Consider the following 72,089-nt stretch of genomic DNA (forward strand, 5'->3'; position numbering starts at 1 on the left):
TTTGTAGGAAAAAATGTGAAGCTGGATCTTAATTTTCTTTCTTATTTTTCCAAAGAGGGTATTCATAATCTCCAGTTCTACCTTTATTCCAATCATGAATCCACTTGCCATTTTGGGATTATGGTATGTTTCTTCATTATCATTGGAAAGATTACCAGTTAAAGTATTTGGTTCCCAGCATTTGGATCCAACTTTTGAAAGTACATTAATTATAATGACACTTACTGAATTACTGAATTCACCCATTGATTATTCATAATGAAATGGCATTGTTGAGAGATGGTGGAAAATAAAAGGTCTGTGCTAATTGTGGATCAAGGGGAATGTTTCTAAAGATTGTTTCTTGTCCCTGGCTCCTTCCTACCTCACTCTGCTTCTCAGTTATCATGAGGAGAGCCGATGTCTCCCACATGTTCTTCCTCTATAATAGTCAACCTCATTTATGCTCACAGTAAGGTTGCCAACATATAAAAGAAACTATGAGCTAAAATAAATCTTTAAGTTTCTTTTCTCCAATGTGTTTTCACATCAAAGAAAAAAACTAAATACATCACTTCAGAGTTTTCCTTGGGAAATACCCAGAATAGCTATTTTCCTAGACACAGACACATTGTGCAAGTTAGGACACACTGATTTCTATGCAGATAGTTTTAAGATATTTGGAGATCCTCCAGCAATATTATGTAGTCTATAAGGCAGTTTTCCCCTGATATATCTCCAAAATAGTAAATCAATAAGTTACTTAATGAGAATACTGATTATACTAGTTAGCATATTGTTTACAGAGAAGCAGGGAGGTTTTTCAGTCTTTACAGTTGGGAAGCATACAAGAATACTTCAGACAGAGATGTGGCCCCAGAAATAGAGACAATAAATATCACATTTTCATTTCTCTGTAGATCCTAACTATATTGTGTGTTAACTCTGTGTATATACATGTATATGTGGGTGCATCTCTGTATGTATGCATGTATATGAATGAATGTATGTATTTGTATATGTCAATAGGTGTGGTATGTGTATGTATATATGTATACATGTATGCATAACAGTATAAAACAGATTAGGGTAAAAAATGATAATAGTAAGAAAGCAAAGAAAAAATGGGAACAGTTAGACTATGTAGTCAAAATAAAAGACATACTTGAAAGACGTTGCTTTTATAAAATTTGTATACAATGTCCATATGTTACTAAACAAATTTAAGAGACAGCAAGACTGCTCAGAGGGCAAAGATAATTGCCACAAAGCCCGACATCAGAGCTGAGTTTGTTCCCAAGAACCAACATGACAAAAAGAAAAAACTCAAGTGCAAGTTGATTTTCCACAAATGTGCCAAGGCAATTTGTGTGCCTATGTGTATATACAAGTACAAAAAAGTAAAAATAAATAAAGAAGTAGAAAAATGAAAAATAAAGACTGAAGGTAATGAAGTAAGAAAGCACTCTAAAAGCTAGACAAATCACAAAACATTGTTTTCTAGTGCTTCCATTCTGAAGTGCTGTTTATCAACACTATCACTTCAGTCCATAAAGTCTCATGTTGAATACCAGAACTCCAGCTCTATAAAACTTTGAAGCTCTCATATTCAAGGAAAAGAATCTGTGTTAATGTGTTACAGAAAAAAATAGAAAGATAGTACTAAGTTCATTTTTGGATTTTCATACAAAGGTTTTTTCATACACCCCCCCCCCAAAAAAAAAAAAACATAAGAGATGGTGAACTCACTCTTTTTGCTGGGTTCTGCAATTTTTTCATGTGTTTTAGGCATGCTGGCTCTCATGTAAGAGGAAGTGTGCAGAACTAGGGCATTATATTATGCAGGCAGTTGGTGAGACTCTCAAGGAGGTTTGTCTAGGAGGCTGAAACACTGTGGGAAGACTGTAATACTGTTGACAGTAATAATCTGCCAGGTCTTCATCCTGCACACTGCTGATAGTGAGAGTGAAATCTGTCCCAGATCCACTGCCTATGAAGCAATCAGGGACCTCAGATTCCCTAGTGGATGCCCAGGATATCAGCAGTTTATGAGACTGTCCTGGTTTCTGCTGGTACCAAGCTAAGTAGTTCTTTTAGTTTGAACTGTATAAAAGACTCTGACTGGACTTGCAGCTCATGGTGACCCTCTCTCCAGCCAACACAGCTATAGAGGATGGAGACTGAGTCATCAAAATGTCCCCACAGGTACCTGAAATAATGAGTAGACAGTGAACATGTATACATACAGAAACATAGATTATAATAACAGCTGAAATTTGTCAAAAATCCTTGTAATGTCATATTGTCAGAGTGTTATTATGGAAGAAATATTCCACACTTGCACAATTGTAAATTTCTTATATAAAAATGTGACTCTGAAATGATGATAATACTTTTAAATTTCTCACCAGACACCCATAACAGCAGCAGATGAATTCTCAGCCTGGGCATGAGAATTCATCTTGGTCCCCCTGCCTGTCTGATGCAGCTCAGTTCACACTGGTTTATAAATTCTGAGCAGCTGGGTGAGGCTGGAAGTGTTTATGCAAAACAGCCAGCAAATACAAAAACAAATTCCTGGGCAGTATGTGCAAGAGTAGCTAGTGTCAATCAACAGTCAAAAATATCCTCATGAAGAGCACGAGGGATCACTGAAAGACATCAACTTACAGATCTTCAATAGAAGTGCACTAGGTGCTCTAACAGCAGCATTTGGTTAAAGTCCAACACATTTACATCAGGTAACTTTTGAGAAGAGCTACCTCAGATTGACATTTTTAGGATGATTATTTTAAAAAAATCACAAAACAACAAAAGAAACATAGAAGAAGAAAACATGCAATAACAGATAATAAAGGTAGAGGCCGAGAACGAGAAAATGCAAAAAAAGAGAAAGTAGGAACTAAAGTTGTTCAGTATCTCTCATCTCCTAAGCCAGCCATTCGGAGGCCTATGAACAGTGTCTCAGAATTCTGTTTCTAGGCTAAAAATGGGACTGAGATGAAAAAAATCTCAGAATTCATTCTATGGAAATCATGGAGACAATAATTTAATCCTGGAACCTAAGAAGCTTTAATCTCAGGACAAATGTAAACCTAGCAGAAACTAATAAGTATTTTCTTCTACTTTGTGCAACTTAAACAGAGTTCTGAATTGGGAGAATGGAAAGGGAACTAAACAGTCTAGATTTCTTCATAAAGTCATGACTGTGACCAAAATGGTAATTTAAAACATATCAGTATTGTAACTAGGTTATGATAGTCTTGCTGACATAGTAAACAGTATAAAAAACAAACTCTCTAGAAAGGTTGCAGCCTCCTTAAATCAAGAAATATATTTACCAATACCAAAAGACCCCAATATCAGAGATAGTTGCCATCCAAAAGAAAAAAAGTTAAGTATGAATGAAAATAAATAGCAATAAGAAAAATAAAATAACCTTTCAAGACTTAGATTTATTGAATTATGTATATATGTATGCGTGTGTGTGTGTTTGTGTAAACTAAGTTATAGACACAATGTTATGTAAAAAGTAAAAGAAACAAAAAATAAATATTTTTTTCCCTATGGAAAGGAATGAAGATTCATATCTAGAATCCCAAAAATTGGGAAATATAAACAGCAGGATCATGAGGCCAGCCTTGTGTACATAGCAATTTGTAAGCCAGTATGGTCTATACAGGGGCACAGTCACTCAAAATGTGTATTATTAGTCAACTAGTTATAAGGCAGCTCATGGCATTATTTATCCAAAGCAAAGTATTTATCCAATATTAACATTTAACATTGAGCCAAGAATATTATTGAAAATCATATATACATATAACCAGTATGCATTTAACATTTATGTTGCATTAAATATAAAATTTTCTGTGTCTACTTTATACAACTGCCTATCTAGTTGCAGTTTCTTGGCCACCTGAGCAGTGTCTGTCTTGGGTTGCAACTCTTGAAGAGAGTGTTAAATCCAATTGGACAGAATATCACAGGGTTTCTAATTAGGTTACTGTCCTGTCTAGCACAGCATTAAACAGGGGTTAAGGGAGGTCACCTGAAAGAAAAGATGGGCGAAAACAGGCAAATGCAAAGAATGACAATTTATCTGTAATCTGATTAAATTGTAATTTTTACTTTTTCACACAGGGGTTATATACACAAAATGGCAGGATATGGGGAAGGGGATGACACAGGAGCATAGGTGTTCAGGGGGAGTACAGATATCTTCCAGAACAGAGTGTCAGCTGGGTCAAGGTTCATGGGACAGATCACTTTGACTCTGCCCATTATTCACTTGTCCTTATCTAAGTTGGTACTATCCACCAAGGCTCCCTATCTACAAGGCCTATGACTACTCAGTCTGGCAATTTTCCACCATATCTGCTTGTTTATGATAGCTTTTAGCCATCTGTTTCAATGTTATTCCACAGAGGCCCAAGACTTTGTGTTAGCAGGCATATATGTCAGACCTATGGCTGATTTTAAGGTTTCAGTGTATAAGCAGGGCTGCCACTGACAGGTTACCTTTATCCTCTGGTAGAATGTGAAGTATCTTTCCATAACATGAGCACTAGTCAGTAGGCATGAAGGCACCAGTACAACTTCTCCATATTCAAAGAGGAAGGTAAGAGAGAGACTATAGGAAGATAGGTAGCACTAAGGGCCATTTGAGAGATCAAATAGAATCCCATTTCAGTATATATATATATATATATATATATATATATATATATATATATGTAGTGTATATATATATATATAAACATACATACACACACACACACACACACACACACATACACCCATATGCACATAGTACCTTGGAAACTTTCTTTAGGTGCAGTTTCCTGGCTATGGTGGTCCTCCAAGAGTCAGCATTCAGAAGCACAGTGGCCCTGTAGTCCTAGGACATCTCAGATTTTCTGTTGCTCAAGGAGATCTGCTCACACTAAAAGCCCTGGATGGTGAAAAGAGGAGACTAGCAAAGGTTTCAGAAACTTTGGGATATCAATGAACCTGCCCCTCACAGGACCTTACAGCCTACCTGCCTCACAGGTGGTCTGCCATAAGTAGGAACACAGGTGAGGCCCTCACCCCAATACTCATGTCAGCTGGAACCCCTCAGAGCACAACAGACATGGGGTCTACCTCACACTGTCTGACCCTCATCATCCTTCCAGTCTAAACCTCCACCTGAACCTGTGACAAGTTTTGTATGTTGCCTCCTTCCTCCAGCCTACCTTGCTCCAATTACACATATCTACATGCCTGTTGCTCCTGTACTTCAAAGCTGGCCTGTCTCCCAGGAGGTCAGCCCTAACCAGGGAAACAGAGACATAGGGAAACAGTAGGTCTACTTTAACCAGGGACAGAAGAGGCCTGCCCTACCAGAGACAGCACTGCCTGCCTCCCAAAAGGCCTGCTTCAGGTCACACAGCTATACCTGTATCAAAGGAGGCCAGATCCAGTCTAAGAAACCCAGACCAGTTAACACCATTGATAACCAGATTTCAAAAACATATCCAATAGAAGCTTATATAATTTGACACCATCAGAACACAGTTTTCCTACCACAGCAAGTCCTGAATACCCTAACTAACTCAAAGAACAAGATTCTGACCTAAAATTCTACCTCATGAAGATGAAAGAAGATTTTAAAGATGATATAAACAAGTCCCTTAAAGAAATACTTAAAACTCAGGCAAACAAATAGAAGCCCTTAAAGAAGAAGCACATAAGTCCCTTCAAGAAATACAGGAACATATGACCAAACAGGTGAAGGAATTGAAAAAAGTAGTACAAGACCTAAAAATGGAAATAGAAACAATAAAGAAATAACAAATGGAGAAAACCCCAGAGATGGAAAACTTAGGAAAGAGATCAGAAACTACCGATGCAAATATAACCAAAATGATACAAGAGATGAAAGAGAAGATCACAGGCATAGAAGATAGAACATATGGACACAGCAGTCAAAGAAACATACAAATGGTAAAAAGTTCCTAACCTAAAACCTCCAGAAAACTTGGGACACAATGAAAAGAACCTAAGAATAATAGGAACAGAAGAAGGGCCAGCAAACATCTTCAATAACATCATAAAAGAAAACTTTGGTGACTTAAAAATGAGTTGGGCATAAAGGTACAAGAAGCCTACAGAACACCAACTAGATTGGATCAGAAAAGAAAATTCTCCAGTCATATAATAACCAAAACACTAAATGTGCAGAACAAAGAAAAATATTGAAAGTTATAAGAGAAAAATGCCAAGTAACATATAAAAACAGACCTATCAGAATTACACCAGACTTCTCACCAGAGACTATAACATCCAGAAGATTCTGGACAGATGTAATGTAGACCCTAAGAGAACACAGATGTGCCGGGCGGTGGTGGCGCATGCCTTTAATCCCAGCACTTGGGAGGCAGAGGCAGGTGGATTTCTGAGTTCGAGGCCAGTCTGGTCTACAAAGTGAGTTCCAGGACAGCCAGGACTACACAGAGAAACCCTGTCTAGAAAAACCGAAAAAAAAAAAGAAAAGAAAAGAAAAAAAAAGAACACAGATGCCAGCTCAGGCTGCTATACTCAGCAAAACTTTCAATCACCACAGATGGAGAAACCAAGATATTCCATGACAAAAGCAGATGTAAACAATATCTTTCCACTAATCCAGCCCTACACAGGATACTAGAAGGAAATCCCCAGCTCCTCAACATATATGTAGAAAAAAAAATCCTGCCTTGTCTGCCCTCAGTGAGAAAGGATACTCCTAATCCTGTAGAAACTTGATGTCCCAGGGAAGGGGGATATAGGTAAAAATGGGTAGAGTGGTAGAGGAAAGGGTGGGTTGAGGGTCACCCTCTCAGAGGCAAAGAAGAGAGTTGAGGGCGTAAAGAACTCTTGGAGGAGGGAACAGGGAGGGGGTATTATTTGAAATTTAAATAATAAAACAATTTTAAAAGGAAAGAAATAAAGAAGAAAGAAGTCAGTAACATCTTTTAAACAAAAGAATTTTGTAGCTATAATGATAGAAGAGGACTTAAAGAAAGAGATTATGAAAGTGGACTAATCACATGATCCCTCAGAATCTAGATCTAGACTAGGAGAAAATCAGGAAGTCTCATGATATGAACATGACTTCATATAATGAACAGTCTTCTATGATGGCTTTGGAGAGGCCATATTTCAAACCATGCCCAACTTCTCATTTTAGATATGAAAAACATGTGAGCCTAAATCCCAGTCACTTAGTCATCAGACTTGTGACTTAAAAGTATGGCTACTAATGAGCTTCTAAACTAATGATCATTTGCTCCTCAATCACAGAAAATTAATAGTGAAATCAAAGAACCACATGTCAGAGGAGATACAGATGTCCAAAAAACAGTAATCTTCACATTAAACTTCTAACCTGACAGGTCGCAGACATCTTTGATGTGAGACACATGTTATAATTTTATACTTTTTCTACTACAGTCCCTTGACTGTAAACATATGCTCAACCACATAATAAATTCTGAATTCTGTCCTACAGAAGCAGAAATAGCAGCTGATTAGTTTTGAAGGTCATGGTCTGTCCTGTTTGTGTCCACAGTTATGATCAAAGATCACTGAAGAGTTTCTTAGCAAGTGTCACAGGCAAGAACTGAGGGTAATCTAATCAAACATGAAACCCACTGCTGTCTGCACCTTGTGTGAAGTCTCCAGATGCTTCAGGTGGCAAATACCTGTGTTTACTTTCATGCAGGAAATTATCAATGGTTACAATATTCTAAGAATATTATATGGTTGTTTTGTACTTTTCTTATTTTTGTTAGATATTCAGGTTTTTCAGTTCCACATGTATGCAAAATTATAGATTCAGTTCTGGGTGTTATCTCAATATGTATTTACTTAAAGTTATAATTTGCTTTGGAATTGTCCAACCAAATCTGAAAAGTTTTGTACCAAGTGGTAGATCCAATCATTTTCATGTAAATAAATTGTGAACTTCTGACCTAATCCATTAATTTAATGGTGTAAATTGACAGATGACAGAAAGAAAAAATGGGGACTAGTATGCGGTCACAAGGAGCATGCCTTTGAAAACTATGGCTTCCACAACTCCAGTGGAAGCCTCCTATCCCAGCAGAGGCCATATTGGTAAGTCCTCCACCCCAAGACTGCCACATACCCTCATGGATTGCCTAGCCCACCACAAAATGTCCCTTTTCACCTCATCACCATATCCTGACCCACAACTCTGGCAGAAGTTTCCTGACACACCTGAGGCCACACAAGCTACCAAAACCCCATCAAGTACCCATATTTTATCCTCAGACAATTTTCACTCCATTGGTGTTTTCATATCTGTAAAGGCTCGTTCATGCCCCTCACTTTGGGGATAAGTGTGCTGGTCAAGAGAGAGAGTGGAGGCAGAGGGGCAAGAGATGCAGAGAATGGAGACAAAACAGAGTGTGTGGTCAAGTCTCATTTACTGTCTCCCATTGACTCTTATTGTCTCTCTCATTGCAAGGAAATCCTGGGTATTCATAAGCATGAGCAGAGGAACACAGCTGAAGACAGTTTACCACATGCACCATGCAGCTGGGGTCACTAAACAGCAAGACAAGATATGTGGGATAAACAGGATGTTTCTCAGAGTGTGCTCGGCTGTTGTAGGCTGTTGAAAAACAAGTCTCTTATCAGAGTATATGGCTCCAGATGGCTGCAAAGATGATAGCTGCTTTCTAGCAACTTTCTGCTAAAAGTCAGCTCCCAACACCTATTCTATACCCAACCAATTCTCATCCCTTTGTCACCATGTCCCAGATCTCAATTCTTGTGTAGGCCTCCTAATCTACCAGAAACCATGATATCCACCAGAACCCCAGTCTCCAGCTAAACAAGAGCCCATACTGGTCACGAGAACTCCAGCCTCTAACTCAGGCATAAACCTCCTGCTCCACCAGAGTCTACACTGGCCATCAGAAATTTAGGATCAGCAAGAATGGCCTTTTCACAAACTTCAAAGATTTTCAGATAACATAGATTTGGAGGTGAACAAATTCAGAGCCCTGGATCTCGTCCTGGGTGGTATTTGATCTAAATAACTTACCAGCTCTCCCTTATCAGGAACACAGAGGTTAGCTCTTCAGCAGTAATCTAGCTAGGCCAAACAATGCCACCATTTGCATGAAACAGAGCTAAACTTTTGGTTTTCATGGCATCTGTACAAGAACCCTTATGCTCTCACATGCCTCCAAAGCCAGCTCCATTGTGTTACCATATTAGGGTTTGGGCCTACTCTCCCAAGTGCTGCAGCCTTTGAAAGGCTAAGCCATCTCACCAGTTTTCCCACACCTATTGCTTTTCCATCGGGATTAGCTCTAGTCTATTGCCCAGGTAAAGTGCCAGGCCCACTCACTCAAATGTTACAGTCAATGAGGTAGCAGAGCTAGGTCTCCTGCTCTCATGACCCCATGGTCAGCTGTCCCAGCTACTGCAGGTGAAGGGGGATCACCTCATACTCATTGGCCACCTCACTCCAGATGAGTGTCCACTACTCTTACACACTCTTGTCCCCAGGGCCAGCTTACTGTGCCTCCTCTACTAAGGCCAGCTCCACTGTACTGACCAGATGAGGTAGAACTTCTGCTATCATAAGTCCTATGTCAGGCAAGTGACAGAGCCAGCTCACCAGGTCTCATAAACTTGGGGTCAGTTCCTTCAACTGTCACTGATGGGGAGGGAATTTTCTCTGACCCATGTCACCTCAATCCAGAAGTACTGAGTCAGTTCTGCTCCACTCTCACCATCTGGGTTGGCTCTCCTCCAACCTTGGCACTGCCACAAGAGCCAAGCTTACTATACTGACCATGCAAGGGTAACTGGGCTGCTTTGATAATCTTAGGACAAACTCTCCTGACCGTATTGGGTGGCAAAAAGAAATTGGACAGGAGCTAGACCCTCCTGCCCTCCAGGAGTCTAGACTATCTCATAGCAGAGGAAAGATTTTCATCAGGTAAACTATTTTCTTTTCTAGCATGTCTTCAGTGTCTGAGATTCTTTCTTCCATCTCCTGTATTCTGTTGTTGAGCCTTACCACTGAGGTGTTTTATTTTAAATTCAAAACTCTTTTATTTCCAGTTTTATCTGTTTGGAATTTTTTTTTAGTAATTCTATTTCTATTTTCATGTCTTGAACTGTTTCCTTCATTGCATTCCAAAATCTGTGTTTTCATAGATTTCATTAATGTACTTGCTCACTTCTTCTTTAAGTCTTTGAGCATATTTATTATAGCCATGTTGAATTGTTCATCTTGTGTTTCAGCTATATTAAATTTCTTGAGGCCACCTATATTACACTTGCTGGTTTCTGGCAGAAGCATATTGTCTTAGGTTATTTTGATTATATTTTTGTGCTGGTGTTTAGGCATCTGAGTTTGGAGTGATTGTGATAATTAATATGGATATCTGGTCTTGTCTGTCTTGGATGGGTGATATATTCCTTGGATACAACAAAATTCAATGAATATGTTGTCATATCTGAAACTTAGGAATATTTGGTGGCTCTGGGTTGCCTGCTAGAGAGTACATATGAGTTGCTGCCAGATGTGGCCATTGATAGTCTTGGATTGAATGTGTTTTAATGTATTGGAGATTGACAGGAGTGGAGATGGGCTCAAAGGTGTTGTCAGAGGGGCTTCAAGAGGTGCATAGAAAAAAGGAAATCTGGGTCTCCCCTGAACTTTGAGCAGGCCCTTTCACCATGTTTGCTAAAGCTCTGGGGATGAGGGTAAGGAATAGGAATTAGAGAACAGGATGAAGAGTGAGTATTTTCTACCTGATTCAAAGTCCAGGTGAAGGAATGTGGAGTCTAACAAGAGAAACTGAGGCACCTCTGGAATTGAAACAGAGCATGATCTGTCTCAGGGCTAGGCATAAGACTGGGTAATTGGATATAGTGGAGAGGAAGGGGTGTGAATATTACCTATATAATTTCCAGGCTGTGGAGGCCAGCTGGTTTTCAGGCAGAAAGTACTCCAGGTTTTGGTGGGTGCCAAAAATGGATGGAGAGTAGAAAATTGACTGAAGATATGTGGAGATTTTTGGGAAGGAGACCCCAAAGGAAGGACAGCTCACATAAAGTTTGCTGCTACAGGGCTGAGGATGAGACCTGGGGTTAGAATTGCTCTGAACTCTCACATTCATTACTTTCTTCTTCTTCTCTTCCTCCTCTTCCTCCTCCTCTTCCTCCTCATCTTCCTACTCATTTTCCTCTGCCTCCTCCTTCTTCTTCTTCTTCATCATCTTCTCATGCTTTTTCTTCTTAAATTATTATTATTACTCATGTGCACATATACATGCACACACAAATATACACATATGTGTAGCTTACCAATCAACCTAGTGTTGTTCATGTGTACATATACTTAGGTATAGCCACTTAGAATTGTATAACCAGGAGAATAGACTGTTCCAGAAATATAATGGATTCTCAGTCTCTCAGCCAGGGTTGACTGTCTTTAGCTGTGGGGAGCTGACAGAAAGCGGCTATCATCCTTTCAGCCATCTTGAGCCATATACACTGATAAGAGACCTGATTGCAATAGCCTACAACAGCTGAGCACACTCTGATAACTTCTTGCTTTAGATACCCAGGATTTTCCCTTGGGTGTATGAGACTTAAAGGTGTGTGACTTAAGGGTGTAACTTAGAGATCAGATTTAGAGACAAGATCTAAGGGCATGATTAAAGGTTTGACTTAGAGGCGTGGCTTAGAAGTGAGACATATAAAAGGTGAGAGGCGGACAGAAGAAAGTATCAGAATCAGAACAATTTGGAGTAACAAAGAAACAGATTATTAGGCACTCGAGAGTACAACTTGGAGTAGGAATTAGGCATTAGGGCAGTACAACTTGGAGTACAACTTGGAGTTAGTTATTAGGTATTAGACACTTGGAACTTGGAGGAAGAACTTGGAATTAGACTTTAGACATTAGGCACTTAGCACTTCGAAGAAGTAACTTAGAACTTGGAGGCACTAAGGACTAGGAAGTAGGGACTAGGAACTCAAGACTTGGGACTTGTAAAGAAGAAGAGGGACTGAAGAATAAACGAGATTGAATCACACTCTGTCTGGTCTGCATTCTTCGAGTCCATCCTCACTCTCTCTTGCTGAACCCTGACCTGCAGACTGGAGCTGCTTGGGGCATTATGGACTAACAAGTTAGTCCCCAAGGCTTTTGGCAGTGCGGGTTCCAACACTGACAGAGCAGTCTGCAACATTTTGGCCCCCAAATGTGGGCTAGAGCGGATCTCAACATTTCTGGCCCCCAAACGTGGGGCAGCTCGGGCCTCGACATTTAGCTTTTTATCCATGAGTGGGGCTTTGATTTTTTCAGATATTTTTTCATAATTTTTTCAGATTTATGATAGATTATCTTTTTAACACTCTTTTGTATTTCCTTTCTTTAATTTTACTCTATGTATAGTGAGTCTTGCCTCTGTCTGAAACCCATGTTTTGACTCCAGATGGATCAAGTACCTTTAGGTCAGTTGAATGAACACAAAATCAGGGAAAGGATAAAATTGCTGCTAGATTTAGTGGAGGAAAGAATTTATTTTAAATAAAAGCAACAGTATAGCCAGAGGCAAGTACATCTGGGAGAATCCAGAGTCAACATGACAAGAAGGAGCCAGGCCATATGAAGAGGGAAGATGGAAGATGGGAGAATCCAGACCAAAAGGCCAGATAAGAAAGGGGTTATATCCATAATTTTGAATTATATAGAAGCCAAAGAAGCTGGGGGAAGACAAACACAGGCCAATATCTGGGATGGAGTGTTCAAGATATGGAGTGAGGTGTGCCAGCCAAGAAGGCCCTGGAACAGGTAGAGAATGGGATATGGTGGACAGCCAGTGTCTTCTTTGATATGTTAATGGACACTTCAGCTAGCCATCTGTGCCTGGTTTGAAACCTAACAAATATACTTTCACGTGTAGTGAAAAATGACTCTAAAATTGAAAAACACAGACATGTACTTGTGGTAAAGGATCATTTTGTTGAGATCTCCAGATCCTATTGAGAAGATACAAAAGACCAAGACAGGGATGAAAAGGCACGTAGTAACTAAATTTCCAGGGACTGTGACTGTTCATACTTAGAATTCTGGAATTACTTCACTTGCAAAGTGAGAACATCTGAAAATGAAAAAGACCTGAGCATAATGATATGTACCTGGAATCTCAGCACTCAGGAGGAAAAGTCATGTAGTCTGTGGAGTCAAATGTAGACTGGCCATTATGTTTCATTGTAGTTCAGTTTAGAGGAAGTAATGAGACCTTTTCTCAAATATCTACATGTCCAAGCTAATAGATATAGTGAAAAATAAAACATTAGGGAGAGAAAATAATCTGCATTTGAAATCCAGACAATTAGCAGTCCAAAATATATGAGGTTGTTTTTTAAAAATGAATAGGGAAATTTTCTTCAAATTTAGTAATGCCACCTACTCAAAAAATTAACAAAACTAAAACAAATTCTTTGAGAATTTAAATGGAGATCACCACTTAGTAAGGAAATAAATTATGTACATGGAAACATACACACCAGTATAAACACTGTATGTTTGTGTTTTTACTTTTTGTCTTAAGTCACTGTTCTTATGATGAAATACTATGATAAAACCAATTTTGGGAGCAAAGGGTTTATGTGCCTTATACTTCCACATCCATAGTCTATCACTGAAGGAAGTCAGAACAGACACCCAGACAAGCCAGGGAAGGAACCTACAGGCCAGAACTGATGCAGAGGACACTGAGGGGTTCTGCTGACTAGCTTGCTCACATGGCTTACTCAGCCTTCTGTCTTACAGATTTTAAGACCATAAGCTCAGGGATGGCCTCATTGATATTCTAGGGCATCTTCTCACATCATTTACTAATTAAGAAAATGCTCTACAGTCTTGCCTATATTTCAATCTTGTGAAGGCATTTAATCAGGGTTCCCTACTTTCATATGACTCCATTGTGTATCAAGTTGACATAAATTTAGCCAGTACACTTGTTTTTCAAAACACCTGCAGATCTTTTGTAGAGTTGTCTAGAGAGAAAGAAACATGTGACAGTTAGAATGTCATTGATTCTCAAGCCCAGCAGGTTTTTGTTTAGATATAGAAAACTGAAGGAGGAAACTGCTTACCCTGCTGACAGTAATAGCTTGCAGAGTTGTTGGCCTCTACAGGATTAATGGTGAGTGTGAAATCTGTGTAGGACCAACTACCACTGAACATGATGGAAATACCAGACTCAACACTGAATGGTTCACAAATCAGGAGTATGGGAGACTGTTCTGGATTCTGTTGATACCACTGCATGGTGTGATTATACAGTGTGTCAGTGACACTCTCACAAGACTTCCATTTGTCCCAGAGACCCAGCCAAGCAAGCTGAAAACTGGGTTAGCACAATGTTCCCAGTAGAGCCTGGAATAATAAATACACAAATACTATAGTTACAGACATACTGACACTATCACAATGTGATGCATATGACACCTATGAAAACCATCACAAGCATCACTCTGAATTATTAGAAAATAAAAGAAAATGTGATAGTTAAAAACAAATTTAAAATGCCATAATTTCAATGATCATGATCACAAAGACATGGGTAACATACATGGCTATAGTAAAAGCTCATAACACTCTGCTGCACTGTCTAACTTTGTACTTAGAGCATCAGCACCCATAGCAAGAGAACAGGTGACCCCATCTCTGAGAACTGGCTCTTATTCAGGTCACAGGCTTTGAAGATGCTTTCACCATCCTGGGCCTTTGCCTAAGAATTCAACATTAAAGCAGCTTAGTAAAGCTCATAATCAGAGGGACACTTTCTCTCATCACAGTGGTAGCTGGAATTGGCAAAACAGTACACAGAATTGCTCAAACACACCCTAAAGGATTTTATGATTGCCCTGTTCAATTTTCACCCCATTTTAATTCAAAAAATTTTATATGATATGTTTTGATAATTTTTCCTTTCCCCAACTCCTAACAGATTCTTTCCTCATTTCTATCCACCCAACTTCATATCCCCCCCAAAAAAAACAACAATTTTTAAAACTGTAATAAAGAAAAAATAACAAGAAGTTGGGATAGGGAGTGTAAAAGTGTGTCTCTGTATGTTCAGTTGTTAGTACAGGCAGAAAGATAAATACTGCTGACAGGACTCTTGTATTACCATTTCTATGGTGATCACTGGGTTTTCTATATTGTAAATATTCATTCTTCCTTACCTTCCGAAGGCAATCTAAAACTATATCTATTTGGCTATTGTGGGGAAGAAATCTCACTGGGGTGGGGGGGGAGATTCCCGGGACCGGGTCCCAGGGCAGTCTGGCATCAGGGTCCTGGGCAGCCTTCCCACTCCACCAGCGGAGGTTCCCACATTGGTACAGCCTCTGCAGGCTGGTGGTGGGCGGCTCAAGTTTCCAAAGGCTGGGAACCTGGCGGTGGCAGATCAGGCGACACGTGGAGTCCAGTTTTCCAAAGCTTTTATTGTTCATGGCATGGTAAATGGATGTAGGTGGTATGCGCTTCCCCCACCAAAAGCCAGGGGAGCCTAATTTTATAGGGAGGGGAAAAGGGGAGGGAATAACTTAATTAGCTATGCCCCTGGCCTTTAGATAACTCATTAATATTTAAATCTCTGGAGATGGAGACCTCTACCTGTGTGAAGTGATTGAAGGTTGCAGGTTAAATGGAGTTACCTAGTCCAAGGCCCAACAGACTATAACAAAGATCTAAAAACCAATATCCAGACAGGAAATGGAAGATGGAACTTCCAGGACAAAAGAGGGATGCTAGAAAAAGAGTCATAGCAGATTTAGCCAATAAATACAGTGTTGACCAGATGAACCAAAGCCAAGTACAAAGTGAGTGTTGGCCATGTGGAGAGACTTAGTACCAGGACTAATCAAGTTGGAGTAGCTGGAAGGTTGCCCAGCAAAAGGCCTAAGCTTCAAAATAATAAAAAGACTCTGTATCAATATTTATGTTGCTGGTGGGTCAATGACAGTCCCACTATAACAAGAGAAAAGGGAAATGGAAATGGAAAAAGTTAGTGGATGTGGTAAAAATATATGGATATTCTTGAAAGATATTCTGTTATAAAATTGTGGAAAATGAGTATATAACAATAAAGAATTTTAAGAAAAAGCAATGTTGTACAAAAGACAAAGGCACTTGTCACGAAGTCAACTGTCAGATATGAGACCCTGGAAGCCACTTGGCAAGAATAGAATCAACTCCTAGTTGTTTTCTGACCTCCAAAATAATGGCATTGCACATATTCATCTACATGTGTACACACAGAGAGAAAGAGAGAGATGCACATTTACATAAAGAAACAAATTACATAAAAGGACTACAAACAAAAGATTCAGAAAAGAAAATGTCAGATAAAGATGGATATTATTAAGGATATAAGAAAACCTAGCAATTAGAAAACCCAAGATAATTTTTTACACTGCTAACCAAAACACAGTTTACCAACATCAACCCACAGGGTCTTACATTAGATAGACCAGATTTACAGAACTATCATAAGATAAATCACTCATATTCAAACAAGAGTTTGTGGTAAATTGTTACAGAAGGGATAGAAAAATAATGCAGTGTTTTTTTTTCCTGTGGTTTGCTATATAGAATTTTTATACCAAAAGATACAATAGTCATTGAACACATTATTTCTTGTCGCGCTCTGTAAACTTTTTTGGTCAGTTTTTTAGGCATGACAAGTCTCAGGCAGAAGGGGAAACATGCCCAGGGCTGTGTGTGAACACATCTGTTTAAACTCTCAAGGTTTCTGTAGGAGACTGAAGCACTGTGTGGGAGAAAGCTGCCATGATAGTGTTGACAGTAATAAACTGCCATGTCTTCAGCCTGCACACTGCTGATGGTCAGAGTGAAATCTGTCCTAGATCCACTGCCTGTGAAACGATCAGGGACCCCAGATTCCCTAGTGGATGCAAAGTATATCAGCAGTTTAGGAGACTGCCCTGGTTTCTGCTGGTACCAGGCCAAGTAGTTCTTTTGGTTTCCACTGTATAAAAGATCCTGGCTAGACTTGCAGCTCATAGTGACCTTCTCTCCCACTGACACAGCCAGGGATGATGGAGACTGAGTCATCACAACATCACCACAGGTACCTGGAATAATGAATAGACATTGAACTTTCATACATACACAAACATAGATTATAATAACAGTTACAATTTGTCATTTAAATGTCCTTATAATGTCACAATGTCAGAACATTATTATGTAAGAAATATTGCACACTGGCACATATTGCAAATTTCTTATTACAAAGATAAAACTTTGAAAATATTTTAATACTTCGAATTACTTACCAGATACCCAGAACATCAGGAACATGAGGACCTGGGTCTGTGTTTCCATCTTGCTCCCCCTGCCTGTCTGATGCAGTTCAGTCACAATGCAAAGGCCTGGTTAATAACTTCTGAGCAGCTGGGCTGGGCTGGGCTTGGCTGGAGGAAACTATGCAAAGTAGACAGAAAATGAGAAACAAATTCCTGGACAGTTTGTGTGTGAGTGCCTGGGGTAAATCAACAGGCAAAATGCCATCAGAGAAAGCATAAAAAAAACACTGAATGTGATTGGCTACTCATCACCAACAGAAATCTAGTATAGGATCTAATAGCTTTGGGTTAAAATCCAAGATACATTTAAATTAGGTGACTTTTCTAGTAACTTTAGCAGAGCTATCTCAGATTGATCATTCTAGAAAACATGATAAGATATGCTGAGAAAAATCACAAGAATACAAAAAAAAACAAAGTAAAAAATGTTCTATAAAAGATAGTTCTATAATTGATAGGAACATGTGGGAAAGAGGGCTGTGAGAGGTAGTGGGGTACCCAGTTGAATCTGCTTCAAACCCCAAAGGCCCTAAAGGTAAGGTAGGAGTTTGTGGTACTCTTGGGCCTCAAGGTGCCTCTCACTTAGACTCAGCCCTCTACAGCCCCTCCCACAAAGGGGTCTATGGCCATCAGTCAGGTAGGAGCAGTGTCTCAGACTCTCCCACACATAGTTGAGGTATCTCCAAACTCTTAGACCAAACCAATAGGAATCACCTGCTGCCAGACCCTAACCCATCCCAAAACTGTATATAAAAACCTTATTCTGGAGAAGTAAAGGTATGAGAGAATCATCCCATTGTCTGAGAGGTCCTGTCATGAGAGCTGTAACACTTGGGAAGAGATCTGCTCTCCTGAAGCACCTTCAGAACACTTTGCATGCTCCTTGCTAGCTAGCCAGCTTCTCACTGACTCAGGAAGGACCCACTTAGTACAGAGAGATAGGGGCAGCACCTGGGAGCAACTGAGTGGCAATGCAGTTAGAGGCAGCAGTGGAAGCAGCAGAAGTGATTCCCCCTCCCTGCTCATACTCCATCACCTTGACATGAGCCCCCACACCAGGCCAGTCACAGAACTTTGTGGGAAGCCTTCTGAAACTGGGACCCACAGGAAGTTAAAGAGGAAAGTCAAAAACAATTTAAGCTAAATTTGTTCATTGTCTCTCATCCTCAAATCGACTCTTATAATAAAAACATAAACAGTGCCTTGGACATTTGGGCCCCAACATCTAAAATTAACATGAGACAGGGTTGCAAGGAGAAGCCCAAATTAGCCCTTTGGAAATCCTGGGGGACATTAGCTTAAGACCATGCATGATCAGAGAAGACTTAATCTCAAGGTAAAAGCAAACCCAACAGAAACTAACAATCATGTTTTACACAACTTCAGGGAACTTTAAGAAGGTTCTAACTTTGGGTAAATGGCAGAGAATAAAACAAACCAGGTTTCTTTGCCTCATCATGCCTGGACACAAGCAATATCAAAGGGGATTATTCCACAAAGGTATATTCTAGAGAAGTCTAGAAATTAGCAGGATTAAAATTGGCTAAATATGATCTTGCTCACACTTCAAAACTTCTCCAGAAGGGGGCACAGCCACCCTAAATCAACTAATGAATTTACCAAAACCAGTACACCACAACATCAGAGATCATTCACATCTAAAGGAAAAATATGTTTGAGTGTGAAGGGAAATCAATAGTAATAACAGACGTGAAATAACCATCAGGTTATTCAGGAATTCAGGTTAGTGAATTATGAGAGCATACATGAGATGAATTATAAATATAGTACTATGTATAAAGTAAAAGAAACAGAAAATTAAACAAATATGACCAAGAGTGAGATTCATATCTGTATTTCAGAAACACAAATGAAGCAAGAGATCCAAAAGACTACAGCCACCCTAGGGTACATAAGTTCTAGTCCAGTCTAATCTCTGCATGAGGACAAGATTTCCATTAACCAACTAACTACATGATAGTTCATGGTATTTGATATGCAATATGAATCATTCATCTGATATTAATATGCTAACATTAAGCCAAAATATTGAAATTAAATATGCTTTTAATCAATTTGTATTTTCATCTATTTTGCAATAAATATATAATTTTACACAACAATGTTTCAGCTATAAAACATTAAATGATTCATGATAAGCATGTTCAGATCTCATTTATAAACTTCTAACATGCCTACATGATAAAAAGACTGTTTGTGGATTAAGAAAGCTCCCAATCTCTGGTGTGGGCAGGCCTGGTTGTCCCCAAGGACAGCAAGACTTCAGGGATACAGGTAAAGCTGGAAATCTCCTGATGTCAGAAAGCCACTGGGATTGCAAGTAGAGCTGTTAATCCTGAGTCGCAGCAGGATTCCAGAGACTCAGGCAGAGCTTGTAGTCACTGATGGCTTCAGGTCTTTGGATTGTCCCAGTTGGCAGCAGGCCTCCTGGGAAACAAGCAAAGCTGGTAGTCACTGATGACTTCATGTCTCTGGAAGTCCCTGGTTGCAACAGGCCTCCAGGATTGCAGTAGAGGTGTGGACACACAAAGAAGACAGGGTAAACCTCACAACTGCTGGGCTTGCTTGAAGAGAAGGCAGGTCGTGAGTGGCAGCTGGACTCAAGGGAAGCAGATGGAGCTGTAGCCAAGGACATGAAGAGCAGAGGGGATAAAGAAACTCCCTGCTGAGTTTTCCTGGAGGCCCAACTAGCAGGGAATTGGGTTACCTGGTGGTCCCTGATGACTACAGGCCTCCAGGATTGCAGGTGGCTGTATGAACCTGCAGATGGAATGGATCACGGCAGGGAAAGGTTAGACCTCACTGTTGTTGGGCATGCTGGAAGATCCAGCAGGGAGAAGACTGAGAAGAGAATAGAGGAGCCTAGCATAAATGTTCTCTGAGAGGCTCCACCCAACAGCTGGCCAAAACAGATGAAGAGACAATGTTTGAAGAGTCCTGTGATTTAGGGGAAGTACTGAAGGATCAGTGGGGATGGTGACTCCATAAGACCAACATAGTCAACTAACCTGAACACTTGGGTTCAGTCCAGAGACTAAACAGCCAACCAAACAGCATTAATGGGCTGAATCTAGCCCCTTCCTACTCATGCCCTGACATATGTATCAGATGTGGAGCTTGGTATTCATGTCAGTCCCCCAATAGCTGGAGCAAGAACTCTCCCTGACTCTGTTACCTGACTCTGGACCCTGTTCCCCTGGAGTGAGTTAATGTGCTAGAGTGGGTTGGTACCTTTGGTCTGGTGGGGACCTCCCCTTTCTCAGAGGAGGAAGGGAGGGATGTATAGGGAAGAAGCTTTGTAAAGGGGATACTGGGAGGAGGAGGGCTTCCATAAGGATGTAACTTGAAGTAATTAATTAATTAATTAATGATGAAAATATTTCCCCATCTCAAACTGAAGAATATACCAGATGAGCAACAATCCCCACCAATGTCTAACAAATTGTCATGTACACTTGATCTTCACTAAACTTTACACTTTACTTTGTGACAGCTGCAGTGAGCTCAGACTGTGCTCTGATGTCATTTATTGTTGCTCATTCAGATTGGACACATAAAGACAGAAGTCTGACAAATCCAAAGTCTCCTGCAGTTAAACATGGGCTTGTCACAGAATGTAAGGGGAGACCATAGGGACTTGGGAGGTAAATTTTCTATGTTCTTTTATGTATAATCACAAAAAGCTGACAACCTTATTTACTACTTTTCCACAAATATGGTTTCCACAATATGTCCGAGTGCATTCAATTCTTTTGGGTGTGGTTTAAAATGTACTACAAACCAGCTGACTCAAAATAACACTGATGAATTACCTCCCGCATTTAGAGCTGGGAAGTCAGAAGTTGATAACCTTGAGCTTCTGGGACATAGCAGTCTCTTCCATGTATCCACCATGCCTGGTGACCTAGGGAAATTCAATCTCAGATGCAAAATATACTGAGTCAATACAAGGCGGAACTTGGCTTTGCTGTTGAATCATGTATCTTTTACTCTCTGGATGATTGGCTCTGGTTACCCAATATCAGTGTCAGGAAATAGTAGACATGGTAGACTTTTCCATAAGTCACATAAAATATTAACATAATATTATTTTTGTAAGATACACAAAATAGGGTACATGTGAAATTTGAGCACTTAAGATGCTGACACTTGGAAAAAAGACTGGAAAATATATATAATATATAAATATTAATATTTATTAATTTTAATATTTAATATAAATTAAATATATATATATGAAAAAGCAAGAGAAACATGCCATAAACATAAAACACAAAATCAGAAACCATAGTATATAAATAAGCCCCAGTAATGTAATAAATACCAAAACAAAGTAATATGAGCTAAAACAATCAACAAAAATACCAATCAGTTAATTTTGTGTTAGACATCTACTGTTGGGCATAAAGTCTTCTCCTCAATGATGTTTATAACTGCAGTGAAATTTCATTGTAGAAAGTTAGTTTTTACTTTGAGAGTGGTTGCTACTTGTCAATAGTTTCTTGATTATAGAGGAAAGCTCATGTCCATTTCCTAAACAAGGACCCCATTTTACGTACATCTGTGCTGGACCTGTACTTGCTTCCACAATCAATGTTAGTTCATATGTGCATCATTACTGTTGTATCTGGAACACACTGTTTCCTTGTTATCATCCATACCCTCAGGCTCTCACAATCATTTCATCTCTTCTTCCTCAAGGATCCCTGAGCTCTCAGGGAGGAGTTTAATGAAGAATTTCCTTTTAAAACTGAGTGTTTCAAGGTCTCTCCTTGTCTGAACCTTGTCCAATTTGAGTCTCTGTATTTTTTCCCATCCATCACAGGAAGAAGCTCCTCTAATGCTGTCTGAGCAAGACACTGCAGAATGTCATTAAGAGTCATTTAATTGCTGTACTCCTTTAGTAGAACAAAATTATCTGGAAATACTACATTATATCTGGGAATACAATACTTTTCACTTGGTCCATGGCCTATTTGGTCTCAGGGTCTTGGCCACCAGAGCAATTTCAGGCATGTGTTGGATCTCATGAGTGGGCCTTAAATACATAGATTGAAGTTGCTTACTCCCACAATCATTCAAGTCACAGGGTTTATACTACATTGGTAGATACCCCTCTGGTACAATACATTTATATATATATATATATATATATATATATATATATATATATATATATATATATGTGTGTGTGTGTGTGTGTGTGTGTGTGTGTGTGTGTACATATATATGTGCACATATATGCATATTCAAATTCAATTGGAATAACAAAAAACCCAGGACAGCGAAAACTATCTACAACAATAAAAGAACTTCTGGGGAAATTACCATGTTTGAACTCAAGCTGTAATACAGAGCAATAGTGATAAAAACTGCATGGTATTAGTAAAGAGACAGGCAAACAGATCAATGAAATAGAATTGAAGACCCAGAGATGAACCCACACACCTATGGTCACTTGATGTTTCACAAAGGAGCTAAAACCATGCAGTGGAATAAAGAGAGCATTCCCAACAAATGGTGCTGGTTCAACTGGCGGTCAACATGTAGAAGAATGCAAATTGATCTATTCTCATCTCCCTATGCAAAGCTCAAGTCCAAGTGGATCAAGAACCTTCACATAAAACCAGTTACATTGAATCTCGTAGTAGATTAACTGGGGAAGAGCCTCAAACACATGGGCCAAGGGGAAAAGTTCCTGAACAAAACACCAATGACTAAAGCTCTAAGATCAAGAATTGACAAATGAGACCTCATAAAATTGCAAAGTTTTTGTAATGCAAAGGACACGTTCAATAGGATAAAATGACAACCAACAGATTGGGAAAAGAGCTTTACTAATCCTACATCTAATAGAGGGCTAATATCCAATATATCCAAAGAAGTCAAGAAGTTAGACTACAGAGAACCAAATAACCCTGTTAAAAATTGGAAACTGAGCTAAACAGAGAATTCTCAACTGAGGAAACTGGAATGGCTGGGAAGCACCTAAAGAAATGTTCAACATCCTTAGTCACCAGGGAAATGCAAATCAAAACCACATAGAGATTCTACCTCACACCAGTAAGAATGGCTAAGATAAAAACTCAGGTAAGAGTAGATGCTGGTGAGGATGTGGAAAAAGAAGAACACACCTCTATTGCTGGTTGGATTGCAAGTTGATACAATTCTGGAAATCAGTCTGGTGGTTCCTCAGAATAATGGACATACCTGACCTAGCTATACTACTCCTGGGCATATACCCAAAAATGCTCCAACATGTAATAAGGACACATGCTCCATTATTTTCATTGCAGCCTTATTTAAAGAGCCAGAAGCTGGAAACAACCCAGAAGTCCATCAACAGAAGAATGCATACAGAAAATGTGGTACATTTACACAATGGAATATTACTCATCTATTAAAACAATGACTTCATGAAATTCACAGGCAAATAGACAGAACTTGAAAATATCATCCTGAGTGAGGTACCCCAGTTACAAAAGAACACACATGGTATATACTCACTCACTGATAGTAGATATTAGCCCAAAGTCTGGAATACCCAAAATTCAATTCACAGACCATATGAAGCCCACGAAGAAGGAAAAACAAACTGTGTATGCTTCAGTGCTTCTTAGAAGAGGGAACAAAATACTCACAGGAGGAAATATGGAGACAAAGTGTGGAACAGAGACTGAAGGAAAGGCCATCCAGAGACTGCTTCTACCTGGGAATCTTCCCCATACACTGTCACCAAATTTGGAAGCATTGATGCCTGGAATTTCTTGCTGACAGAATCCTCAAATGGCTGTTTCTTGAGATGCTCTGCCAGAGCCTGATGAATACAGAGGTGGATGCTCACAGACAACCATTGCACTAAGGGCAGGGTTCCAGATGGAGGAGTCAGAGAGAAGACTGAAGGAGCTTAGGAGTTTTGCAGCCCCATGGCAGGAGCAATAGTGTCAAAGGCTAGAACCCCCAGAGCTCCCAGGGAATGGATTACCAACCAAAGAGTACACATGGAAAGATACATGGCTCTGGCCATATATGTTGCAGAGGATGGCCTTGTTGAACATCAGTGAGAGAATAGGCCCTTGGGCCTGAGGTTGTTTGATGCTGCAGTGTAGGGGAATGCCAGGGCAGGAAGACAGGAGTGAGTTGTGGGGGGACACCTTCATAGAGGCTGGCTGTGGGGGATGGGGTAGGGGTTTCAGAAGGGGAGATCTAGAAAAGGAGATAACATTTGAAATGTAAATAAAATATCCAAAACATACAGGAGAAGAAGAAAAGGAGGAGGAGGAAAAGGAGGAGAAGGAGGGGGAAGAAGAAGAAGAAGAAGAAGAAGAAGAAGAAGAAGAAGAAGAAGGAGGAGGAGGAGGAGGAGGAGGAGGAGGAGGAGGAGGAGGAGGAGGAGGAGGAGCAGGAGGAGGAGCAGGAGGAGGAGGAGCAGGAGGAGGAGCAGGAGGAGGAGGAGCAGGAGGAGGAGCAGGAGGAGGAGGAGCAGGAGGAGGAGGAGCAGGAGGAGGAGGAACCTGAAACCATCCAGAGGAAAAAATACAGAATTTTCAATAAATGATACTGGTTATACTGGCACTCAGCATGTAGAATACAAATTGATTCATTCTTATCTTCTTGTAAAAAGCTCATGTCCAAGTGGATCAAAGACCTTCACATAAAACCAGATATACTGAAACAAATAAAAGAGATAGTGGGGTAGAGCCTCCCATATGCAGCCACCAAATTCAGACTTGCTGATGCCAAAAAGAGTTTGCTGACAGGAACCTAATGCAGATGTCTCCTAAGGGGCTCTGTCAGAATGTTACAGATACAGATTTGGATGCTTACAGCCAAATATTGGACTGATCATGGGAACCTTTGCGACACGCTACCTCGCCGATAAGGAGCACGTCACACTCAAGATTCTTCTGACAGCGTCTTTTATTGTTACAGCTCTTTTAGTTAGAAGGATGCAAGATGGAGAACAAAGGAAAGACCCCAAGCCCCAGAATGTACTGACTTATATACTATCAAAGAGACATGATCTGTCCTCATTGGCTTACAGACTGGGGTCTCATTTACATATCCACTGATAGTACTATCAGCGGGAAAATTCGAGCCTACTCGTGCGCACAGCTGCAGACACCAAGGCCAAGAAGAACCAGGAACAGGAAGCCAGCGCCATCTTCTAATGGCAAGCATATAGCTACTTCAGCAAACGCAGCATGGCTCCTAACAAACCTTAATGAAGGAGTTGGAGGAAGGATTGAAGGAGTCAAAGGAGTTTACAACACCACTGGAGGAACAACAACAATATCAACCAACCTGACCCCCAGAGCTCCCAGGGACTAAACAAAGAATACACATGGAAGGACCCATGGCTCCAGCTGTATATGTGGAAAAGGATGGCCTTGTCTGACATCAATAAGAGGGGAAGCCCTGGGTCCTGTGAAGGCTAGATGCCCCAGCACAGGGGAATTATAGGGAGGTAGGTCAGGAGTGGTAGATGGGAAAGCACCCTCATGGAGAAAGGGGGAGGGGTGGAGTAGAGTGATTTTCAAGAAAAACTGGGAGGAAAGATAACATTTGAAATGTAAATAAATAAAATAGCCAATAAAAGTACACTAACATCAGCTCCTGTATCCACCATACCTTCTCTGACAACAACATTCATTTGAAGCATCAATTTGGGTCTCTGATAATTAACCATTCGCTGACAGAACACAGAGTTTCCAGTACTGCAAAAGCTCTTGTCCTTTCTACTGGAGCAGCCTTGCCCTTGATGTAAATGAACAACAAAAGTTGATCAATTCTATCCCATGTATCAATTTGTATCTCTTTTTTCATATATGCCATAATTTTCATTTCCTCCTTGCCATCTGTACTTGCTATAATGCATGGATAGTAAATCCTTGAGAAGGTAATCCAGTTCTTCCAAGTTTATTCCCACTATCCCTGAAGATAAGGGACCATGTACATCAGTGGTTAACTTGTAAGATTCAACTCTTTGGAGATAATGTAAAAGGCATATCTGTGGCCAGATCCTAAGATGCACTTCCTTCTGTAGCATATATAACATCAGAAATACGTAATTTTGATATTCTTGCCTCTTTGGTACCTCCTGATGGACCAAAGGAAAACTACTCATACTGTTTGCTGTGAAACCTCAAGCTGAAAGGCCATTCTGTTTGTTTCCTTTAGTAACACTTATTTCCCTTGCTAAATTATGTTGTGTTAAATTTTATGGTTTTGTGCCTCCACCATGACAACCATTATATTTGCTGTCCAGCTTCTAGTACAGCTGACACCAATACCTTCCAATCTTGTGAGACAACTCTATGCTGTGTAGCCCAGTTATGAAGCATTTCTTTGACAAAAGAAGGATGTAAGCTGCACAGTACAATAGACTCTTTAAAATTCAGTCTAACATTTTTATCAGTGGTCAGGTCAATTCATAATTAGCTCATCCATAATTGCCAGCAGGTATATGTTGTACACAGACTTGGAAGGCTGAAGGCACCTATGTAGACACCAGCAAATTCTCCAATGGTACACTTGGCTGCACATTAACCTGTTTTACCATGCCATTCCACATTCTCTGCTCTTTTCAGACCATAGAAGCAGTTTGGGTGGAAGTTTACTTTCCAGCCTAGTTTAATTCATGCTTTCATCATGTGGTACATTCCTGATCTCACTAAGCAAGTCTGAACTTTTGCTCTTCCCATTTTCATTTTCCAAGAACTTGATCTGAAAACTCTCTAAATGCATAGAAAATTCTGCACTCTTCTCTAAAAGAAAAGATTTTTTGGGTTTCTGCTTAACATTTTTCAAAATAATATATATTAAAACTATGAAGCAGACTGAGCAGATCCCGGGTGGCAGCTCTGCCCCCAATCTTACAGAACCCAGAGGAAGCCAGCATCCCCAGAGCTCTAGCCTGGGCAGTATCTTAGGTAAGGAGACAGCATTGCCTGCCCCAAACAGAGAGTAACTGGGACCCACTAGGACTCAGGAAATCACTTCTGACCCAGAGCACTGGTTCCTTCCAGAGATCAGGTATGGGCCTGAGCAGAGAGCAGATCTTGGGCCCCAGTTCTAACCCCAGCAGTGACACCCGCCCCACACAGTTATGAAACAAAAATAATAGGAAAGACAAGCTCCAGTCCCAGACAGGGCAGGTAGCACTAAGGAGACCCAGATGGTGAAAGGAAAATTCAAGAACACAAACATCAGCAACCCAGGATACTTGGCATCATCAGAACCTAGTTCTCCCACATTAGAAAGTCCTGAATTACCCATATCACCAGGAAAGTCAGATCTAAAATTCCTTCTAATAATGATAATAGAGAACTTTAAGGACATAAATAACACCATCAAATAATTTGAGGAGAACACAGGTAAACAGGTAGAAGCCTTTAAAGAAGAAACAAAAATCCCATAAAGAATTACAAGTGAACACAAACAAACAGGTGAAGGAATTGAAAAAACCATCCAGGACATAAAAATGGAAGTAGAAACAATCAAATCACAAAGGGAGACTACCAGGGATATAGAAAACTACTATAGATGGTTTCTTCAACTATAGTAATTGAGAGTTTTGGTGAGTATATTAGCCTGGGCTGACATTTATATTCTCTTAGAGTCTATGACATCTACCCAGGATATTCAAGCTTTCATAGTTTCTGGTGAGAAGTCTAGTATAATTCTGATAGGTCTGCCTTTATGTTACTTGACCTTTTTCCCTTACTAAGTTTTTTGGGAGGAGCTAAGGTGGGAGGAATAAAGAGAGGAAGAAAAAAAGGAAGAAGAAGAGCTAGAGAGGGTAGAGATGTAGAAGGATGAAGAGCCAAGCATGTATGGAGGGCAGTCATGGGAAACAACTTATATTCAGGTTAGATAATTGAGAAACAACTCTAATTGTATGGGCATATTGCTATTGAGCATTACCAAACACATAAAGTCTTTGATTAATATTTAAGCATTATATTCTCATTTTTCTACCAGGCCACATGGATGTTAAGATGGCCTGGGCAATGCCCAGACTTGAAGAGACAGCTTGGAAGATTGGCAGAGCCATCTCGCATGCTGACATCTCATGGATGGCAGGGCTGGCATTTCTGTCTGGCTGTTTCTAGCTGTGGTGCACATGTGGCCTCTGGCCACAGAACATGACAGCTGAGCTAGGCAGAGCCAGCTTAGATAGTGGGCTTGACCATTGGCTGTTTTAAATAATTACTTCAACAGCTTTTAGTATTCTTTTTTTGTTTTGGGCATCTGTTGCTTTGACAATTATGTGACAGAAGGAATTTCTTTTCCAATCTATTTAAAGTTCTGTAGGCTTGTTGTATATTTGTGGGCATCTCCTTCTTTAGATTGCATAAGTTTTCTTCTATAATTTTGTTGAAGATATTTACTGGCCTTTTAAGTTGGGAGTAGTTGCTCACTTATATACCTACTATCCTTAGGTTTGGTCTTCTCATTGTGTCTTGGATTTCCTGGATGTTTTGGATCTGGAGCTTTTTGCATTTTGCCTTTTCTTTGACTGTTGTGTCAATGTTGTTTATGGTTTCTTCTGCACCTGAGGTTCTCTCTTCTATATGTCGTATTTTGTTGGTGATGTTTGTGTCTATGACTCCTGATCTCTTTCCTAGATTTTTCTATCACTAGAGTTGTCCCCGTTTGTGATTTCTTTATTGATTCTATTTCCATTTTTAGATCCTGGATGGTTTTGTTGAATTCCTTCTCCTATTTAGTTGTGTTTTTCTGTAATTCTTTAAGGGATTTTTGTTGTTCTTTTTTAAAGGCTTCTACCTGTTTACCTGTGTTCTCTTATATTTCTTTAAGGGAGTTATGTCCTTCTTAAAGTCCTTTATTATCATCATGAGATGTGACTTTAAATCAGAGTTTTGCTTTTCTGGTGTGTTGGAGTGTCCAGGTATTCCTTTGGTGGGAGATCTGTGTTCTAATGATGCCAAATCGCCTTGAATTCTGTTGCTTATTTTCTTCTGGTGTCTCACCATATGGGTATCTCTGGTGTTAGCTGTTCTCTCTTGTCTCTGACCATGCCTTCTCCCTTCTGGAAACCTGTGTGTCAGTACTTCTTGGAGGCCAGTTCTTTCTGGGTTGAATTTGAGTAAAGAGAGCTGTGGCGTAGGGCCAGCTCCTGGGTGCAGATAGAAACCTGAAAGATTCTTTCTCCAAGTCTTCCTTGGCTCCTGTGTCCTGATGACTCTGGGCTGGTCCCACTTGGGCCAGGAATTTGGGCAGAAGTGGTGGTGTCACCTGTGCTCACAGGTGTGCCTGCACTCCTAGGGGACCATCGCTCTCTCTCCCGGCTATATTAGGCACAAGATCAGTTCTAGTCCCTGTGGCACAGGATCAGCTGCAGGCACAGATGGAAAACAAAAGCCACTTCAATAATTATAAGGCTGAAAAACAAACTTAATTCTGATAATACCAAATCATGTTTACCATTAGTGTATTGTAGTATACGATAAGGTATTACAGTCTTCACATTTGGAAAGTAGCAGAGGCAGGTGAAATAGTATTAGGAAGCATAGATCAGATCTATTGTTTAAAATGTTAAAAGTCATGATTTTTCTGATATTTCCAACCTAGATTTTTATAGATTCATAAAACTCTATTGTATAAATGCGTATGTGTGTATGAATGTGAGTGGGCACTTGCGTATGCCACTTGAACATAGCTGTGAGACTAGGGGTTGGAATGACATTAGTTGGAGGGAAAGTGTGTATCAGAAAGGAGAAAAATGGGGATGAAGATTGTCAAAATGTACCATATAATTTTTATATATCTTTATGAAAATCAATATACAGAGACAAATAAATAATTTTTGCCCAAAAGAGTACTGGAGGGAAATTGCCAGGGTTCAAGTGTAAGTGAGAATTCTTACAGCTGAGAAAAGCATAATCCAAGTTCTCTTCTGTATCCTCCAGTAGGAATATAGGCAGCCAGGCTCTTGATTTAGCCCATGGAGATTCATGTTGGAATTTTCCACTCTAGAATATAATATAAGTTTATCATTCAATACACAGAATTTGAGCCTAAGAAATTAAAATAAAACAAACACAAATATCTTTATTTTATTTTTTCCATAAAGACTTTGCAATTCAAAGAATCAAAATGGTCGTCTGTTCATAAATTTACAACCATACTTTGCATCAGTTAGTCAAGCATAGCAGCTCTCATGCAGAAGGGGAAGTATGCATTTTTAGGGCTTTGTGATGCAGGCAGTTTGTGAGAATGTAAAGGAGGTTTGTGTAGGAGGCTGAAACACTGTGAGAGGATTTCTAAAGTACTGATGACAGTAATAATCTGCCAGGTCTTCAGTCTGCACACTGTTGATGGTGAAAGTAAAATCTGTCCCAGATCCACTGCCGGTGAAGTGACTTGGGACCCCAGTGTACAGGTTGGATGTCATGTATATAAGAAGTCTAGGAGGCTGCCCTGGTTTGTGTTGATACCAGGATACATAACTACATACATTCTGACTGGCCTTGCAGCTCATAGTGTGTGGTGGATAGCCCTAGCCTCTTGTTGTCATGGTAACTCCACTCCTGGGAGGGGCTGCGAAGGAGGAGTGAATCTTGTAAACCTTCTGTCCAATCAAATTTGTTAAAAAAAAAAAGGCTACAGCCAGTGATTGGGCAGTAGAAGAGGAGTGGGAGGAGCCAGAGGCAGGAAAAGGGAGAAGACGAGGAGAACCGGGAAGGAAGAGAGAAGCAGCGGAGTTGTGACCCTGTTTCCTACTGATGTGGACATGGATTTAGGAGACTGAGTCACCACAATGTCTCCATCAGCACCTGCAATCAGAAATAGATAATGAATATGCATATATATACTCAGAGAATTCCTGATACAATTGATGGAATCCAAAATGACTTTTATAATTGCATCATCTGCATACTACTTGGTCTCTATAGAAAACAGCTATTTCTCTGCAAATTAATTATTTTTAAGATATTATAATACTTTTATATGTCTTACCAGACAACCAGAGCAGTACAAATAAGAAGACCTGAGCCTGTGATTCCATCTTGATGCCCATGCTGGTCTGATGCATTTCACATCTCACTGCAAAGGCCTAGTTTCTAAATCATGGGCAGCTGGGCTGCCCTCTAGGGACCTATGCAAAATAGCAATCAAATAAGGAAGTAAATTACCTGGACAAAGAGTCATAAGAGTATCAAGGTTAAATCATCAGCCAAAAATACCATCTTAGACATTAAGCAATTACTGGAAAAGAAGTCAATGCAGAAGCTTAAGAACCAACTTGGAACTCTAGATTCTCTCATGACAGGCTTCCATTAAACTCAAAGAAATTTATAGCAGGTGAGTTTTTCAGAAATAATACAAGAATTACTTTGATTCAATTATGAGAAAATAATAAATATGTGAGAGAGGAATTGGAAAGAAAAAAGAAGGGGAAAGGAAGGCAAGAGAAATGAAAGAAGGTAGAGGATGGAGAAGAGGAGAGAAAATTAGGGATTGGAGAGGAGAAGAGAAGTAGAGGACATAAAAAGGAGAAAAATTTTATAAAAAGAAGGAAGGAAGAAAAAGGAAAGAAACAAACACACAAACAAACAAAGAAACAAAGAAACAAAGAAAGAAGTGTTTGTTGGTAGAGAGTAAGCTCAGTGGTTAAGATCAATTGTTTCTCTTGCAAAAACACTCAGATTTGACTCATTTCAAGCATTCATATGATGATTCTTACCTATCTATAATTTTAGTTAAGCACACACAAAGTATACCTACTTACATACCTATGTATGTATGTATGCATATATATCCCCATGCATAGAATTTTATTAACATGAGCATATGTTACCATTTAAATGAAGTTAATTAACAACTTAATTTCTTCTTTCCTAACATTGATTCTTATCCTTCTTCAATGAATTCAAAACTTCTTGTCTACATGAGATAGTAGACAGTACTATTAGTCAGATACCAAGTGATAAAAAAGATTATAATTAACTTAGTTGTTTCATCTGCAATAATAATAATGTGACAGGGATGCTTTCTTCTAAAGTAGCTACAGACAGCATGTCCAAGAGAAGTGATTTTTCCATACATAATTCAGAGAGGAGACCTCTAATACTACCCTGTGATTGTGAATGGTAGAATGTCTGAAATGCATGGGGCCTTCAAATGTTGTGAAAGATGATAAAATAGCCTTTGCATGGAGGCCAATATAGGACTGAGACTGCCTAATATGGGAAGTCTCTCAGTGAGTGTGAGGTTAATGAGCAATGCAATGAGCTGGTGGGAAAATGGTCACAAAGAGTTTATGATTTTTCAGAATGTATTTTAGTCAATGTTGTGTTACTACACAAAAAGATGGGCAGACTGTCATCATTCTGCTCCAGATGATCTTTTAGGATGTTTTCCTCATCAGTATCTGAAGTAGAAACAATAATGGTAATTGTAATGTGTGGAACTGAAAACTGGTTCCAGAGTCTGTGCATATTATGCTTTTAACACATAAGGGAGAAACTATCACTATTTTGATTGTTCATTTGTTTCCTTTTTTGAATGAGCATGGCATCAAACGATTTCTAAAGCCTTGTATTTAAATCCATTGAATGATGCTATTCTTAGTATTCATCCTACAAGACTATCCCTGCAGTAGACAGTGATTAAAGCAAAGGCACACAACTGGTCAAAGTGCAATGAATGTTTGACTGTGAAGTGGTCTTCCCTAAAGAAGATGTCTCCATTTCCATATGACAGAGGTCATCATGGAAGAAGAGAGAGAAAGAACATAAGATACAGATGTGGGGAGTGCTGTGAAATAGAGTCTTCTGGACATAACATGGCCATTGCACCTATGAGAAAACAGCAGCTACGTTTACTTGCACAAGATTTGATTCTTCACCATGCATGTGTCCTACCCTTCCTGGAACATCTGTGAGTAACTAATTAGTGCCTGGAATTGAATGGGTCATTCCCCTATGTATTAATCATTTTCAGGAGTAATCAATACTCATGAAGCAATCATAATTAAACTCAGAACACAAAAGAAACTATAACAAATTATAATAGGATATATTGAGAAGGCTTCACCAGGAAGAATGGAAAGAAAAATAAAAACTAAGAGGGGCTAAATGATCAAAACTCAGTATATACATAGATGAAACAATCAAATAAGATTTTAAATACAAGTTCTGAGCCATACTCAGTTTTAACTACACAACTGAAAAAAAAAACACCATTTAGTAACTTACAGTAATGTTGTGCATAAAAAGAACATTCAGTTTTCTAACCCAAAGGTTTCTTACCCTGGATTCACACTGTTCCTGAGGCATTTAGCCAAACCTTAAATTGGATCTTTCTTTTAAAAGATTCTCCACTTATACTGAAAGAAGATATACTGACTTCTCCACTTATACTGACTTCAAAAGATGGTTAATTGAATCTCACATAATCACAAGAGCCCTTAAAACCTACTATTAGATGAAGAGAAAGATAAATCAGGAAGACATGTGACTTAAATAGCCCCTGTAGGTTCCTATGTTTGAATAGATGGTCCCTAGTTACTAAAGTCTCTATTGTTGTAGGACTCTCTAATACTGGTTGCAGTGAGGTATTTACTATATGCTTTATGTTTTACCTTCTGGCCTCAAGCTCCAAAAATAATGACTCTGAGACTTAAATATATTTACAAATGCTCAAGCCAAAATTTTGCAGGTTATCAGTGGCAGTTTAAACATGTTTGGCCCATGTAAAGTGGCAATATTAGGAGTTGTTGCTTTGTCAGAATATGTGAGACATTGAATGAAGCATATCACCGTGGGACTGCTCTTCAAGGACCTTCTCATAACTGCATGTGGAAAACAAAGTCATCTTCTGGCTTTCTTCAGATCACAATGTAGTCAACACTGCTCATTGAGCGCCATGTCTGTCTGGTTACTGCTATGCTTCCTACCATGATGATAATGGACTAATCATCTAAAAGTGTAACACAATCACAAGTAAATATCCTCCTTTATGAGAATTGCCTTTGTCATGGTTTCGATCACAGCAATGGAAACCCCAACTAAGACAGAAATTGGTAGTAGGAGTGGGGTATTACTTTTATAGGCCTGATCATGCTTTTGTTTGGAGAAATGTGGATTTTGGGAGTTTGGAAAGCAATGGGATGTTTTAAGTGTGGCTTAGTTAGATATACTAGTAGAATCATAAAAGACAGTGGTGAAGAGACTTGTTTAAACTTTGGGGACTTGTCTCAAGAGGCTTCAAAGAAATTTAGAATGTTTCCTAGAGATAGTTCTTGTGATATTGTTGTTGAAGAATCTTTCATCTCTAACATCTTGGGGTCTCCATGGCAACTTCAAATTTACAGATTCTTGATCCAGTCTCTGGGGTCAAATAATAATATTTTGGGCTCTTCCAAAAGACTTGGGTCACTTCTCCAGCTATGGGCTGTGTAATACTCTAGGCTCAAGTTGACTTCACTCCACTACTGCTTGATTCCTAGTGATCATCCCATGGTACTGTCATAGCCTTCTATGCTTTCTGCATGGTGTTAAGCCATAACTTCTTTGCAATCCTGGGCCATCAACAGCAATTGAGGCTGCGCTTTCACCAAAGAGGTAGATTATAACCCTGTATATGACAGATTATGACTGATGATTTTAACTATGCAAACCTCATTTTAGTTTTAATAGTGGATAACAAAGCTTCCATTAAGTCTCCTATAATCTTAGGGCAAAGTGGTTATTCAATCTACAAAAGTACATACTTGAGAAATGGTAGATACTACTACTTTCTGCTGTTATAGAGGATCCTTCATTCTTTCCCAGCATCCACATCAAGTAGCTCAAATCCTCCTGCAACTCCAGTTCCCTGGGATCTAATTCCCAATTGTGACTGTTATTGGCACTCACTCATGCACATACCCACACTCCCAAAACCAATTGAAATAAAATAAATCTGGAAATATAAAAAATACTACATGATGCTAGCAAGATTGGTTCTTGAACCAGGAAACCTACATACAACAAAGACTAATGACCTGAGCTTGATTCCCAGCCACCACATGGTGGAAGGGAAGAACAGATTTCTTTGGTTGTTTTCTGGTCTGTACACGCACACACACACACACACACACACACACACACACACACACACACACACTTAAATGTCTTTGTTAAGTTTTCAGTAATGTAGTTTGTATTTATTATCTTTTTTAAAGTCAAAACATTTTTGAAAGGAAACAGTACATCATAAGAGATAGGAAATTCAAAGGTGAATACTGAGAATAGAAGGAATAGGCAAAGATGTGATCATGGAGATAGGGGAGAAGTGAAAATATCAGAAGATAAATATATGTTAATGACAATTTAAGTGATAATAATTAAGAAGCAATCATAAATGTCTAAAATATGTTGATATAATATTAAATCATAAATCATATAATATAGAACACATATGCATATCTGTTTATAAAAGCTTGTTTCATTATTTGAGATCTTTTTTCAAACAAGCTTAGAGCTCTGTGTTGAAATGCCAGAGAGTAAGAGAGAACTGAGAGACTGAGCCTCAGTGAGCTGCAATCCCAGGAGGTTTTGTTCAGCACTGGAGTACTTTGGGAGGATCCTCATTACTTTGCTGACAGTAATAGGTTGCAGCATCATCAGCCTCCACAAGATTATGGTGAGAGTAATGTCTGTCCCAGACCCACTGCCACTGAACCTGGCAGGAATGCCAGATTCTAGGTTGGATGCAGCATAGATGAGGAGTTTGGGTTTCTGTCCTGGTTTCTGTTGGTACTAGTGCATTAAACTAGTATCAATAATATCATTATGGACACTCTGGCTGGCCTTGCAGGAAATGGTGGCCTGTTGTCCTAATGACATGGCCAACAAAGCTGGAGACTGGGTCAACACAATGTCCCCAGCAGAACCTGGAATGACAAACACTCAGGCAATTGTTATATATGTATGGAAACCTCCCCAGCAGAGGGACTTTTCATTTGAATTTTTTAAGAGTAATTGTGAATATGACTCTGAGAAACAAGAAAATCAAAGGAAATGTCGAAACATAAAACCAATTACAAATGTCCTAATTTTAATCATCAAGAGCCCAGAAGCATCAAAAGGCAAGATGGCCATAGCAGTTAATCCCAAATTCTTTGCATCCTCACCTGGAACCCAGAGCAGCTGCATCCATAGTAGAAGTGTGTCTGTCTCCATCTCTGAGAGCTGGAAGATAAGATGCTTCTCAGGCTCCTGGAAGCTGCTATTTAAGGAGCTTGGGCTGTTATAAAATGACTCAATATGCAAATCAGCTCAGCATAGTGTGTATTGCTGCTCCAGGGCACCTGTTCCTGTTCCACTCACAGAGAGTTGGTGTCAGCAGTAAATTTACTGGAGCATCATATGTATCTTAAAGGAGCCTACAAGTCTATTTTATTAAATCTTTTCTCTGTAGTTTTTCTGTGGTGTTATGTGGGGAAGTACAAAATAAATGTACTATGTAAAGAGCATTACATATTTCAAGAACAACTCTATCACTCAAAATTATACACACCTAATGATAATGTTTTCTAAGACAGAATAAAAATAAAGGCTCAATGAGAAGAGGTAATATAATTAATTCCTAGAATAATTCATTGTTGTATTTATTCTCTATATTTAGGGGGCTGTCTATATGTGTTTATATTCAGTTGCGAGAGCATCTTCCTTAGCAATGGCCTATGGGTTAATATCATAGGATAACCTTGGGTGTGGCTGTTGCTTTTGATCTTATCTGAGACAGGGTTTACAATTCTCACAAAGGTGGCCTGACCCAGTGTCTTTTAGGGATTCTATTGTCTGTGTCCCTCATCTGCCATAGCATCACTCCAAGTACATGTTGCATCACACCAAGTACATGTTGCTGCTGCATCTCACATTGTGTGGGCTCTTGGGGTGAAAACCATGTCTTCACACTTATGTGGGAAGCACTTTATGCATAGAGCCACCTCCAAATCACTTTTTAAATAAAAACACTGGAAGAATATTCTTCAGGTCAAACATAAATAATACTTAAGTAAATATAGGACTTCAGAAATGAAGAAGAGAACTATATAAATGAGCACATAAAAGAATCTTTTGTACATATTTGTGTCTCCAAGATTATTAAATCACATTGTCATAGTGATGAAAAGCTAATCAAAAAGATTAGTTTGAGTCTAAAGTCTATTTTGTCAGATATTAGAATGACTATACCAGCTGTCTTCTTGGGTAAATTTGCTTGGAATATCTTTTCCCTTCTTTTACCTAAGAAAATGTCTATCATTTATGTGAAGGCATGAAGGTATAAAGGTCTGTTTTTAGATGCAACAGAGAGATAGATACAATTTTCAACCCCAATCTATTTTCTGTGTCTTATTAGGGAATTGATACTATATATGTTGCATTGTCAAAGGTGAGTATTTCTTTCATTCTTCCCTTCTAAGGAGATATTTATCTAAGGACATATAATTTATATCCCCTTTCTCTTTATATAATTTTGATTAACATCCTTCCCTATATATTTAACTTCAATTAAATTTCCTTCTATTTTTAGTACGAGCATCTTTTTGGGATGATTTATAGATGAGTACAATGCTATGCTATCCCAGAATTCCTAAGAGGTGAAAGGATCTGGTTGCTTGTGTAGGATTGACTTCTTAAATTATCATCTTCCTTTCCATTCCCATTTTATTCAAGCTTGCTCTCTTTGGCCTACCCTTTTCCAGTATGATCTGTCAGCATCCCCACCTTAGCGAAGAGATCAATTCACCCCCACCTCCTAATCTTAAAGAGATGGTATATGTTTTCCATTTGGGAATCTCCTATTAATCTTTAGAAGTGAGTTCTTGCCCCACATTGAGAATGCAATTTGCAGTATTAATTATTATTAATAAATCCCAGTTTGGCATTTCTTCTCACATCAACATTTTATATTTCCAAATAAAAAACACAGACAGTCTTTATATTTTACTATGCCTTTAGCAACACAATAGATAGTTATTCTTAATGATATGGCATCAAACTGTTTTATAATTTTTATATTAACTACATAGATTGGTTTTATTCTTAGCATTCAATTTAGAAACCAATGTGGCTGTAGATAGTGGTTAAAGCAAAGGCTCACAACTAGCCAAAATATTAAGAAAAAATCACTGTATTGTCCAGTCTCTGGGTATACCCACTGTGTGATCATTCTCTTGGGCTAGCCTTTTTGAAGCTGGTTTACATGTATTTTTTGAAAGAAAAATCAGTAACCAAGACAGTCTCTGAATCATATGGGCTATTTGCTTTGTAAAGGCATACATTTTTCAAATTATAAGAGGTTTTGCCTGGACAAATCTGATTTTTATAAGTCTTGTTGGTTACCATAATTTTTTCATTCCTTGTAGATACAATATCATAATCACTCCCCTGTCTCAAAACTATTTCAGGTTTCCATTTTAATGTCAAGATAGACTTACAATGCATTAGTTGGCCTAGTTCCTCCCATAATTCAGTGTCTTTCAGCTGCTGTTGTTACTTTATCACCAACATTTCGAAAATTGAGAGTAAACAGTCCATTATTTGGTCTGTCCCTGAGAGTTTTTAGTCTTCCTTTTTGTTTAATAAGCGTCTCTTTTAAGGTATGACTGGCTTTCTATAACTGCTTGTCCTGTGGGATTATGTGGTACACTAGTAACATGCTTTATATTATATGAAAAGAATTGTTTCACCTTATTGGATACATATGCAGGAGACTTGTCAATTTTAATTTGTTCAGTAGCCTCATAATTGCCATGATTTCTAATAAATTTGTACTTTACACAATGAGCCATTTCAGAACTTAAAGCAGTTGGTCATTGAAACACTCAGAATGTGTCAATTGTATGGTGAATATTCCTTTGTTTTCCAAATTCTGCAAAAAGGAAAATGTCCATCTGCCAGATGTCAATTTTAGTACCCCTAGGGTTACTAACAGCAGGCAATGGAGTTTGGTTTTATAGAAAATATGTACAACATTTATTATTATTTCTTTGGTTTGTTGACAAATGATGAAATTATTTTCTTTAAAGCTTTCCCATTAGCATGATGTTTTTCAGGAAACTTTGAGGCTTCTAACACATGTTCTATGAGTAATTGGTCAATTTCCTCACTTCCTTAAGCTATGGACCAGGTAAACCTGTATGAGACTGAATATGATTAATATACAATGGATAATCTCTGCTTCTGATGACCTGTTGTAATTGTATAAATAACAAAATTAATTCTCAGTTATCAGGTACAAATTCATCAGTCTCTATATGCACAATATTTTCTGAATATAAAGCATCAGAAATTATGTTAAGAAGTTAAGAATAATTTAATAATACCATAAGGATAGCATACAATTCTGATTTTTGAACTGATATGTATGGACTTTTGACCACTCTGACTATGAGACTTATTCCCTGTCATCCCTCACTTGTTTGCATAAGTAAAAATGTTGGTTCCTCTGGAATTTGTGTGTTCTTTACTATACATAGAGGATTAGTGTACATACTTCATTTTTAATATTTGTTATTAATTTTACCCAAGAAGTTACTACAAGGTTTTAACAAATCCTAATTAGACACACATAATAGCATAAACTCATCATTTGTAACAGGTACAACCGTTTTGACTGGATCTGTTCCTGCCAATAGACATTGTATTATTCTACCTTTAATAATTAATTCAGAAATCCTTACTATATACCCCTTTAATCTTTTGCTTTGTTTATGAGCTTAAAAAAATGCATTCCATAATACGGTTATCTCTTTGACTAATGAGACCAGTAGGAGAATGACTTGAAGACAAAATGACTAGAATACCATCAAGTTTAGGATAAATTCCATTTGCTTATGCCTACTGCAGTCTTATACTATAAGAATTAGCTTTTGAGACCACTGCCTGGCCTGCTCCTGGGTAGACACCTGATCCTGAGACATCCTAGAGGGTCCACTGAACCCAGAGTGGCAGAGGGACCACTGAACCCAGAGTGACAGAGGAACAACTGAACTCAGAGTGACAGACAACATATCGTGAGACATCCTAGAGGAGCCATTGCACTCAGAGACACATTGAAACTAACAGAAGTTATGAACCAACTGGACTTAACTGATATCTATACAACATTTCATCTTAAAACAAAAAATAACTTTTTCTCAGCACCCCATGGTACTTTCTCCAAAATAGACCATATAACTGGTCACAAAGCATGCCTCAACTGGTATAAAAAGATTGAAATAACCCCTTGTAACCTATCAGACCACCATGAACTAAGACTCATCTTTAATATGGACAAAAAGATTGGAAAGCCCACATACAAATGGAAACTTAACAATGCTTTACTCAATGATGACTTGGTCAAGAAAGAAATAAACAAAAGAAATTAAAGAGTCTTTTAAAATTTAATGAAAATGAGGACACATCATATCAAAATTGTGGGACTCCATGAAAGAAGTGCTAAGAGGAAAACTCCCTCTTAAAAGCCTAAAAAAAGAAACTGGAAAAACCATCCACCAACAACTTGACAGCACACCTGAAAGTGTTAGAACAAAAAGAAGCTAATATACCCAAGTGAAGTAGATAGCAGAAAATAATTAAAATCAGGGCTGAAATCAACCTAGTTGAAACAGAAAGAACTATACAAAATATCAACAAAACCAGTAGATTCTTCTTTGAAAAAAAAATCAACAAGATAGACAAACCCTTTGCCATACTAACCAAACGGCACAGAAACAGTACTTAAATTAATAAAATCAGAACTGAAAAGGGAGACATAACAACAAAACTGAGGACAAATTGTCAGATCATACTATAAAGGCCTATACTCAAAAAAAATGGAAAATATGGATGAAATTGACAATTTTCTAGACAGATACCAAGTATTAAACTTAAAAGAGGAGCAAATGGACCATCTAAACCGGCCCATAATCCCTAATGAAATAAAATCAATCATGAAAATCTCCCCACGAAAAAAAGTCCAGGACCAGATGGTTTTAGTGCAGAACTCTATCAGACCTTCAAGAAAGATATAATATCTATTCTCTTCAAACTATTCCACAGAATAGAAACAGAAGGAACAATACCCAACTGGTTCTATGAAGCTATAATTATGCTCATACCTAAACCTCACAAAAACCCGGCAAAGAAAGAGAACTATAGACCAATCTCACTTATGAATATTGATGCAAAAAAACTCAATAAAATTCTTGCAAACGGAATCCAAGAACACATCAAAGCAATCATTCATCATGATAAAGTAACAAAATTCAACAACCTTTCATGTTAAAAGTCTTGGAAATATTAGGAATTCAAGGTCCATACCTAAACATAATAAAAGCAATATACAGCAAGCCAGTAGCCAACACCAAACTAAATGGAGAGAAACTTGAAACAATCCCACTAAGATCAGGGACTAGACAAGGCTACCCACTCTCACCCTACCTATTCAATATAGTACTGGAAGTCCTAGCTAGAGCAATTAGACAACAAAAGGAAGTCAAAGGGATACAAATAGGAAAGGAAGAAGTCAAAATTCCACTATTTGCAGATGATAGGATAGTATACTTTAGTGACCCTAAAATTTCAACCAGAGAACTCCTAAACCTGATAAACAACTTCAGCAAAGCAGCTGAATATAAAATCAATTCAAACAAATCAGTAGCCTTTCTCTACTCATAAGATAAACAGGCTGAGAAACAAATTAGGGAAATGACACCCCTCACAATAGTCACATATAATATAAAATACCTTAGGATGAATCTAAACAAGGAAGTAAAATATCTGTATGACAAGAACATCAAGTCTCTGAAGAAAGAAATAGAAGATCTCAGAAGATGGAAAGATCTCCCATGCTCCTGGGATTGGCAGGATTAATTTAGTAAAAATGGCCATCTTGCCAAAAGCAATCTACAAATTCAATGCAATCCCCATCAAAACTCCAAATCAATTCTTCATAGAGATAGAAAGAGCAATTTGCAAATTCATTTGGATCAACAAAAATCCATGATAGTGAGAACTATTCTCAACAATAAAAGAATTTCTGGGGGAATCACCATTCCTGACCTCAAACTGCACTACAGGGCAATAGTGATATAAACTGGATGGTATTGGTACAGAGACAGGTAGGAATATCAGTGGAATAAAATTGAAGATCTAGAAATGAGCCCACATACCTATGGTCACTTGATCTTTGATAAAGGAGCTAAAATCATCCAGTGGAAAAAGGACAGCATATTTAGCAAATGGTGCTGGTTCAACTGGAGGACAACATGTAGAAGGATGAAAATCAATCTATTCTTATCTCCTTGTACAAAGCTCAAGTCCAAGTGGTTAAAAGACCTTCACATAAAACAAGATACACTGAAACTAATAGAAGAGAAGGTGGGGAAGACCCTCGAATACCTCGGTACAGGGGAAAAGTTCCTGAGCAGAACACCAATGGCTTATGCTCTAAGATCAAGAATTGACAAATGGGACCTCATAAAATTACAAAACTTCTGTAAGGCAAAGAACATTGTCAATAAGACAAAATAGCAACCAACAGATTGGGAAAAGTTCTTTACCAGTCCTATATCCAATAGAGGGCTAATAACCAAGATATAAAAGAACTCAAAAAATTATACTCTAGAAAATTAAATAACCCTATTAAAATGGGGTACAGAGCTAAACAAAGAATTCTGAACTGAGAAAACTCAACTGGCCAAGAAGCATCTCAAGAACCTAGGATAGAACCTCAAGAACCCAAGAAGCACCTCAAGAAATGCTCAATCATCACCTTAGTCATCAGGGAAATGCAAATCAAAACAATCCTGAGATACCACCTTACACCAGTCAGAATGGCTAAGATCAAAAACTCAGGTGATAGTAGATGCTGTCTAAGTTGTGAAGAAAGAGCAACACTCCTCCATTGTTGGTGGAATTGCAAGCTGGTAGAACCACTCTGGAAATCAGTCTGGTGGTTCCTCAGAAAACTACACATATCATTACCTGAGGATCCAGCTACACCACTCCTGGGCATATACCCAGAAGATGGTCTGACATATAACAAGGATATATGCTCCACTATGTACATAGCAGCCTTATTTATAATAGCCAGAAGCTGGGAAGAACCCAGATATCCTTCAACAGAGGAATGGATACAAAAATTGTGGTACATTTACACAATGGAGTATTACTCAGCTATTAAAAATAATGAATTCAACAAATTCTTAGGTAAATGGTTGGAACTAGAAATTATCATCCTGAGTGAGTTAACCCAATCACAAAAGAACACACATGGTATTTATTCACTGATAAGCAGATGTTATCCCAAGAGCTTGGAATAGCCAAGACTCAACTCACAGACCACATGAAGCTCATGATGAAGGAAGACCAAGTGGGGATGCCTCAGTCCTACTTAGAAGGAGTAACAAAATATTCAAGGGAGCAAAAATGGAAACAAAATGTGGGACAGAAACTGAAGGAGGGGCCATCTAGAGACAATTCCACCTGGGTATCCATCCCATGTACAGTCACCTAAGCTAGACACTGATGTGGATGGCTGACAAGAACCTGATATAGCTGTCTCCTTAGAGGTCTGCCAGAGACTGACACATTCAGAGGACGATGCTCACAGCTAAACACTGATCTGATCAAGGTTTCCCAATGGAGAAGTTAGAGAGAAGACTGAATTAACAGACAGGTTTGTGACCCCATGAGAACAATACCTGTTGGGAGCCGACTTATAGCAGAAAGCGGCTCTCAGCTTTGCAGCCATCTTGAGCCATATACCCTGACATGAGAATTATTTTTTTAACAGCCTACAACAGCTGAGCACACTCTGATAAATATCTTGTTTATCCCACATATCATTTTTTTCTGTTTAGTACCCACAGCTGCAAGGCACATGTGGTATCCACGCCTGCAAAGCATGTGGTACACGTGGTATCCATGTGCTATCCATGACATACATGCCTGTACGGTGCACGTGGTATCCACTCCTGCAAGGCGCATGGTGCACGTTGTATCCACACTATACACACTTGTAAGGCTTACGTCATATTCACACCTGCAAGGCATGTGGTATACAGGCGCCTACAAGGCATGTGGCAAAAGCATATAAATACCCCATATTTACCTTCAATAAATGAGACTTGATGGAACCTCTGTCTTGTCTCCATTCTTCCTGTCTCTTCTTTATCCCCACTCTCTCTCTCTCGACAGACGCTGACCCACAGACTGAAGCTGCAGAGTGGTCCAGGACATTTTGGCCCCCAAGCATGGAGTGGAGAGGGCTACAATATTTTGGCTGCCCAAAGTGGGGCAGCTCAGGCCTCAACAAATACCAACCAACTAGAGATCCCCAGGGTCTAAACCACCAGCTTGGGAGCACATAGGGAGAGACCCATGACTCCAGCTGTATATGTAGAGGAGGATGGCCTTGTGGAGCATAGATGGGAGAGGAGATTCTTGGTCCCATGAAGGACAAACACTGAGTGTGTGTGTGTGGGGGGATGTGAGGGTGGAAAGGTAGGAGTGGAGAGAGGTATGTGGGGGTACAGCCTCATAGAAGCATGAGGAGGAGGAATGTGATAGGAGGTTTCTGGGTGATGGGGGGAAGTGGGGTAAGGGGAATAAAATCTGAAATGTAAATAGAATACCCAATAAAAAATTAAAGAAAGAAAGAAAGAAAGAAAGAAAGAAAGAAAGAAAGAAAGAAAGAATTATCTCCTTTACTACTTCAGATGTTAGACATTTTGGAAAGTTTAAATTAGAATCTTCTTGTAATGGTTGAAACAAAGTGCTTAACTCATGTGCACTTAATACAATTGTAGACCTCAGCCAGTTAATATTTCCATTTATGTTTGAAAATCATTAAGTGTTTGTAATTGTTCACTATGACTCTGTACCTCTTGTGGTTAAATTTTTGTTGATTAATTTTATAACCCATATAAATAAGTTAATCTTCTCTTTTATCTTTTTTCTGTAACCCCTAGCATGGCAGAATTCATTGTGTTACCTTAAATATATCCTCTAAAACATCATTGTCCAAATCAGCATACAGAATTTTTTCTATATAATGATAAAAGACAAATTGAGAAAGTTGCTTACAAATAATTTCTTAGAGTTGTTGCATAAAATATTGACATATAGTTGGAATATTTTACATTCCATGTGGAAGTATCTTCCAGTGGCATCGCTTTAGTAGATGGCTATTATTCAAAGTAGGTACTGAAAAAGCAAGACTTTCTCTAACTTTCTCATGCAAGGATATTAAGAAAAAACATTTTTTCAAGTCTTATTTACTGCATTTCTTGGTAACAAAGATAGTTAAGGAAGTTCAGGCCATAAAGAACCCATAGGTTGAATTATCTTATTAACTGCTCTTAAACCTTTTATCATCCTCCATTTACCTTATTTCTTTTTACAACAAACAAGGGAATTCCATGAGCTGATAGTCTATATGTTGAGACTCCAGGAATGTTGGTATGTTAGCAGTGGCCTCCTTTATAAGCTTGGAAGCTCAATCTCTATGATGTCCTGTTTTTTGACCATGGGCACAGCTAATGATTGTTCTCTATCACCTGTATCAATACCTTTCCCAGGATCATCTACCGTATCAACTCTCATTTCTTCATTTGATTTTCCTTAAAGTACACAAATATTAATTTGAGTACCCCATTATTGTAAAAGATCCCTTACCCATAAAATGATGGGTATGTCAGCCAAATATGGTCTCAACTTTCCTGTTTGCCCTTCTGATCCCACGCAGGTAGTCCATTGGACACTACTAATTCTTATATATTGTGTACAAACCTCCATGCTCATGGATTGTCAAGATTAATATAGTAAAATTGGCTATCTTTTCAAAAGCAATCTACAAATTCAATGCAATCCCCATCAAAATTTCAACTCAATTCATCATAGAGTTAGAAAGACCAATTCTCAAATTCATTTGAAATAAAAAAAAACCAAGGATAGCAAAAACTATTCTCAACAATAAAGGAACATCTGGGGAAATCACCATCTCTTGCCTCAAGCTATACTATAGAGCAATAGTGATAAAAGTATGTCTGTACCCATAGCTGATCCTATGCCACAGCACCTGGACCTAATACTGTGCCACAGCACTCCATACCCATATACCACTGGGAAAGAGCTTGTCTCCCAGGAGTGTAGGCACACATGTGAACACAGATAACACCAACAGCTTCTGCTCAAATTCCTGACCCAAGAATGACAAGCCCAGAATAATCAGGATACAGAAACCAAGGAAAAACCAGGGAAAAGATCTTTCAGGTTTCTATCTGAGCCCCAGAACTGACACTGTAACACAGTTCTCCATACCCAAATTTCTCCCAAAAAGTAATGGATTCCCAAAGTACTGACACACTGGTTTCCAGGAGAAACAAGCCAGAATCAAAGGCACCAAGACCAGAGATATCCAGATGGTAAGACGCAAGGACAAGACCATAAGCAACAGAAATCAAGGCTAGTTGATATCATCAGACTACCATTCTTCCCATACAAGAGCACTGAATTCCCCAACACACCAGGAAAGCAAAACTCTTATTTAAAATCACATCTCATGATGATGATAGAGGACTTTAAGTAGGACATAAATAGCTCCCATAAAGAAATACAGGAGAACACAGGTAAACAGGCAGAAGATCTTAAAGTGGAAACACAAAAATCCATTAAAGAATTACAGAAAAACAAAAACAAACAGGTGAAGGAATTGAACAAAATCATCCAGGATCTAAAAATGGAAATAAAATCAATAAAGAAATTACAAAGGGAAAAAAACCTGCTGATAGAAAATCTAGGAATGAGATCAGGAATCATACACACAAGCATCACAAACAGAATACAAGAGATAGAAGAGAGGATTTCAAGTGCAGAATATACCAGAGAGAACATTGATAAGACATTCAAATAAAATGAAAAATGCAAAAAGCTTCCAACCCCAAACATCCAGGAAATCCAAGACACAATAAAAATATCAAACCTAAGGATAATAGGTATGGAAGAAACCAATGACTACTAACTTAAAGGGCCAGTAAAAATCTTCAATAAAATTATAGAAGAAAATTTCCCTAACATAAAGAAAGAGATGCTTATAAACATACAAAAAGCCTATAGAACTGAAAATAGACTGGATGAGAAAAGAAATTATTCTCATCACATAATAATCAAAATACCAAATATACAAAACAAAGAAAGAATTCTAAAAACAGTAAAGAAAAAGTTCAAGTAACATAAAAAGGCAAACCTATCAAACTTATACCAGACTTTTCACCAGAGACTATGAAAACTAGAAGATTCTGAGCAGATGTCATACAGACCATAAAAATGCCAGCACAGGCTACTATACACAGCAAAACTTTCTATTACTATAGATGGAGAAACGAAAATATTCCATGACAAAACCAAATTTACACAAATCTTCAGACAAATCCAGGCCTACAAAGGATAGTAGAGGGAAACCTCCAACACAAGTAGGGAAAGTTCACCCTAAAAAAAGCAAGAAAGTAATCTTCTTTCAACAAATTCAAAAGAATATGGCCACACAAATATAAATCCACCTCTGATGACAAAAAATAACAGAAAGCAACAATCACTATTCCTTAATTTCTTTAACATCAATTAACTCTATTTCCCAATAAAAAGACATATATTAGGAGAAGAAAGAGGAGGAGCTAGGGGAGATGGAGAAGGCAAGAAGTGGACATGGAGGCTGATATTGGCTTGTCTGTAGAAGTCAAAGGAAGAAGAGTCCCATCAAGAGCACCAGTGCCCTGAGTTGGAACAGAGGATGCTCTCAGACAGCCCACTTGAGAATATTGACACCAAGGACTCCTGTCTCATTCTAAGAAACACTATGGCCGAGACTGACTACATAGAAGATGACAATCCTGAGCTAATTAGCCCCAAGAAGCAAATCAATCCTGTCAAAACATCCTGAAATCATCAAGACCTCCACAGAAAGCTTCTCATGAATAAAAAAGGGGGTCTTGCCCCCAGAATAAACCAGAACTACAGAAGGTGATGGAGAAGAGAAGACAAGACCAAGTGATAAAGCAGAAGGAGGAAAAAGCTCAGAAGAAGAAATCTGATGTGGAAATAGAACTATTAAAGCAACAGAAAAAGTTGGAGCAGCTTGTACTTGAGAAGCAGAAATTACAAGAGCAAGAAAATGCCCCAGAGTTTGTGAAGGTGAAAGGCAATCTCAAAAAAAATAACAGTCCAGGAAGTGGCCCAGGCCCAGGAGTCCTAGGCCCAGACTGTGTGACCTGGATTGCCCCCACCATTTCTGTAAGAGCCCTGTCTAGGTGCCTCTATAGTGCTCCTCTTGGACCAAAGTCCTGAGGAAGAAAATTCTGACAGCTGAGAATTTTGACTATCAAAAAGGATTTCATTTGATTTATCATTGTGGTAGATGAGTCATCTCTGATGGTTGCAATTTCCATTTGCCAAACAAAAGACATAGACCAGCACACAAGATACCACAGACCTGTGTTTAGGGACTTCAGACAGAGAAAACCACAAAAGAAGCGAAGAGAACCAGGAAGCAGTACTGGACCATGTGCAAGGGTTGCACTACTTGGCCTTTCCCTCCATCCAAGCTTAGCAGGACACAGAGCCTTCCTTCTTCCTTTGAAAAGTTAAGCAAATTCGTTGGAATCCCCTCCTTGGGTTATCTGTTAGATTTTTGATTGCATCAAAATGTATTTCATCTGTTACATCCAGTATTTGTATTTCATTTTGAGAACCCAGAATTCCACCCCCAACACATTACAAATTAAGAAAGGAAGCTATTACTGTTTATGTTTAGTCATACCTATACTTTGGTTGACATTAAAGTTCAGAAACAGAATAAGATTTGAACATGTCAGCACCTGTCATGAACTTGCTCTAATTCCCTTGGGTTCTTGATGTGACACCATGGCAGATGCCACCTTTCCACTTCTAAGAAGGTACACACATCCTGTCCATTCCTTTCCTGCTTTGATAACCATAGGCTTTCAGTTCAGTTTTAGTTTGTCATTTCTTGCTCAACTATTTCTTTCAGTTGAAGCATTTTCTCAGTTCTTTGTAAGATGAAAATAGAGTGTGTAACTAAACTTCTGTGTCCCATACAGAGAGATCAGATCTTTTGAGTTCTCTGAGAGAATAGAGCGAGTAGAGGGCTGTCCATTAGGACTGGGTGATGAGGCCTTTAGAAATTGTATGTAATGCAAATAGGGATCTGTTTCTAGGAGAATTTAGGGGAAGGCTTCATATCTTACATGTTGTATATTTTAGACTTGAGCTTTGAACATCTTTGGTGGATGGTTCCAAGTTTCTTTCCCTTTTGTTTCTTATGAAGAATGACCATCTTGATGATCTTGTGGCATGATGCTGTTGGTAGAGATGGTCTTAACTACTATGTTGCATCTCTCAGGAAAAGCTGAGGTTCTGGGCAGGGCTGCTCAGTTTCCTCTTACTAGCTAGAATGCTGTTCAAAGAGACATCTGAGTTACAAATAATATGAAAGTTCTTATGAAAAATATATTTTATACTACAGGCACGAGAGTCTTATTTCTTTTTTGTATTTAGTACTTTTCCATAGAGATGATTTAACCAGTAATTTATACACTGAAGATTTCCGTTTCCTTTTATGGTGCAAAGAATATTGGATGTAGTGCTTTGGAATCCTTGATTAGCTCACTAGATGCTAGTCTTGTCTGGTAGTTAACAGGCCCACGTTCCCTTCTAGTATGAATAAGGACTTGGATGCTGATTCACTGCTGGACAAGAAGCATGAGACCTGATTACAGCAGAAAGGATTCTTGGTCCTATCAGCAAAGTGTTATCTAGATAAAATATTGAGATGCTAAAGATAAGATGGTTTGCCCTTGAGGATTGGTGTGGTGACTACTCTGTCATCTTCCTTACCTTTGCAAAAAGAACGTCTATTCACTGATTGCTGAAATAAACCTCACCAATGTACATTGCTTATACTTTCTCTTTGCATATGGAGTAATGATGTGAGGTGGTCAGGTGACCATTTGGGGCAATTAGACCTTTTCAATCTACCTGGAAATTAGCTCTGAAGATGTTCCGCCACTTGGCAGGATCTTCAAAGGCCATCACCAGCTCCCATAGAAGGGCTGGTGCTGCTCATAAGACCAAGGGACTCTACACCACCCAGGGAAAAGTTAGCTACAACAGTTGCTTCCTGGTTGTACTAAGACCAGCAATCTTCCTTGGTAGTTAGTGCTACAGGGTCTAGCCAAAAGAAGACTTGTATATAACATGAAGTGATGGCTTCTACTAGGTCTCAGAGCAACTGGGTAGCAGGGCCTTTAGGAATCTGCTCAACTTCCACTCATTGAGAATGCTGTCAGTCACTCATTTTTTGCACTTAACACTGTGTAGTCCAAACTCTGAGGACTGGTCACCCTCTGAGCAGTGTCGTGCTTTGAGCCACTTATAGGGGAAAAAGGCTCCATTTTTTCACTCTGTAGTTTTCTTAAAAATACTTCTGTGTTTTGTAGTCTCAAAAAAGATAAGGAAGGAAACTTCCTACTCATCAGAGGAAAAATCTACCAAGAAGAAATCTCAATTCTATACACCTATGCTCTAAATGCAAGGGTACACACATACACAAAACAAATTTTAGTAAAGCTCAAAGCACACACTGAACCTCACACAATAATAGTTGGAGATTTTAATACCCCACTGTCACCAGTGGATACATCATGGAAACAGAAATTAACAGACATACAGTAAAACTTAAAGAAGTTATAAAGCAAATGGATTTAACAGATATCTACACGACATTTCACCACAAAACAAAAGAATATACCTTCTTCTCATCACCTCATGATTCCTTCTCAAAAACTGACCATATACTTGGTCACAAAAGAGGCCTCAACAGATACAATAAGATGGATATAATCCCATGCATCCTATCAGATCACCATGGACTCAGACTTGTCTTCAATAATGACAAAAACACTGGAAAGCCCACATACATGTGGAAACTGAACAACACCCTACTCAATGACAACTTGGTCAAAAAAGAAATAAAGAAATTAAAGACTTTGTAGAATTCAATGAAAATGAAGGCACAACATATCCAAACTTATGGGACACAATGAAAGCAGTGCTAAGAGGAAAACTCATAATAGTTCTGGGTGCCCCTATAAAGAAATTGGAGAGACTGTACACTAGTAGCTTAACAGCTCATTTGAAGGCTCTGGAAGAAAAAGAAGCAAATACACCCAATAGTAGTAGATGGCAGGAAATAATCAAACTCAGGGCTGAAATTAACCAAGTAGAAACAAAAAGAACTATACAAAGAATCAACAAAACCAGGAGCTTGTTCTTTGAGAAAATCAACAAGATAAATAAATCCTTAGCAAAACTAACCAAAAGCCACAGAGACAATATCGAAATTAACAAATCAGAAATGAAAAGGGAGAATAACAAAAAACTGAGGAAATTGAAAGTCATCAGATCTTACTACAAACTATAAATGCCTTTATTCAAAAGACTGGAAAATCTGGATGAAATGGACAATTTTCTAGGTAGATACCAGGTACCAAAGATAAATCACAATCAGATAAACCATATAAACAGTCCTATAACCACTAAAGAAATAGAAGCAATCACTAAAAGTCTCCCAACCAAAAACAAAAATACAAACAAACAAACAAACAAACACAGGGCCAGATGGTTTTAGTTCTGAATTCTAAAAGACCCAACAAAGAAAGAGAACTACAGACCAATTTCTTTGATGAATATTGATACATAATTACTCAATAAAATTCTCACAAACTAAATCCAAGAATACATCAAAATGGTCATGTGCAGTGATCAAGGAGGCTTTATCCCAGGAATGCAGGAATGTTTCAATATATGGAAATCCATCAATGTAATCCAATATATAAAGAAACTCAAAGAAAAAAAAACATATGATCATTTGACTACATGCTAAAAAGCCTTTGAAAACATAAAACATCTATTCTGTTACAAGTATTGGAAAGATCAGAAACTCAAGGTGCATACATAAATACAATAAAAGCAACATACATCATACCAATAGTCAACATCAAAAGAAATGGAGAGAAACTCAAAGCAATCCATTAAAAAGGGACAAGAAAAGGCTGCCCACTCTCTCCCTACCTATTAAATATAGTATTGAAGTTCTAGCCAGAACAATTATAAAACAAAAAGTGATCAAAGGGATAGAAATGGAAAGGGAGGAAGTCAAGATATCATTATTTGCAGATGATATGATAGTATACTTAAGAGACCACAAAAATTACACCAGAGAACACCTAAACCTGATAAACAACTTCAGCAAAGTGGCTGGATATAAAAATAAATCAAACAAATTGGGACGCTTCCTCTACTCAAAGAAAAAAATGGGTTGAGAAACAAATTGAGGAAACAAGACCCCTCACAATAGTCACAACTAATATAGAATACCTTGGTGTGACTCTAACCAAGCAAGTGAAAGATCTATATGACAAGAACTTCAAGTCCCTGAAGAAAGAAATCAAAGAAGACTTCAGAAGATGGAAAGATCTCCCATGGTCATGGATTGGAAGGATGTATATAGTAAAAATGGCCATCTTACTGAAAACAGTCTATAGATTCAATGAAATCCCCATCAAAATTCAAACTCAATCCTTCATAGACTTAGAAAGAGCAATTCTCGAATTCATTTGAAATAACAAAAAACCTCGGATAGCAAAATCTATTCTCAACAATAAAAAACTTCTAGGGGAAACACCATCCCTAACCTCAAACTGTACTACAGGGCAATAGTCATAAAAACTACATGGTATTGGTACAGAAACAGGTAAGTAGATCAAAAAATAGAATTGAAGACCCATAAGTGAACCTACACCCCATGGTGACTTGATCTTTGACAAAGAAGCTAAAATCATCCAGTAAAAAAAGACAGTATATTCAAAAAAGGGTGCAGGCTTAATTGGAGGTCAGCATGTAGAAGAATGCAAATTGACCCAGTCTTATTTCCTTTTACAAAGTTCAAGGACAAGTGGATCAAGAACCTCTACATAAAACCAGATGTGCTGAATCTAATAGAGCAGAATGTGGGGAATAGCCTCGAACACTTGGGCACAGGGAAAAGTTCCTGAGCACAATACCAATAGCTCACAGTTTAAGAGTAACAAAGGAAAAAGGGGACCTCATAAAATTGAAAAGCTTCTATAAAATGAAAGACACTGTCAATAGGACAAAATGGCAACCAACAGATTGTGAAAAGATCTATATCCAATAAAGGGCTAATATTCAACATATACATAGAACTCAACAAGTTAGATTACAGAGAACCAAATAACCCTATTAAAAATGGAGTACAGAGCAAAACAGAGAACTAGAAAAACTCAAATGGCTGAGAAGCACATAAAGAAATGTTCAACATCCTTAGTCATCAAGGAAATGCAAAATCAAAACAACCCTGAGATTCTACCTCACACCAATCAGAATGGCTTAGATAAAAAACTCAGGTGACAGCAGATGCTGGCAAGGATGTAGAGAAAGAACAGTCTCCATTGCTGGTGGGATTACAAACTGGTACAATCACTCTCAGAATCAGTCTGGTGGTTCCTCTGAAAATTGGACATAGTACTACCTGAGGACCCAGCTATACTACTCCTGGGCATATACCCAGAAGATGCTCCAACATATAACAAGGACACATGTCCCACTATAAGCATAGCAGCTATATTTATCATAGCCAGAAGCTGGAAACAACCCAGATGTCCCTCAAAAAATGGATACAGAAAATGTGGTACATTTAAACAATGAAATATTATTCAGCTATTAAAAATAATGTCTTCATGAAATTTGCAGACAAATGGATGGATCTAGAAAGTATTATCCTGAGTAATGTCACAAAAAAACCACACATGGTATGTACTCATTGATAAGTGGATATTAGGCAAACAGCATTGAATACCCACTATACAATTCATGGACCACATAAAGCTCAAGAGGAAGAAAGACCAAAAAGTGGATACTTTAGTCCTACTTAGAAGGAAGAACAAAATAATCAAAAGAAATGGAGGATGGTAGGGACTTGGGAGGGAAGAGAAGTGGCGCAGGAGAAAAGGAGGAAGAATCAGGTATAGAAGGAGAAGCAGTAGATGTACAGAGGGTCAGGAAATTGAACAGAGGTGTGTAGCAATGGAGAATGGGAAATCGGGTAGCAACAAGAAAGTCTCAGATTCCAGGAAAGCAAGAGCCTCTCAGAACCCCACAGGGATGACATTAGCTAAAATACCCCACAGATGAGAGATAGAAACTGTTGAGACCATATCCAGAGATGAGGCATGTCCCCCATTTGAGTGATGGGGACACCTATCCATCCTCAAAATATTGACCCAGAATTGCTCCTGTCTAAAGAATTACAATGACAAAGATTGAAGCAGAGACTGAAGAAAACACCATCCAGAGGCTCCTCCATCTGGGGATCCATCCCACATTCAGACACCAAACCCAGACACTATTGTGAATGCCAAGAAGTGCTTGTTGACAGAAGCCTGATACAGCTATCTCCTGAGATGGTCTGCCAGATCCTGAGCAATACAGATGCAGATACTTGCAGCCAACCATCTGACTAAGTATGGGGACCCCAATGGAGAAGTTAGGGGAAGGACTAAAAAAGCTGAAGGAACCTTATCTGGAATCAATGGGAGGGAAGACCCTTGGTCCTGTAAAGGCTTGATGCCCCAATGTAAAGGTATGCTAGGGTGGTAAGGTGGGAGTGGATAGGTGTGAGGGGAGCACCCTTATAGAAGCAGGGTAAGGGGGTATGGGATAGAGGTTTTGCAGAGGGGAAATTTGGAAGGAAGATAACATTTGAAATGCAAATAAACATAATATTCAATAAAAATGACATGTTCAATATTCATAGTCATCAGAGAAATACAAATCAAAACAACCCTGAGACTCCACCTCACACTAGTCAGAATGGCTAAGATCAAAAACTCAGGTGATAGCAGATGTTGGCAAGGATGTGAAGAAAGGAATACTCCTCCATTGCTGGTGGGACTGCAGGCTGGTAAAACCACTTTGGAAATCAGGCTGGTTGTTGCTGAGAAAAGTATATATAGTTCTATTAGAGGATCCAGCTATCACACACACACACACACACACACACACACACACACACACATATATATATATATGTATATATCCCAAAGATGCTCCACCATATAACAAGAATACATGCTCCACTATGTTCATTGCCACCTTATTTATAATAGCCAGAAGCTGGAAAGAACCCAGATGTCCTTAAACAGAGGAATGGATACAGAAAATGTGGTACATTTACACAATGAAGTAATAAGCAGCAATTATAAACAATGGTTTCATGAAATTCACAGTCAAATGGATGAACCTAGAAAATATCATCCTGAGTGCGGTAACCCAGACACAAAAGAACCCACATAGTATGTACTCACTAATAGGTGGATATTAGCCCAAAAGCTTACAATGCCCATGATTGTACCATGGGTACCACAGCCCATGTGGAGTGTAGGAGTAAGGGAACTAGGGTGTGGATGCTTCATTTTTTTCATTGAGAGGGGAACAGGATAATTGTGTGAGGTAGAGGAAGAGTGGGACCAGGGTGGGATAAAGAAGGGGGAAGAAATAAATGTGGCAGAAATTGGAGGAGATCGGAGAGAAGTACAGAGACAGGGTTAATAAATTGAATAAAAATATGTAGAGGAGGGGTGATGAATTGGGGATAGCCACTGGAGGGTCCCAGGCACCAGGAAAACATGAAGCTCCTAGGACCCAACAGGAGTGACTTTACCCAAAATGCACAGGGAAGGGTATGGTATGGCCTCCAGTAGAGTGATGGGGACAAACACCCATCTCAAAGTTTTTAAACCCAGAAATGTTCCTGTCCAAAGGAAGATCAGGGACAAAAAGGAACAGATACTGAAGGAAGGGCCAACCAGTGACTGCCCCACCTGGGGATCCATCATATCTGCATACACCAAACCCAACACTGCTGCCATAATCAAGAGGCACATGCTGACAGGAACCTAGTGTGGTGGTTCCTTGGGAGGTCCGGCCAGCAACAGACCAGTGCATATGTGGATGCTTTGAGGGAACCATTAGACTGAGCTCAGGGAACCTGGTGGGAGAGCTAGCAGAAGGACTGGAGGAGCAGAGGGGGGCTGCAACCCAATTGGAAAAACAACCTAGGCTGGCCTGACCACCCAGTGCTTACAGAGTCTAGACCACCAACCAAGGACTGTACTTGGAGGGATCCATGTCTCCAGATACATATGTAGCAGAGGATGGCCTTGCCTGACAGCAATGGAAATATGAGGCCCTAGGTTCTGGACAGATTTAATGCCCTATTGTATGGGGATACTGGAGAAATGAGCAGGAGAGTATGGGTGGGTGTGGGAGCACTCTCATACAAGCAAAGTGGAAGGGGAGGGAAGATATGGCATGAGGGGTTGGTAGAGAGGTAAATGGAAAGTTGGATATTGTTTGAGATTTAAATGAATGGAATGATTAATAAAACAAACTTTAAAAGAGTCAGAAAAAAGTCAAAGAAAGATGGATACCATTAAGGAAGTAAGAAAACCCTCTAGGAACTAGAAAATGCAAGAAACATTTTTTTCTATACACTTCTAACCAGAACACAGTTTACTGATATCACCACATCAGACCATAAGGTCATATATTGGATACCAGATTTACAGAATTTTAAAAAGATAAATCTCTCATATCCAATCAACATAGTTTTTGGTAACTTGTTACAGGAGAAATAGAAAAATAATGCTGTGGATTTTTTTTCTACATTTTGGTGTATAGAATTTCTATACCAAAAGATATAAGAGGCATTGAACACATTATTTTTTGCTGGCCTCTATAAATTTTTTCTTCAGTATTTTAGGCACACCAGCTCTGAAGCAGAAGGGGGAAGTGTGCATCCCCAGAGCTGTGTCCTGTACACATCTGTTTAAATGCTCAAGGAGGTTTGTGTAGGAGACTGAAGCACTGTGGGGGGAAGGCTGTTATAATGGTGTTGACAGTAATAAACTGCCAGGTCTTCAGCCTGCACACTGCTGATGGTCAGAGTGAAATCTGTCCCAGATCCACTGCCTATGAAGCGATCAGGGACCCCAGATGCTCTATTGGATGCATAGTAGATCAGCAGTTTAGGAGACTGTCCTGGTTTCTGCTGGTACCAGGCCAAGTTGTTGCGTCCACCCCAATAAAGACTCTGACTGGACTTGCAGCTCATAGTGACCTTCTCTCCTGCTGACACAGACAAGGAGGGAGGAGACTGTGTCATCACAATGTCACCACAGGTACCTGAAATAATGAATAGACAGTGAACAATCATACATAAACAAACATAGACTTTAATAATAGATGAAATTTGCCATTTAAATATTCTTATAATGTCATAATGTGAAAACATTATTACATAAAAATATTGCACATTGGGACATATTGCAAATTTCTTATATGAAGATGAAACTTGAAAAAAATTAATACTTTAAATTTCTTACCAGATACCCAGAGCATCAGGAGCATGAGGACCTGGTTCTGTGATTCCATCTTGCTCCTCCTGCCTGTCTGATGCAGTTCAGTCACAATGCAAAGGCCTTGATAATAAATTCTGAGAAGCTGGGCTGGGCTGGGCAGGAGGAAACCATGCAAAGCAGACAGGAAGTGAAAAACAAATGCTTTGGCTGTGTGTGTGTGTGTGTGTGTGTGTGTGTGTGTGTGTGTGTGTGTACCTGGTGTCAATCAACAGGCAAAAATGTTGTCAAAGAAATCATAAGAAAACACTGAAAGTGATTGGCCACTCATGGCCTTCAGAAATCTACTATAGGATCTAATAGGTTTGAGTTAAAATCCAAGACATATTTAAATCAGGTGACTTTGAAGAAATCTTAGAAGACCTATCTCAGATTAACAATTCTAGATGAGATATGCTGCAAAAATCACAAGAACACAGAAAAGAAACAGAGTAAGAAAATTTTTCTATAAAAGATACTGATGGATATAAAGGGAAAGAGGAAAGTCAAAAAAATTGAAGTTAATTTGTTCATTGTTTCCCATGGCAAAATCTACCCTTATAATGAGAATATGAACAGTGCCTCAGATATTAGGGCCCCGACTTCCAAAATGAACATGGGACAGAGATGGAAAAAAAAACTCAAAATAGCTCTGTTGAAATCCTGGGGGACACTAGCTTAAGCTGAGGATCAGTGAAGCTTTAATTTTCAAAGTAAAGACAAACCCAATTGAAAGTAACAGTCAGGTTTCCCACAGCTTCAGGGAACTTAAAGAGGATTCTAACTTTGGGGAAATGCCAGAGAATAAAACAAACCAGGTTTCTTCACCTCATCGTGCTTGGAAACCAGCAATACCAAAAGGTTTATTCCACAAAAGTATATTCTAAAGAAGTCTAGAAATTAGCAGTATTAAAACTGGCTAAATATGGTCTTGCTCACTCTTCAAAAATTCTCCACAAGGGGGCACAGCCGCCCTAAATCAAATAATGAATTTACAGAGACCAGTAGACCATAACATCAGAGATTGTTTACATCCAAAAGAAAAACATGTTTGAATGTAAAGGAAGATTAATAGCATTAATAGACATGAAATAACCACCTGAATTCAGGTTAGTGAAATATGATTATATATGAGGTGAATTATAAATCTATTACTATGTGTAACATACATGAAACAGAATAGTAAACAAAATATCATGACAAAGAGTCCCAGAACTGGAGATCCAGAAGCAGGAGAACTGTGAGTTTATGGCCGGCCTTGGTTACATAAGTTCTAGGCCAGTCTAATCTATGCATGGAGACAAGATTTTCAGATGTATATCATTAATCAACTGACTAAAAGACAGCTCATGGTATTTGGTATCCAAAGTAAATAATTCATTGGATATTATAATGTGCTAACATGAAACAGGAATATTATTTAAATTAAATATGCATTTAATCAATATGCATTTTTCTTTTGTTTTGCACTATATAATTTTATACATCAACCTTCCACATAAAAATCATTAAAAGATTTGTGATAAGCATGTTCAGATCTCATTTATAAACCATTAACATACCAACATAACAGAGACACAGCTTATGGATTAAGAAAGCTCCCAATCAGCTTAAGGAGTTTGCAACCCCATAGGAAGAACAACATCAACCAACCAGACCCATCAGAGCTCCCAGGACTAAACCACCAACCAAAGAGTACACATAGAGGGACCTGTGGCCCCAGCCAAATATGTATCAGATGATGGCCTTGTTGGGCCTCAATGAGAAGAGCACCCTCATAGAAGCAAGGGATGGGGGGAATGGGATAGAAAGGTTCTGGAGGGAAAACTGGGAAATGGAATAACATTTGAAATGTAAATAAATAAAATATCCAATAAAAGAAAGAAAGAAGGAAAGAAAGATAGAGAAAGAGAGAGAGAAGGATGGAGGGAGGAAGGGAGGGAGGGAGGGAAGGAGAAAGGAAGGAAGGAAGAAAGGAAGTAAGGAAGGAAGGAAGGACGGACGGACGGAAGGAAGGAAGGAAGGAAGGAAGGAAGGAAGGAAGCTCCCAATCTCTGGTGTTGGCAGGCCTAACGGTCCCTCAGGCATTCAGAGATATAGGTAAAGCTGGTAAAGTCCCATGATGGCAACAGGCCACAGGGATTGCAAGTAAAGCTGGTTGTTCTGAGTGGCAGCAGGCTTCCCCGGATAAAGGTAGAGCTGGTAGTCACTGATGACTTCAGACTTCTGGATATCCTGTTTGCAGTCGGTCTTCAGGGATGGAAACAAAGCCAGTAGACCCTGATGGCTGCAGGCCTCCATGTTTGCTGGTGACTGTATGGGCCTGAAGATGGAGCACAGCAGGGAAAGGTCGGACCTCACAGCTTCTGGGTATGCTGGAGGACCCAGCAGACCAGGATGGGGAGGCTAAAAGGGCATAAATGGGAGCCTAGCATATTCTCTGAGAGGCTCCACCCAGAAGCTGACAAAAACAGTTGCAGAGACCTATAGCTAAACATTTTGAATATTGGTCCAATGAAATAGATGACCATATTGGATATGACCTTGGATTTCTTTCTCAAGTGAACTTCTTCCCTATTTATCTATGACCCTCTGTATATCTTGTCAGGTCTACTCATAACATCCCATATAGTAATGGAAACATCTATTTGGTGTGACTTCTTCAAAAACCAGTCCAGTCTCCCCAAATCCTGATCTATAAAACTTCTAGCTGGCATTGCCAACAGGTTATATGGCATAGACCTGACACAAATATCACACTGATTATCCGCAGGGTGGTGCTTGAGAATGTGGAAGTATATTTGTTCATTCAAGGTATAGGAAAACTAAACATAGAGTCACTTCCATGACCAAAATGTATCCTGCTTACAGAGGCCAAGATCTTTTAATTCTGTGAATTACTTTTATACATACATACATACATACATACATACATACATACATCATACATACATGCATACACACACATACATACATGGGTAATTTCCTTTTGGTCTGATTACTGTAACTTATGCCCTAGTTTTAAAATTAAAATTCATACTAAAAAAAAATCATGTACACATCTAAGCAATGGAGTTTTGAATGGATGAGAAACACTTGAAATGTTAAACATCCTTAGCCTTCAGGGAAATGCAAATCAAACTACTTTAAGATTCCATCTTATACTTGTGAGAATGGCTATTATCATAAACACAAGAGACAGCTCATGCTGGAAAGAATGGAAAGCAAGGAGTAAAATCTTCCATTATTGGTATGAGTGTAAACTTCTACAGCCACTATGAAAATCAGTATGAGGTTTCCTAAGAAAACTGGTAATCAAGCTATCTCAAGATACATTGTGGTAACTTTACACAATGAACAATTGCTCAGATTTTAAAAAATAATAATAATAACATTATGAGATTTGCAGACACATGTGTGAAATGTGCCATCTGGGGACCATTCCACCTGGGTATCCATCCCATGTTCAGTCACCAAAGATAGATGCTGATGTGGATGTCAGGAAGTGCATGCTGACAAGAGCCTAATAAAGCTGTCTCCTTAGAGGTCTGCCAGAGTCTGGCATATTCAAAGGCAGATGCTCACAGCTAACCACTGATCTGATCAAGAGCTTCCCAATGGAGAAGTTAGAGAGAAGACTGAAGGAGCTGAAAGAGTTTGTGGCCCCATGAGGAGAGCAACAAAACCAACCAACCAGAGCTCCCAGGGTCTAATCCACCAGCCTGGGAGCACATAGGGAGGGACCCATGTATATGTAGGGGAGGATGGCCTTGTCAGGCATAGGTGGGAGAGGAGATCCTTGGTCCCATGAAGGCTGAACACAGAGTGGAAGGAATTCAAGGGTAGGGAGGTGGGAGTGGGGGGGTAGATGAGGGCACATCCTCCTAGAAGCAGGAGGAGGGGGATGGGATAGGATGTTCCTGGGTGGTGGGGAAAATGAGGTAAGAGGATAAAATCTGAAATGTAAATATAATATCCAATAAAAAGTATAAAGAAACAAAAAAAAAGAAAACTAGGAATCAAGCTACCTCAAGATATACTCTGGTAACTTTACACAATGAACAATTGCTCAGATTTTTAAAATTAATATTAATAATAATAACATTATGAGATTTGAAGACAAATGTGTGAAAGTACAAAACAAAAAAAAATCTTCCTGAGTGATGTAGCCTAGACCCAGAAAAACAACATGGTATGTGTTCATTAATGTACAAATAGTCACTGTTAAGTAACAGATAATTATACTAAAATCCAGAGTCGAAAAAGCTAAATAACAAGGAAGGTTCAAGGAAGGATGCATGCTTAAATCTTTCTAAGAATGGGGAAATAGAATATGTATTACATGTGGATTAATAGAAGGTAGGAATGGAAACAGAAGCAGTCAGTTGGGGGCTGTATGGAGCAAGAGAGTATTGGGGAGGTGACTAAAATTGTGGTCTATTTGGGAGACAAAGTGGAAACATACTGCAGTGGAAACTTCCTAAAATTTAGGAAAATAATTCTAGTAAAAATGCCTAGTAATGGCTGAAATTGAGCCTGAATTGGCCATCTTCTATAGTCAGGCAAGATGTCCAGTGGTAGGACTAGGATACCAACACAGCCACAAAACTTCTAAACTACAATCTCTCCAGCCTGCAAGTTTGCTGGGGTTAACAATGTTACTGAACTTTTTGTTTAAGAAGTCAAACATCATGCTTTCTCTGTTTTTTGCATTCTAGATTTTTGCAAATTCATAAAAATCTGTGTTTGTGTATGGGTGCATGTTAGTGGTCACATGTGTATGTCACATGTAAATAAATGGAAGACTAGAGATTGGAAGTACATTAGTTGGAGGGAAAGTTGGTGATAGGAGAAACAAGGGAAAGCAGACTGTCAAAATACATGATATAATTTTATATTTATATGAAAGCAAACATTACACGTGTAAATACATAAACTTAACCAAGAAGATAAGTTGAAGGATATTGCCAGGGTTCAAAAACGGAGGGAGACCTCTCAAAGCTGAGCAAAACAAAAGCCAGGCTCACTTCTATATCCTCCAGTGGAAATATAGCAAAGGCTTTTGCTTTTAGCCCAGGGAGATTGATGGTTAAATTTTTTCACACCAGAATATAAGATAATAAACTTGTCATATTCAACACACAGAATTTAAACATGAGAAAAAAGACACAAATGTCTTCACCTCATTTTTCCATAAGGACTTTCAAGTTCAAACTATCTGTTCATTAATTTTCTACCAAACTTTGCTTCAGTTAGATATAGCAGCTTCACGCAGAAGGGGACGTGTGTAGGTTTGAGGATATGTAGTGCAGGCAGATGTTTAGAATCTCAGAAGATGGTTTGTGTAGGAGACTGAAGCACTGTGGGAGGATAGTTGTAACCTGCTGACAGTAATAATCTATCAGGTCTTCAGCCTGCACATTGATGATGGTGAGAGTGAAATCTGCCTGTAAAGCGATCAGGTTCCCCAGTGTACCAGTTGGATGCCCCATGGATAAGCAGTACAGGAAACTTCCCTGGTTTCTGAAGGTACCAGGCTACAGCAATACTCATATTCTGACTGGCCTTGCAGGTCATAGTGACCCTGTCTCCTACTGATGTGGACATGGATTTGGGAGACTAGGTCATTACAATGTCTCCATCAGCACCTGCCATCAGAAATAAACAATGAATATATATATATATATATATATATATATATATATATATGAACTTCATGATATAAATGATAGAATCTAAAATGTTGTTTCTAATGTATTGTCTGCTTACTGTTGACTTCCTATAGAAAATAGCTATTTAATTACAAATAAACTATTTTTAAGATATTCTAAAACTATTTAATGTCTCACCAGACACCCAGAGTAGCAGGAATATGAAGAACTGGGTCTGTGACTCCATCTTGAAGTTCCTGCTTGTCTGATTTAATTCGGATCTCACTGAAAAGGCCTGGTTTATAAATCATGAAAAGCTGGGTTGGCCTCTAGAGACCTATGAAATTAGTCATTAAATAAAGAAGTAAATTGCTTGGACACAGGGTTGTGAGAATATCCATGTTAAATTAAAGCCCAATGAGTACCATCAAAGACAAAAAGCAATCACTGGGAATGAAGTCAACATAGAAGCTCAAGAGTGAATTTAGAGCTCTGAAACAGGTATTTAGATTGTTTCATGACAGGCTTCAATTCAAAATCAAAGACATTGACAGCATGTGAGTTTTTGCAAAAACACAACACTATGCATTATGAGTATATGTCAATATATTTAATTTTCCAGCAAGGACAGGAGATAAGGAGCAGGGTGGGTAGGTAAGTGCCCCCTGAAAGATATAAATAAGTCCCTTATATAAATATAGAAAAAACACAGAAAAACAGGTAAAAACCCTTAAAGGGAAAACAAATAAATTCCTTAAAGACATACAAGGAAAATACAACCAAGCCAGTGAAGAAATTGAACAAAACAATCAAAGACCTAAAAATAAAAATAGAAACAATAAAGAAATCACAAATGGAGGGAACCCTGGAGATAAAAAACACAGAAAAGAGGTTGGGAGCTCCAGACAGTGGTTGAAAGCTTTGCTTTCGCCAACAGAATACAAAAGATAGAAGAGAAAATCACAGGCATAGAAAATACCATAGAAGTCAGGCAGTGGTGGTGCACTGCTTTAATTCCAGCACTTGGGAGGCAGAGGCAGGCGGATTTCTGAGTTCAAGGCCAGCCTGGTCTACAGAGTGAGTTCCAGGACAGCCAGGGCTACACAGAGAAACCCTATCTCGAAAAACCAAAAAAAAAAAAAAAAAATACCATAGAAGATATTGTCACAACAGTCAAAGAAAATACAAAGTATAAAAAGCTCCTAACCTAAAACATCCAGGAAATGTGGGACTCAGTGAAAAGATCAAACATAAAAATAATAGAAATAGAATAGAGTGAAGATTCACAGATCAAAGAGCCAGAAAAATCTTTAACAAAATCATAGAAGAAAACGTTCATAACCTAAAGAAAGAGATATATTATAATGTACAAGCCTACAGGACACCAAGTAGAAAAGAAAATCCTCCTATTACAGAATAATCAAAACACTAAATGTACAAGACAAAGAAAGAATATTAAAAAGGTATAAAGGAAAATGGCCAAAAAATATATAAAGGAAGACCTGTCAGAATTACACCAGACTTCTCAATAGAGGCTCTCAAAGCCAGAGGATCCTGGATAGATAGATGTCATACAAACCCTAAGAGAATAAATGCCAGCCCAGGCTACTATAGTCAGCAAAACTTGTAACCACCATACATGAAGAAACCAGGATTTTCCATTACAAAATCATTTAAAAATATCTTTCCAGCCCTACAGAGAATCATAAAAGGAAATCCCCTCCTTCCTGCTGTTATAGGGGACCCTGGTTTGGTTCCCAGCACCCATTTCAACTAGAGCAAAAACTCCTGTGTCTCCAGATTCGTAAAATCTGTTACCCTCTTCTAATGGCTCCGAGCCCTCACACATACATATACCAGTACTCCCTCCACAGATACATACACACAATATGTCCAGGAAAAAATAGTGCCTCAGGCTGGCAATTTTTCTCACCCTTTATCAGGAAAGGTAAAGGTTACAGTTTGATTTCCAGATACCACCTAGTGGAAAGAATGAACTAACTTCTGCAGGTTGTCCTTTGACCTACAGAGAGAGAGAGAGAGAGAGAGAGAGAGAGAGAGAGAGAGAGAGAGAGAGAGAGAGAGAGAGACAAGGACAGAGAGACAGAGAAACAGAGACAGAGAGACAGAGAAACAGAGAGACATGTACATGTACACCCGACAATAAATATATTTGTTAATTATTTTTCAGATTATAAAATTTCTATTTATTATAATTTTTAAATTTGAAACTTTTAAAAATGAAACAGTAAATCCTAACTGACAGAAAAGTCAAAGTTGGGGACTGGGTGAGCACAATGCCCCAGCCAAACTTGGAATAATAAACACATGGGACAGGCTATTGTTATATATGTATAAAAAAACCTTCCAACAGATGACCTTTAGATTTGTAACTTTTAAAATAATGGACCTAACTCTGAGAAACCAAAAAAATCCTGGTAGCTGCCCTTAAAGGATCTTGGGCTGTTATCAAATGGCTCCATATTCAAATCTGCTCAGTAGAGTGTGTCCTGCTACTCCAAGGGCACCTGCTCCTGTTTCACCCACAGGGAGTTGGTGTCAGCAGAAAATTTACTAGAGCATCATGTGTATCTTAAATGAGCCTGAAAACCTATTCTATTGAATCTTTATCCTCTAATATAAATATAAATGTACTATATAAAGAATGTAAGATATTTTAAGAACAACTTAGCCCCTCAAAATTGTCCACACCCAATGATAATTCTGTTCTCCTAACAAGTGAAGTGGGGGCCCAATCAGTTTCTCTTCCTTGTCAGTGGATCTCCCTGACCCTATTTATTGCTTGATTGGGCCTCAGTGGGAGGGTATGTGTCTAAACCTGTTGGTAGTAGATGCCCCTGTTTGGGATGGTTTCTAAGGAAAGGGGGATACCATTGTCTGAGGGTAAGATGTAGGAGAATTATTTTAACAGATGGATTGGGAAGAGGAGAAAGGGTGCTGTAATTGGAACACAAAATGAATAAAATAATAAAAGTTTTTAAAAGAAATAAACTGGAAAAGGACATGATTATTCCTGAATATGGTGGATGAGAAAGTTTATTATAAATAAAAGAAGGAGCATAGCCAGAGGCATGTACAATTGGGAGAGTCCTCAGTCAGGATGGCCAGAATGTGTCATGCAATGTGAAGAGAGGGAGGGGGAGATTGGAGAGCCAAATCAAGAGGTCAGGAAGAATAGATATTCATATTTGAAAATATTCATATTTGAAAGTATTTGTATTTGAAAATCAGATAACCAACAGTCCTAAATGTATATGGTTCTTTTATTTTAAATGAATAGAAAATGTTTCTTCAAATCTTTAGTAGTACCTTTTATTCAAAAATTTAATAAACCTAAAGCAAATTTTTTGAGAAATTTAATAGAAATCACCATTTAGTAAGAAAATTAATTACTAACTGTTCAGGGACACAAGCATACACACCAGTATAAATTTTTCTTCTTTCAGCCTCTTCTTCAGGATCTAGTAGTGAGATGTCCCTCAGGAGCTGTCAAAATGGCTGCACTAAGACATCTCCTCAGCCTGCAAAGCCTGTCTGTACACTTGCCTTAGCAGGAGCAACCCCTCAAGAGCTGTCCATGGTGGTACTCCTTTCCTGCCTCAGCATACTGCTGCCATAATGAGCTGTTCACAATGGCCAGAACTCTTTCCTGCCTCAGCCTACAGCTTTGGTGACACACCACTGCAGGAACTATCCACAGTGGCAGTACCTTCTCTCCATCCTTCTCCCTGCCAGCAACCCCACAAAGATGGCACCTCATTAAATGCCAGCAGCAGCCTAACCCATGGACCAGATGCAGGAAAAGGTGGGTGAATTAAGCCACCAATCCCTGACCAGGAAAATCCACCAATCCCTAAACAGGAAAAGCTACCATTCCGTGAGTTTCCCAAGCTTAGTACTTAAAATCCCACCAATCCTCAATCTGTAAATATTGCCATGAAAAGCTTTGCCCCCTGAGAAGTCCTATATAAGCTCTGTCATTTATCCAATTCCCTGCTGCCCACTTTCAGGAGCAGAGGGCAGCCATCACTGGATTCATCCCTTCACACCCTGGATCCTCCAATAAGTCTCTTTCATGAGATTTTCTGCTGATGTGACTCTCTCTTCAGAAGAAGTCAAGAAGAAATGAATAAATGAAGAGAAAGAGAAAGAAGCAGCATGGCTGTGGCTCCTGAGCTCTTCAACTCAGCTGGTGAAACCCACCCCTAGGAGCTGTAATGCCTCTATTGAAGAGGCTTTCTCTTAGAGCTATTTGGTTCCTTAATTCCCTTGTCTCAGGATGCCCTTCCATTGGGACATTGTCCCACCTCAGAGCCATAAGGTTCCTGAGCTCCCATGTCTCAGGATACCCTTCCACTAGAATACCTTCTTCCCTCAGAGCTGTATGGTCCCTGGGTCTCCAAGTCCCAGGATACTCTTCCATCTGAGCAAAAACACTTGCACCAAGAGAAGCAGCTCCCACAGCAGGAGAGCAGCTGATCTTATCCCTGAAAGCTGGACCAGAGACTCCTTTTTCGGTCATATACAAGCAGCTTTGAAGATACTTTGAACATCCTGGTTCTTTGCCTAGTGATTCAACTTGCAAAGCAGCTCAATAAAGCTCATCCTCAGAGGAAAACATGCTCTTGTCTCAGTGGTAGTTGTGGTTAGCAAAATCATTCACAGAGAAGCTCAAGCACATCTTATGACTGTACCATCCAATATTCACCCAACTTATTTACAAAATTTTTATATTATATATTTGAATCATAATTCTCGCTGGGCAGTGGTGGCACATGCCTTTGATCTCAGCACTTGGGAGACAGAGGCAGGTGGAATTTTGAGTTCAAGGCCAGCCTGGTCTACAGAGTGAGTTCCAGGACAGCCAGGACTACACAGAGAAACCCTGTCTCAAAAAACCATAATAATAATAATAATAATAATAATAATAATAATAATAATAATAATTCTCTTTTCCCCAACTCCTACCAGATTCTACATACCTTCCAACCCATCTACTTTATATTATTTTTCAATAATTTATTTTTATATACTTTACATCCTGATCACAGCTCACCCTCCTTTCGCTCCTACCAGTCCCTCCCTTACACTAACCCACCCAGAGACATCACTAAAAAATAGACATCAACAAATCAAATGACCAAACTGAAAATGGCATACAGATCTAAACAAAGAATTTTCAATAGATGAATCTCAAATGGCAGATAAGCACTTAAGTAAATGTTCATCGTATTTAGTCACCAGGAAAATGAAAATCAAAACAACTCTGAGATTCTATCTTACAACTGTCAGAATGGCTAAGATCAAAAACTTAAGCAACAACAGCACATGCTAGTGAGGATGTGTAGAAAGGGGAACATTCCTCCATTGCTGGTGGGAGTGCAAACTTGAAAAACCACTTTCCAAATCAATTTGGCAAGTTTTTTTTTTTTTTTTTTAGAAAATTGAGAATAGCTCTATCCCAGGACCACTCCTGGGTGGGCATATACCCAAAAGGTGTTCCACCATACCATAAGGACATGTACTCAACTATGTTCATAGTGGCCTTTAATAGCCAAATACTGTAAACAAACTAGATGTCTCTCAGCTGAAGAATGGATAAATAAAATGTGGTATATTTACAAATTAGAATATTATTCATCTACTAAAAAAGGTATCATGAAATTTGAAGGCGAACATATGGAACTAAAGAATATCATTCTGAGCCAGGCGGTGGTGGCGCACACCTTTAATCCCAGCACTTGGGAGGCAGAGGCAGGCGGATTTCTGAGTTCGAGGCCAGCCTGGTCTACAGAGTGAGTATCAGGACAGCCAGGACTACACAGAGAAACCCTGTCTCGAAAAACAAAACAAAACAAAAAAAAAAAAAGAATATCATTCTGAGTGAGATGACCTAGACCCAGAAAGATATGTATGGTTTGTCCTAATTTTATATTCTTTAACCCTCTTTTCTCTCTCCCCTCTCTCTTTCCCTCTTTCTCTCTCTCTCTCCTCTCTCTTCCCCTCTCAATCTCATAATAACATAAAAATAAACAAATTTTAAATACAGCAATATAAAAAGAAGTGCTCTGTAGATGTTCTACTGTAAAAATATGAAAAGTTTATGAATACTTTGAAGACTCAGCAATATCAAAGTTTTCAAGAAACAGTGCACTTCACTTTGTGATCCTTAGTAAGAAAGAGAAATTACTAGATTTTTTTACAATAATGAAAGGATATGGCTTCCTCTTGGTTAAAAATGGAATTTACACCATTGAGTAGCATTCAAGTCAAAGCTATAAATGTTCTCCAGAGTTCAGATCAAGAGTGACATATGCAGGAAACAGAGATCATTTTGAACAGTCACTCCTTTACAATTACGAAATCTAATACTGAGCCAACAAGATACTCTGAAAGCAGAAGAGTTATCCCACTGAGTCATATTCAGGATAGCATCTAATATATGTATGTAATAATAATAATAATTTTATATATATACATATATATATATATATATATGTATATATAGGATAGTATCTAATATATCAGTCTGCACAGTCAGAAAACAGATAAAAACCCAAAAGACGCTCCAACATATAACAAGAACACATTCTTTACTTTGTTCATAGCAGCCTTATTTACAATAGCCAGAAGCTGGATAGAACCCAGATGTCTTTCAATAGAAGAATGGATACAGAAAATGTGGTACATTTAAACAATGGAGTACTACTTAGCCACTAAAAACAATGACTTCATGAAATTCTTAGGCAAATGAATGGAATTAGAAAATATCATGCTGAATGGGGTAAGCCAATCACAAAAGAACATATATGCTATTCACTCACTGATAAGTGGATACTAGCCCAAAAACTTGTAATACCCAAGATACAATTCACAGACCATATGAAGCTCAAGAAGAAAGAAGACCAAATTGTGAATGCTTCAGTACTTCTTACAAGGAGGAACAATATACTGAAAGGAAGAAATATGGAAACAAACTGTGGAGGAAAGACTGAAGGAAAGGCCATCCAGAGACTGTCCCACCTGTGGATCCATTCCATATACAGACACCAAAGTCAGACAATATTGCAAATGCCAAGGCAGGAGCCTGATATAGCTGTCTCCTGAGAGGCTCTGCCAGAGTCTGACAAAAGTAGAGGCAGATGCTTACATCCAACCATTTGACTGAGCAAATTGGGTCCCCAATGGAGAAGTTAGAGAAAGAAATGAAGATGAAGGGGTTTGCGACCCATAGGAAGAACAACAGTATCAACCAACCAGACTCCCAGGGACTAAACCATGGACCAAAGAGTACACATGGACGATCCATTGCTCCAGCCACATATGTAGCAGAGGATAGCCTTGTCAGACATCAATGGGAGGAGACGCCCTTAGTCCTGGGAAGATTTGATGTGCCAGTGTAGGGGAATGCCAGGGCTTGGAGGTGGGAGTGGTGGTTGGATGGGTGGGAAAGCACCCTCATAGAAGCAGGAGGAGGGAGGATAGGATGGGGGTCTCTGGAGGGGAAACAGGGAAAGAAGATAACTTTTGAAATCTAATAAGTAAAAATAAAAATAAAAATATAAAATAAAATAAAAAAGAAAACAGATAAAGATACTTCAGAGGGATATGTGGCCTCAGAAACAAGGGCAACACAAAACATATGTTCTCTCCATTGTGGATCCTATATATGTTAAATGTTCAGTTCGTGTGGGTGTATGTGTGTGTGTGTGTGTGTGTGTGTGTGTGTCTATATGTGTGTGTGCATGTGTGTATACATACACATGTGGGTGTGCAGATGTGTTTGGTATTTATTTGTGTATAAATTTATGTGTATGTATGTATGCACATGTATGTATATGTACATGAAATAGAAAGATTTAGATAAGGAAGAGATATGGACAGAGAAAGATAAATAGACAGAATTAGAAGAGGGAATAGAAAGAAAATGATAACAGAAAAGGAAAATGGAAGCAGGTATGTTTAGTAGATATGGTCAAAACACATACTTGAAAGATATCACATTACAAAACATGTGTATATTGAATTCATATCAATAAAAACTTTTAAGGGGCATCAAGATGGCTTCGGTTGCAAAGACACTTGCTACCTAGCATTATGTCAACTGATTATTACAAAAACCCACATGGCTAAAAGAGTCAAGTCCATGTTGCCCTCAGACCTCCAAAACACAATATTGTACATATTCACCTACAAATAAAGAGGGGGGACAGAGAAGAGCAATGACAGAGGCAGAGAGAGAGGCAGAGAGATGCACACATCCACATGAAGATTAAACAAATACATGGAATAAAAATTAAAAGACTGTGAAAAAATCAGGGAAAATACACACACAATTAAGGAAGAAAATTCCCTAGAAGACAGAAAAAGCAAAAAAAAATTCCTTGCCTGGAGACAACAAACCAAAATGCAATTTGCCAACATCACCACCT

General features: G+C 38.8%; 2 pseudogenes and 1 gene segment (V, D, J or C); 1 reads left to right on the plus strand and 2 right to left on the minus strand.

The window, feature by feature from the left end:
- Positions 1 to 14,690: 14,690 nt before the first annotated feature.
- LOC117715029 (immunoglobulin kappa variable 4-1 pseudogene) lies at positions 14,691 to 17,422 on the minus strand (annotated as a pseudogene).
- A 30,866-nt stretch (positions 17,423 to 48,288) lies between these two features.
- LOC117715032 (protein FAM107B pseudogene) lies at positions 48,289 to 48,684 on the plus strand (annotated as a pseudogene).
- Positions 48,685 to 57,250: 8,566 nt separating this feature from the next.
- On the minus strand, positions 57,251 to 58,051 carry LOC117715033 (immunoglobulin kappa variable 4-1-like). The segment is given in 2 exon segments: positions 57,251 to 57,773; positions 57,974 to 58,051. Coding segments are annotated over 2 exon segments (405 nt in total).
- Positions 58,052 to 72,089: the final 14,038 nt, after the last annotated feature.

Source organism: Arvicanthis niloticus, chromosome 9 (genome assembly GCF_011762505.2).
Source record: "Arvicanthis niloticus isolate mArvNil1 chromosome 9, mArvNil1.pat.X, whole genome shotgun sequence".
In the NCBI taxonomy this organism is placed as follows: domain Eukaryota; kingdom Metazoa; phylum Chordata; class Mammalia; order Rodentia; family Muridae; genus Arvicanthis; species Arvicanthis niloticus.